The sequence below is a fragment of the Manacus vitellinus genome, unplaced genomic scaffold (assembly GCF_001715985.3).
Source record: "Manacus vitellinus isolate BGI_N305 unplaced genomic scaffold, ASM171598v3 scaffold_54_pilon, whole genome shotgun sequence".
Lineage (NCBI taxonomy): Eukaryota > Metazoa > Chordata > Aves > Passeriformes > Pipridae > Manacus > Manacus vitellinus.
The window spans coordinates 458,578-530,666 of NW_021940645.1; the positions used below are offsets into that span (position 1 = coordinate 458,578).

The 72,089-nt window shown below is 38.1% G+C and overlaps 1 protein-coding gene across 1 annotated transcript; it reads left to right on the top strand.

Annotated features, from left to right (window-relative positions):
• The first annotated feature begins 20,352 nt into the window (after nt 1–20,352).
• Nucleotides 20,353–56,857, top strand: RET (ret proto-oncogene). Its single transcript, XM_018081609.2, has 19 exons — nt 20,353–20,599; nt 22,201–22,494; nt 22,970–23,211; nt 24,681–24,882; nt 25,342–25,541; nt 29,989–30,247; nt 31,478–31,603; nt 32,422–32,532; nt 35,692–35,811; nt 37,375–37,631; nt 38,789–38,936; nt 42,219–42,326; nt 43,783–43,997; nt 44,102–44,224; nt 46,345–46,415; nt 50,287–50,424; nt 52,344–52,443; nt 53,725–53,872; nt 55,791–56,857. The coding sequence occupies exons 1-19, from the start codon at nt 20,416–20,418 to the stop codon at nt 55,946–55,948; spliced, it is 3,204 nt and encodes a 1,067-aa protein (XP_017937098.1). The 5' UTR covers nt 20,353–20,415; the 3' UTR covers nt 55,949–56,857.
• Nucleotides 56,858–72,089: the final 15,232 nt, after the last annotated feature.

Sequence of the window (72,089 nt, forward strand, 5' to 3'; positions counted from 1 at the left end):
TTGTTAAGCCAAATGAGCACTCATCCAGTCAGCAAAGGATCATCATTTTATGCTGTTGAGGTTCAACCAGGAGAAGATGTGGACTGGGAGACCTGGGAGAGTGAGATTCTTTGTGGATATTTTGATCCTCAGAGCAACAGTCCCTATCAGGCACTTCTCAAACCCCTTATTTTTTCAGTAACCTTAATCATCTCTCAATGGGTGTTACTTTTTTGAGAGCAGAACTAACATACTGAGTACTTACAGGGGACTCTTGGGACAGGAATGACATTTAAGATCAGATTTGCCTTTTTCCCAACCATTTGACAATGTACTCAGAACTGAAATGATCTAGCCAACAGCGGTGTGATCCAGGAGGCCACTCTTAAGCAGGTGTTTTTTCAACCAGTTGTTAGAGCTCCCAGTTGAGGCTTTGCTTCCGGAGCCATTGAAGCCTCCCCTGTCAGATCAGTGGCTTGGAACAGTGATCAGTGTAGCAGGCTTCCCATTTGCATGGTTTCCTGACAGGAGGTAGATTTCTTTTATTTCTAAGTGTTGATAAAATCAGAACTCAATTGCTAGGCTCCCAGCCTGCATCCATGTCAGCTGTGTATTAGTAGGATACCTTCATTTTCTAAGGTTTGTAGGTCTCTGTTTGTACAATGTCTCTAGTGCACCTCACATATCTTACTGACAGTGGTTCTACTGAAAGATTCATTTACTTTGACCCTCTTTTCATTCTTATGAATGTCTAACCAATAGCAACAAATTGTCTTAAAACTTCTGTTTCACTGTTGGTTTTGTTGTTTTGTTTCAATGTTTTCCCCCCCGGTTCTGTGAACAGCTGTAGTAGTTGTCCTTGCATGGAAAACTGGCAAATTTTTAGTCCTTACAAACAGTTCAAAGAGCAAAACCTACAGAAAAGGGAAGAGCTCAGCAGTATGCTTGCCATGTTTTTAAGAATGTATAGGAAAATACACATAGAAGAATCAGGGACCAGTTATACTGAAGCGGTATATACCAATGAGGCAGAGACACTTTTCTATTTAGGCATACTAATTGATGATTTGTATATGTGGCCACCTAACAGTACTGTAATCTTTGCAATCACCCACAAGATTTAAAAAAATAAACCCCAAATTGAATAGAACAGCATGCATAAGATGGCACTTGACTGCTCAATGTGGTGTTGTAGTATCAATGAAGATTGATTTAATGGTATTTTCCTCATATGAAATGCTCAGGAAACCAGTTTCCCATTTTTTCCTAGTATGTTGTCCAGGAAAACAGAATTTGAGTGAATTCTGTTAAAGTTATTGGAAAGTTATAGATGCTCTCCCCCTGGAAAGAATAATGGCAAATTTCATTGGGACATCTGTTTGGTTGTTTGAAAAAAAAAATGGCACGAAGTTGACTTGATTTTTTTTTTTTTAGTTGTTATTTCAAATACTATTTGATTGAAAATATATTTTGGATTTTAATGAAAAGTATATCCAGTGCTTTTCTGGGTGCACATTTATATACATGCAGAGTAATGAAAGGTCATTTTTGTTTTACTTGACTGTTCCTTTGTGACAGTTTTATTCCATTCATGGGAGAAAAGTTGAGAAAATATAATAATAAATCAAACTTTATTGTGGTTAATACCTTAAACATTGGAAATCATCTGGAATCTGTGATCAAATTATCAACTGACTACTGTCATTATTTTAAGTACCCATTTTCTGTTTCCACGTAAATAATAATGAGCAGTAGGGAACTGCTACATTACTTAGCACATTTATTAGCAATTTTTCCTTTTGTTGGGGCTTTATTAAAAAAAAAAAAGGAGAGAGTGGAGTAGGAGCTCAGTGTCTGAAGGTAACTGACTTGGATTAAGTTGATATTTCTCTTTGGAATGTCCTGAAGAGTGCAGTACAGACCCAAATTAAATGCATGTATGTATGAAAATTCAGTATTTTTCAAGGCTGAAGCAAAACAAGGGTTAAGGTTTTTCATGTCTTTTGAACTGTGATAATTTCATGAAATTGTTGTGCAGCTGACCTGGGCAGGAAACCAAACTTCTTAGTCTGAAGTCAGATCCAGACCTGTAACTGAGAGGAAATGTGTATATATGGAACTTAGTATCACCTCTTCACTCATTCAAAAAATTTTAATTAAGGCCTCTTTTCTAGCTCACCTGTAATTTCAGAAGCTTATTCTCACTAGTTTGATAATCTGCCTGTCTCTTGCCTTTATCAGATTAATGTAACAAATTGTGCTCAATATAAAAATACATTAAATAATTTAAAGTATTATAAATTTCACATGATATGACCAGCCAGACTAATTTTTAGATGTTTAGAATGTATTTACAAAAACATCTTCATAAAAATAACCTAACAGTCTCCAAAGTCACGATACCTTGGAGGAGGAAATCTCTGTATTTTCTGGAGTCAATGTTGTCGAGATAAACAATTGAAACTTGTAAGAGTGCAGTCAACCTACTAAAATATTCTGTAAGTTCCTCCTTAGGTGTTTGCTGAACACTGCTACTTTAAGGTGAGAAAGGTGTGAGATAGCTGTGTAGACTGACTTGTGAACGGCCTGTAGTTGCACTTTCCCTGAATTAATTTCTACCTCTCAAGGTCTGTTGCCATGGTGGAGTTTGTTTTAGAAGAGCAACTAGTTTAGATCTTAAAACATGATGGAACAATTTGCATTATATCCAGGTGAGGCTTTCCATTTTTATCTTTGTGTTAAAAATCTTATTCCTGTTTCTTTGGCTGTGCCCATCCAGTTGTTGAATGTGCTTAATCTTGGTTTACTAATTTCCAGTCTCTTGTTTTGTCTTGTAGTTTCTTATGGTTTCTGTTGAATTGTCCATTAATGTATCTTTGACAGAAAAGCATGTTCATAAATTTTCAGTGCAACGGCCTGATTAAATGTTGTGCTTCCTCCATGTGCTATTTTGTTGGTATCCAAATGGGCTGTGGAGGATTTGAGTGTTTTGTCTGTTGTTTGAAGTACAAGAGCAGTAGTTTGTTCATTAGGAGCATGAGGCTCAGGGTTGCAGATTAACCAGCTGCACTGCCTGCATTCATGTGGTCACAACCTTCCAAATTTACCCCATCATGAAAGGAAGAATTAATTATAGTCCTAATTGACTGTTTCCTTGGATATAAGCAGGAAGGAACTGCTAGGAGGCAAAGTGATTAATCAGTTAAGCCAGTTACATCAATCAAATGTGTGAGAAAGTTCATCATCCCAAAGGCAGAGTAAAGTAATGCCAAAATACAAAAGCCATCAACTCTTTCGTTGGGGTTTTCTGTGTTTCTTTTGTCAATTTTCAGAGGAATCGCAAAAAAACCCCCAAAACACAGAAAAAACAAAAACAAACAAACAAACCACAAAACCCAAACAACATGACACATGGTGAGTGACCCAGTCTGTTCTTGACAATCTGTCTAGATTACGGTGGAAAAGGTAATACAGCAATCTGTTCTCTTATCAGACATTGCACGTAGTCCTCATTAAAAGACCTTAGCATACGTTTTCCATGCAGATGGACAAGTCACATGTATCTCCCAAACAAATAACTCTGTGCTACTGTCTCATAAAACCTGTCAGTTGTGCCAGTGAACTGGAGTTTCTAGGTTGCAGTCTCTTGTGAGGTACTACCCAGAGAACTTGATCTAGTGCGAGCAGAAAGCTTTAACTCGCAGTTGAGAGTGCCTTGTAGTGCTCCCCCTGTGTCCCCTGGCTGCCAGCCCTTCTGCTCCCAGGGAACATGTGGCACCTTGAGGGCAAGTGAAAAAATTCTGGAAAATCCCTTTGAACCACTAGATCTTCAGCTGAGGATATTTTGGCTAATTGTAATCGACTGGATTGTAAACAGCACCTTTTAAAGAGCACTTAGGTTTTCCTTGCTTTGGCTGAAACCTCTGTCAGAGAGAAAGGGAGGAGGCAGGATGGGTAAGCACTCTTCTTTGTGCCCGAGTGCCTTTGTGCAGGGCCAGGCCCTGCAGAGCTGAGTTGTCCATACAGCCTTTCTTCTGGGCAGAGCTGGTTTAAACCCAGCTCACTCCTTTAGTCGTGCACAGTTCCACAGTGCATTGACACAGCTGAGGTGATGGAGTGAGAGGGGAAAAGACCACATGTGGGTGAGAACAGCTTCTGCCAGTGTTGCCAATAACAGCAAAGGTCTGTGGCACTAAGGTCCCAGAGCCTCGAGGCACAAGCTCAACACAGACCGTATGAGTAACTTTGCTTCACAGGAACCACTTGGGTTCTTGTATGTATGAACTGTGTTTCCAGGACTGGAGACTTCGTTGTGGAGCATTATTTTAGGAAACAAACCAGTTCCATTCACTTTTATCTGTGTATAATTAGAAGCTGGTAAATAGAAGGCTTTCTGTTTGCTTGAGCTCTAGAGTGCTGTGGGTGCCAATCTTGTGACAATTGAAAGAAAACTTGGGAAACAGCTGTGCAGGAGGTTAGGAGGGGTGTGAAACCATAAGAATAAACAGGTTTCTATAAGTTAACTGTGGAAAAACTAATTACAATTTTGTAGAGTCTACTGGATGTAGTGATGTATTCAGATATAAAATCTCTACACAATATGTATAGAAATACCTATAAATATCCAGCAAAAAGCATCTGAGCAGTTATGCTGAACAGTTCTTGATTGTAGCTAACAGATTTGGGTCCAAAGTCTGTTTGTGTGCATCTGTATTGCTACTTTAGTTTTATGTTCACAGATGTGTATTCATGATTATGAATGAGCATATACTAGTACATAGTCTAACCTCTGTGCAACCAATATGAAATTTAAGTGTTGAGATGTAAATTGTTTAAATCAGAATATAAATATGAGCAGTATTAATCTTGTCCTTACTTTGTTTCTGTACTTTAAACATTGGACTCTGTAATGATGATATGTTGAATGTTAGTTAACAGCTTCACTTATCAACTTTCCATTTTAAATTAATTGTTTTGGAAAACAGGGTATTCTGCATGCTTAAGAAGAAACAAATTTAATCCAAATTGTTCTAGAAGAAACATGATTACAGGTTAAAGAAACAATTTGAATTTTTTTCCTGATTATAATGAATATCTACACAGTGCTGTTTGTGTTAGCATATATATTTATGATGTAGATTTTATTTATATATGTTTACTTTTATACATATCAAATCCATTGCAACTTTTTAATGCAGCTACTTTTAATCTTTTATCATTGTGCTCAATCTTTGGCAGATGGTTCTCGTTTCGTAAAACTGAACATTTCTAGGAAGGTCATCTTTCACTTGCATATAACTTAATTTCTTGAATCAAAGGTGAAATGTAGGAAATAATATTGGGACTGTAAATGTCTCTGTGTGATCAAAAGGTCTTTTGGCTAGTGTACTTTTGGACTTGGCATAAAAAAGGTTCTCTTGAGTAACAGGACAAGTGGCTCTAGGTGGCTTTGCTTGAGTAGGAATATTGGACCAGATGATTACCAGCGGTCCCTGCCAACCTCAAGCATTCTGTGATTTTGTGGTGTGTTGTTTTTAAAAAATCTATAGCACAAGACTACCATTTCTGAGCAAATACCATCTGTGCCTTCTTAAATTTTCTTTCAAAAGTGGAAAAGATATTGGTGACTATACGTACTTCAGAGATGGACAAGGTGTCTAAAAAATAAATCCAACCTACCACGAGTAGGGTAATGCTGAGGAAACAGAAATATTGTCTGCAGGTGAGCAAACTGTTTTACAAAGGATCCAAGACATATGGCCATGGAGGTTGCCCATTCTATTCTGGACCTCAGCCTTATGACCATGGAGGCCTGTTGTATAACTCTACTCTCTCTCTTGCTCCAGGAGAGAGTTATAGTTTAGTCGTACAGCTGTATAAGTTGATTTGCTCTGCCTTTATTCGGAGAAAAGTGAATTAAACCCCTAATGAATAAATCTAATTTTAAAATTACATTGTTGATCTTCACTGCAGCAACATGCGAGATCCTTTCTGAGGTTTGCCAATCAAATGTGCAAAGTACAGTACAAAATAAAATATATGCAGCTAGGCATTCCCATTTTCAGAGACAGAGCAATGTGGTCTTTGTAAAAACTGGTATTTCAGCAAAAATTGGGTCAATGAAAAAGCTTTGAGTTGAGTAGGTCCACAAAGTCCTTATGGCATCCAATAAAAAATAGTGGGTCTAATGATATAGAGACTGACTGACTCCACTGGGCTTTTTGGTAAAGCAGCATTCGTTCAAATGGATGGTGATCACTGAAGAATTACAATTGATGTGCTACGTTAATTTTGGTTTAAAATGGGATATTGTCCAACCTTAAAAACAAAATGTTACTGAATTAAAGCTACAGAAAAAAACACATTAAACTCTTAGAGTAGTGCTAATTGTCCAAATACTATTTTGAACCTAAATTCTGGACAAAAAAGTTTAAAGCAATGTATACCATTACCCAGGGAATTGTAGCCAAGACTTTTAAATATGTTTCCCTTAGCATAAGTTCTTAAAATATAGCACTTTATCATTCTTTTTGACTAAACATTTTTATACAATAGTCCCCAAGCATACATCTTTCTCTCCTTAGGTGTAACCCATGCTCTCACACATTTATGTCACTGTGGATATGCTAAAATTTGTGTTCTTATCCTGTCTGCAAGTATTTGCAAAGTGTTGCATGTAGTCTCAAAGCTAGTGAAGTCTTCTAGAGTTCTTGACCTCAGCAAGTTTGGATAAGGCCAGTGATTGTATTAGAAATAAGTATTTTCATGCGATATGTCTGCACTTGTCAGCTGTTCTGAGTCTGTAGCCTGGTACAGGCTCAGCATTACTTAGGCAGTAGAATGAAGTGTGCTTTTAATGTGGCCTCTGAGGAGAGCTGCATGTCCAGGGGCTCCTTTGTGAAGTGTGGGCAGACTTGGCACAGCAGTGCCAACTGTGGTATCACGGAATTGTTAGGGTTGGGAGGGACCTCTGGAGGTCATCCAGTCCAACCCCCTGCCAAGGCAGGATCACCTGGAGCAGGTGACACAGGAACGCATCCCTGGGCAGCCCATTCCAGTGCTCTGCCACCCTTAGTGTAAAGGGACCTCATGCTGAGGTGAAACTTCCAGCCAATTCACCTCTACCTTCCACTCAGCTCTTCTCAAGCTCTTTTCAGTCTAAGAGTCAAGCATTTGAGGAAACTTTTGAGCCTGCTGTGCGTCCTTAAGTGAGACATAGTCGTCAGTCTGTGGTTTTCAGGATTCTCCTCCTTCAGCAAGACCAGTCAGATGGTGAGCTTGAAAGTTAGACAAAAGTGCTGGCAAATAGTAGGTCTATTTCTATGAATCTTACCCTTAGGTATTGCTACCCAAATTTCTGTTCTCTCTTCAACACTAACTATAATCCATGTAACTAAGCATCTGATGCCTATCAGTTGTCCTCCATCTTTCTGAAGCACTCAGTTTTATGTGCAAGTATATGTGTGCACAGAAAACCACACAGTAACATTGTGTTTGCACCACAGGAAGTGGGGGTGAGTGCTGCCAGTGCTTTTGACGTTTTATTTTTTATATACTATTAAAATGTTGTATGTGTCATGTCATCGTTACAAACGTTATTGAGGATGACACCTTTGCAGCAGATCAGATAACCTTCGTCTAAATTACTTCCCACAATTGTCTTGTCTCTCAGTGGGCTGCTGTATTTGCAGCACTCAATGGAACTGGTACTCTGAGGTACTTGGAGACAGATCTATGCAGAGTCCCTCCAGAGAAAGCCCAGAGAGGTGTGAGGGTGCCAGGCTTCACTGGAAGTCCCTTTGTACCTGAATCCAAGTTGTCGGTTTGTTTTTTTTTGTTTTATTTTGTTGTTTTGTTTTGTTTTGTTTTTTTAAATTCTACATTGTGTTCCAGATACACAAGCAATTGGGTTAGACAGCTGAGCAAAGTTTTCTCCAGTGCATGGAAAAATATGGGAGGTCAAGCCCTTTCTAATAACATATAAAAACTAGGGAATAATCGCTGGAAACAGCATTGCCTTCAAACTGATTAATGCAAGCCTAAAGCCAGAATCTTATCTCTTTCTTTGAAATCCATGTTGATTAAATTGTTAATTGCTTTAAATTGGAGAAATATGGAATGGACTGACACTTATTTATTTTCCTTCCGACTGCTTTTGTCTTTGCCAGCCGGTGTGTGGAACTCCTGGTGAGGACCAGGAAAACTGTTCATTCCAGAGCAGAGCAATGAGAAAGCCACAAAATACTTTCAAGCAACTCCACCCTCACTTTTCTCACATTGAAATCTCAGTAGCAAAGTTGCCCAGTACATTTCACTGTCCTCAGAAAAATATTGGCACATCAACAAAAGAAATGTGCACCAAAAATGTAAATATGGACACGTGTGATTGGGTAATGCTTGGGAAGCAGCTTCAATGCTCCTTGAGGGACCTCTGGGACCTGAAGATTGACTTATACCCTGGACCTTTTATTCTTTAGCCTGAAACTAGGAGAATATTATTCAAAATTTTTTCTATATGTCCAGCTTGGTTCTTGTGTGCATTTTGCATCATATACATTGTGGTGGTGTCTGGAGTCAATGTGGATCCACGTTAAAACTGAAATTGAGTTTCTTATTTTCAGTAAAACCTGGGTTACCAAATAATGCTTTAGGAACATTTAGCTTCAGCCTTGAGTCCTGAACCTGTTTGCAGAGGAGATTTATGAAGAGTATATCCTACTGCAAGCATGTTAGCAGTAGCATAGAAAGAAATCTGTAAGTTATAAAGGCTTGTATGTTGTGGTCTCCTTTTGGCATGAAATGTAACAGTTGTCAGTAATGATAAAATTGGAATAGATAAGTGTTTCTATAAACTTAAGCTTTGTTAAGTTCTTACAACAAAAAACATTAAGCCAAGCAGCTATTCATTCCTGGTACAGGGAAACCCATGGAAAGCATTCATGGAAAGGTCAATGCACTTGGTATGTGCCATGACTTTAAAACTCTGCTTGTTTTGTTGATGCTGATGTTTGTGGTGTGTGTATGGAGGGTTTAAGGCACAGGTGAGAGTTTCTGAGCAGAGCCACCAAATCTGCAGTTTTTAATTTACATTTCTCTGGTATTCAGTTGAAATCTGAACTTGTGTTTTCATTCCACATTACAGTCTTTTAGCCTGGGAATATTGCTGCCTTGATAAGGAAAGAGGGGAAGCAGAGGAAATGAGGTTTTTTTACTGACACTTAAATTTAAAGCATGAGCTCTTGATGAAATAGAGCAACAAGCACCTTTGCAGAGGAGTTGAAAAATCAAAATGCCTTGATAAAATGTGCATGAAGATACTTTGCTGGAACAAGACCTGATTACTTGTTTGTGACAGGAGATGCCAATGGAGGTGTTTTCAGCTCATAAACAGAGCAGAAAGCATCAGTTTCACCATCTGAGAAAAATGTAAATGCATAAACTCTGTGCTTCAGTATTCTTTTGGGGTTGGGTTGCCCAGGAGCTAGTAGCTGAACGACGACAGCACTTTCTTTGACTCTGGGACTGTCACTTAGAGTTTGTTTATGCATCAAAAATGTGTGATCAGAATGACTACTCTGGTAGTCCTACAGTTCAGAATAAATGTCAGCATCAAGGACTATCTGTGTGAATCACTGCAAACCAGAACTCAGTGCAAACCTCAATGTAGTAGAAGTAGCTAATAATTATAAGCAGTAAGTGATCAGAAAAGCTGCTGTTAAGCAACCTTAGTAAAATCTTTATCAAAAGTGACTTTACGAGAGATATAAAGAATTGTCTTCTCTTCTGTTGGCATTGGAGGATATGAACATGGGGCAGAGTTTTAACTTTTAAGGTAAAAAAGGCATTGAAATAGTTATGGAATGTGTTAAGCAAATTCAGTCTTTATTAATCGGAGTAGGATTGTTTTGTGTGTGCAATTGCTTGGCAGTCTGTGGTGGTTTGGCATGCCCTCCAGCAAGGGATTGGGCTGGAACCCAGAAGCTCACTTAAAAGAAAATAAAGCTGTTGTAAAATCCTGTACAGGCCCCTACCATTCCAGGTTTTACTGCTGCTTTTATTGTTGTTTCTTTTAGACTTCTCTAGTTCATTGCTATAGCTTGTCAAGAGTTCAGTGTAGTTCATGTCTGTCTTAAAGCTGGTTGAGAAGAGCTGTCTAGAACAGTCTTCACTGTCCAATGCATATCATTAGTGGTCTGTCTTCCTGTTTCCAAGCCTTGTCAATACAATTTCTACCCTTTTGCTGACAACATTTATGCTTTAAGACAACAGCATAATGACTAGCTACTGTGCAGTAATGACTGAAAGTCCCCAAAGGAAAATTTCTGTTCTATTAAGCATTGATTTTGACAGCTGGGATATGGGGGGGTTCTTGTCCTTTTATTATGATTTTTTTTTATGATGGCAGGTGTGACACAGATCTTTATGAAACTGTTTTAGAAGCAGGTCTGCCTTGTAAGAGTACCTAGGAAAATGTATTCTCTGCCAGGTGTCTTAAGGAATTACAGGTTCAAATGCAGATGAGTCTTAACAGTATTTTAGTTCTTATATGTATATTTATTAAAAAGATAATAGAAATTGAACATTAAAAGACAACAATATGAAAAGAACTTATATTCTCTATTTCATTTCATAGATCACCTAAAATATGGTAAACTACACCTAAATTACAATAATTAAACCAAAATGCTCTGTTAATTCATGACAAAACTTTAAATAAATCAGTCAGTAAATAAGCTCACAGTTACACTGAGATTTTGCTTCCTGGACTGAAAAATTGAACTGCAGGCTCATAGCTCCCTTGAGTGTTTGGAAAGAGAATAGCAGCTCTTAATAACAGAGCACTTTCCTGTGAGAGGTGGACATTCATGTCATTACCATTTTTCTGGCAACTTTTCAACAACCAGCAGCAAAAGTTTTCATTGATTACCTCCTGCTGTAAGTCAGTAATTATACTGCTCTGTCTCTCTTTCATAAACTGCAGGAATTGCAGAAAATATGGGAAGCTAGAGATATTAGATATGGATAAAACACTATTCAGGCTGGGCTATTTCCTATGTCACTACATGTGGTCTAGCAGGCTAATTTTTACACATCTGCAGTAAATATAGAAAATAGATTTTCCTGTGCAACAATGGAGAATCCAAAGTAAAAATTCAATCCAGATGCTGTAAGGTCATCCACTCCCTAGAAAACGAGAAGGTTTTCTTTGAAAAGGCAGCTTTTCTCTGAAAATCAGGTCCCTCTTGCCACAGCCCAGGTACAGGGGTTGATCTTTTTGAAGATTTAGTCATTGTACAGTTATCCCAAACTTATACTATTACCATTTGGTCACGGTTTTGTTAATTGTTGCAATCCAGTGATGCTGAGGGGGGGAAAAAAGCTATTTTTGAGAAATATTGGTACCTATTTCACTTGAGTGTATTTTCCCTATGAAGATGGCTTAGGCATAGGAAATGGATGGAGGTGTTTGTGGATTGCACTGAGCTGTCAGAAAGTGATCCCTTATGCCTGACTCCATCTATCTCTAATTGACAGGAAGACTTGCGTTCATTTTGATGATGCAGAATCAAGTGCAGCTGGAGGAAAGGAAATGGGGAAATTTGAGCTTAAGTAGTAATGGAATGCAGGAGTTTGTGCATATACAAATCTTTGTCATAAATCAACAGTTAATTGTCTCTCATTGATTTTCATGACTTGGGATTGTGAAAATTTAGTACTTTATTAAGGAGTAGCACAGCGATCCAAATGTATATCTTAATGTAGGAAATGCATTGTGATACTGATGTCCTTTTAACTAAGATAATGAATTTAAAGTTATTTGTCTTTGCCTTCAAGGATCCTTTCATCTTGTCAAGTGTGCTGAACAATTTCTGCAGATAAGAGTGTCTTGTGATTTATTTTCATATTTTTATGAAATGAATATATTTAGTTGTCAGTACCTGGTGCTCCTAATCGCTGCTATAATGTTTACCTTCCATATGAGCTCAGCACTGTTAGAGTAAATATATGTGAAAGCTAATTAAAGTATAACAAGAATTTAGAGCACTTGTATGTTACTACATTATTAATTGAGGATTTTGTGGTTTTGAGATTTACAACTAGTGTACGTCAGTTTTATCACAGAACAGTGATACGTACATCACTGGTCTTCTCTAGCTCCTCATTATCACAATCTTTATGTATATATAATACATAAACACATTCTAGAAGGCACAGAGAGAGCATGCACAGAGGATGACTAGAAAAACAGATCTTTATTTAAAAATTAGAAATAAAGCAGCAGACCGAGTCCACCGTCTTGGCATCTCTGGTCATAGAATGCAGAATAATTCCACTTGGCAGAAATACAAACAACATGAATGAGCCTCGGATGCGTTGGGTTTTGGGGGTTAATTGAAACTCGTGAAAGCAAAAGAAAATTACTGAAAAGTGTTAGATTAGAGTGACCCAGTGTTTGCAGAGTCTGTCTCTGACAGAGCTGGGAGTTTTAAAAAGATCTCGTTGCAAGACTTTACTCTCAGTTTTGCTTTTCTTCTCAATAATCTTATTCCCTTTCTACAAACCTATATAATGCAGAAAAGAGAGGATGTAAATGTAAAAAGAATCTTTGAATACTTGAATCTCTTATTTTGTATATCTTCAGCAGTGCTAGGTTAGCCCCCAGCCCTATCCAGTTCCTGCTGCAGGGGGAGTATGTTCACATAATGCATGCTATGAACTATTATTATTAAATCATAGAATATCTTGAGTTGGAAGGGACCCACAAGGACCATCAAGTTCAACTGCAAATTACTACAGTTTACCTTTTTGAAAAAATAATGTACAATGTACAATGTTTCCAGTGCTAGGGAAGTACTGATAGCATCTCAGTGGAAATACTTCCTGGTTTCCGATGCTGGAATTGTTGAAAGCTTTGTCTGTGTTCAAAGATTCAGCTACTATTTTTAAAAACTAATTTTTTCTTGTTCTTAGTGTTCCTTTTGCTTTAGAAGGTTCGCACTGAATAAGGTGCTATTTAGTTACAAAAATGGGCTACAAGCGTGAGCTCTCTTTGTGAGATCATTTCTCTGATGCTTGCAGATTTGGATTAATTCTCAAAGCAAAACACAGAGAGGTCACTAGAAATACAGAAGTATGGAGCATGATAAATTGAGTCTGTACAGAGCTGTATTGGAGTGATATAAAAATGAACCATTATGTCATCCTCATTTTTTATGCTGCCATGTAAACACCCTAGATTTCACCCAGATGTAAATAAATTATATTAAATATTTATTATATAATTTGTGCTGCAAAACAATAGTGAGTTTCTCTGTCTTACATTTGAGCTCCATACTCCTGTAGAGCAAAATTATATCCAGGTATTCTCAAGCAATTAAGCTGTACTTTATAGGAATGGCAGAATCAGGATCTGAAGAATTTTCAGAAACCCCTGCAATCTCTCACAGAAGCTTTCCATGCATGCTAATTTCTATGAGGGATGGTTTAAGTTTTACTAACACTGGTATTTAGAACAGTGAAGCATCAAAAACTTGCCTTTTTGCTAAAGTAACAAAACCCCAAACCCGAAACCAAAAAAATAACAAAAACCAACCAACCCAACACACCAACTCCCCAAAAACATGAAACCAAACAAGACAAATGAGAAATCATAAGAAAGCAAGAGGAAAGAAATTCCTAGCTTTTTTTTTTTTTGCACTTAAAATTAAAAAGTGATTTTCTAAAACTTACGTAGAAGTGCAGTCTCTGGAAGGAAAGGTTTGACCTTGGTCTGAGCTGGTAAGTAGAGCTCCAGTAGAAGTGCTGTCCTGTTCTCTGGTAGATACTGAGCTGCACAGATTTTCCACAGTTCTTACAAATCCAAATTCATTTCTTTTTGATAAATTTAGAGTCTGTCTTTGATCTTGACATTTGTAAAATTTACGTTCAATATGCGTGATGCAGAAAGAAAGCTTTCATTTTGTCAAATCCATCTTTTGGCTTTACCAGGTCTGTCTTATTATTGTCTTATGGAATTCATTCTCATTTAGTGACTAGCAGGTCAATATAGGTGGCTGACTGAGCTTTTTTTTATCTAATATTTCTATCTACCTATTTTCTAGATTTTCAGTCTAAAATTTAGGGTTGTTTTCAATATAAGCATGGGAATCTGTTGAGGAAAATCACAAGAGAGGCAATTAACTTAAACCAGACCAGTTTAACAGGTCTGGAGTATATTCTAGTTAAGTACTGTTTCTGCTTACCATCACTTCATAAGGACCTGTTCTCTCTGGAGGTATCATGTTCTGTAAAACATATGTATTTCACTAATACTGCCGTTATTGAAATTTATTCTGTTGTTCTCTAACAATTCTGCTGCATTTAAATGTATACAACAGGTGAAACTTAACAATTACTCAGCTCCATAAAACTGGAGTATACTTTGAGAAAATTCCAATATGAAGCTCTACAGCAGTCTTTCCCCAGTCAACTCTAACCTGGGGCCCAGACAAGCAGCTTTATAAAAAAACTAATTAATTTCATTTTCACTTTAATGGAGTTTCTTATGTTTTCTGGTTCATACCAAATCTGTTACAATTTCTGTAATGATCAGCTTAAAAATAACACACCTAAAAGTAAATAACGTCGTGCTGCTGTCTTGCTGCTTAATTAAGTGAATGCCACTTCTTCCATTTGTCATCGTCCTAGTGACCCTCAAACACATTAGGAATTACACCTGGCAGTAATGCTGCAGCCTAAACTCGGTGAGCTGATGGTGGAATTTGACCTCTCTGTATAAAACCAGAAGAAATGTTTGTGATTTGTGCCCGAAGCAGTGTCCCCTGGGTGGTGATTACCCAGGGGTGGTGGTCCTACACCCAGGGTGGTTGGCAGGCTGGCTTGCCCTGGTGCCGGGCTGTGTGGGCACTAGAGGGGGAGATCAGTGGCCCCAGGGTCCCCCTGGTCCCCCTGGCACCTGTCCCCTGTGGCACAGGCCGACCCATGCTGTGGCCACCTGGTCAGCTGGTGATTGAATCCCAAGTGTTGCTTTTAGCTCTGCTGTTTCATACTGCTTTTCTATTAAGTGACAAGTGGGGTTTTTTTCTAAATTACAGACTTTTTGGTTTATGAGGGCAAGTTTATTTCCTAATTGTGTAGGGACTAGGAGGGAATTAAGTGAGGAAGTCCTTTAATTTAAAATATACAAGTGCATTACTGCCCTTGTTCTCTGATGAATCGGACATTAGGTATATTAATACTAGTAATGGAACATAATGGCTGCTCGTCAGAAGTAAAGATAATTATTTCAGGAACACAAAACTAACGTTGGCAGATAATTGCTTGTTGAAATCTGATGCTGTATAACAAATGGAGGATTATTAACAACAGACTGCCATGTTCATCTGTTATATCATTAAATCCTGCATGTTACAATGATAGGGCTGTCATTTCATTAAAAGCACCCCCCTTTTCTTGGAGATGCATGTCAATGTTTGATTAAGGATTTTGACTGCGTGAGGGCTGTTCTGTTCTAAATAAGTTGTTATCCTCCAAAATGCAGAGAAGCTCTGAGTAAATTTTGTCAGATGTGGATTATATATTACTTGCTGAATGAAAACTATCATTCCATTTCCATTTCTCTAACTTTTTTTCTTTATGTCTTTTTTAAAAACACAAACCAGTGTTTTTAATTGCACATTCATCCAGCAGGCACCTTGAGATCTGTGAATATTTTCATCTACTGGACTAAAGTGTAACTTATAAATAATACAAACTAGTGAAAAGAAGTTGGAAGGTAACACTCAGGCTTGAGAGACACTTTTCAGATTACATGAGTGAAACCCAAAATAACTTTAGAACATAATGTTATATTTCAGCCATTTGAAGCTTCTCTTCAGAAGAGGATATTGGAGTTGGTTCTTCTGTCCAGGGTAATGAAATGCTTGTGACTAGGAACCCCACTATGTGTTGATTGTCCTCTCTTATCACCATCTCTAACATGCTTTGAGACTCTGCAGGTGATCCACCCAGACCTGAGGTGGTTTTCCAGTTATCTGATCATGTCCTTTCCCAGGACAAATCTTGTGACTTGGACGGTTCACTCCAAAACATTGTCTGAAGTCTGCAGTTGTACCTTGAAAGATGGTTACAAACATTGTTTGGGAGAATGTCTTACAGCGGAGTCTTCCTCTATGCTAATAAAAAAATTCATGCCACTTCATTTTGTGACTAAAAAAATAAATTATGGTTTTTTTCATCGTGGTTGATCATAAGAATACAATGTTTCTATAGTCCATTTAACAGTTTTCATCAAGAGTTGTCCCCCAGTGCTACTCAAGAGTAGAGCGGCATGCATAAAAAGTACTGAAAACATGTAAAGTTTTCTGCAGCAAATTGTGTACAAAAAAAAAATCAATTTGTATCAAAAAAGGCATTATTTACCTAGTAATTCATGACTGAAAAAAGCCACGTGAAAAATTGCCTTATTTGAAAAGGCAGTCATGAAGGCTTCAAAGTACATATAATCTCATTTCTCTGCTCTCGTTTTACCTGCTTTCTCTCGCTGAACTGGAAAACTGCTGTCATAACTGTATCTATTTCCTGCAGGAGCTATTAGTTAGTAGCATTACATCCGCTTAAACGTGATCACTTTTCTCTTCTGTGTGTTACTGATATGCTATTATCCCATAATTTTGCTCATCCATCAGAGGTTGCCGTGTTTCCTGTGCTGTTTGTAGTACGGAGAGCTGAAACATCCTCTAAAAAAAAAATTCAGAGATTCCAAAATATTTCAGCAACACTCTCTCTATTATGTTACTCGTGTGTATTACAGAGCACAACCTTCTCGTGGTATATTTCAAGTTGTAATGTGAAATTTTTGTCTGCTTTTAATTCCTAAGCAAAAGCACTTTAACAATCAGTTTTGAATGTAACCATCTCAATTCCTCTTTATTTAAATGGCAGATTCATTAAAAACTCCATCTGGCTTCCATAGGAAGCTTGCACAAGTCCTTGGAAATGGATTTTTTTTTTTTTCAGGACACAAGGAAGTGTGGCCAGGATTAGAACCTCTTCCTCCTGCAGCATACTTGCCAGATGGCAAGTTTATTGAATCTGGTTTTAACTCACTAGAGCTTAAAAGAATGAGCACAGCTATGAGATGTGGGTGCTATGTTTCTACTTCAAAGGTCTCCTCTAAGATTAGCCTCCTGAGATTTATATGCAGGGTGTAGTTCTGACCTGAGCAGTCTGTTGCATACCTCTCATCTCTTTCAGTGCTTGAAGTGGAGTTAGAGTGACACAAACAACTTTACAAAATCCCAGTAATTTCAAATATTTGGTGAGTCTTGTTACATAGCTAAATCAAATTCATATTTTTTAATTTATTTTATTTTACAGTGTTGTAAAGTCTCTTCACTTGAAATATGTTTTCTTTACATTTTCAAGTTAAACATGAAGGTATGAGATATCCACTGATGTCACTTAAAACTGTCCTTGGGTGTTGCCCTCAATATAGAAGTCTGCTCTGAACTAAAAGCTAACAGTTCTGATGGACAAAATTTAGTTTAATCAGCTTTTAGGTGTGAATCGAGGGGTAAAAGATCTTGTTTCTACTTTAATTCCCTACAGCAGTGTTCCTTCCTTGCTTAAAGTGGCTTTTGATTCAAGATAGAGTCACAGAGTAGTCTGAGTTGGAAGGGACCCACAAGGATCATCGAGTCCAACTCTTTAGTGAATGGCCTCTCTGGGGATCTAACCCTGACCTTGGCATTATTAGCACCATGCTCTAACCAACTGAGCTAATTTCAGTTTTAAAACTTGTGAAATACATTTCTGGTTAATTAGTGGTGCAAATTCTAAATTATTTTATGAAGGAACCCTCTTTTCAAAATACAAAGCACAGGTTTGCATTTCTGTTATTTACAGAGAAATCAGATTTTTATATTACAGGATTTTTTTCCTTTTTTTTTTACTATGGAGAAGACTCCTCCTGTGAACTGATGCCAAAGAACTTCAGAGAGTCTGCAGCATAAATATTAACTTTATCTTTCAAGTGCAGACCAGTCAGGATGCTGACCTCTGCTCAGGTGTAGTTGCTTGCAAGGTTTCAGGCATTTAAGTGGCCATGTCTGTCATAAGTATTTATGTATTTGGTTAAACACAACTGTACTCTCATGCAGTGTGAACCCCGATTTATAAAGCAAAGAATATAAAGATTAACACACTTCTTTAAGAAAAGGAAACAAATAATTGCAACTCAAAATATTCCAGTTTTTCCCTTTTGCACTTTCATGTTACATATCAATACTGTTAATATGTACTCTACTTTCTGTATGCTCCTTTTACTGGAGGTGATTTCATGTCTCTCTGTGGTGCTGGTTCTTGTACCACAAGATGTGTTTGTGATGCTGAGCACACAGCATTACTCATGTTGGGACTACAGGCTTGGAAATAAGGAAATAATAATTATTCCTCTGTCCTGTAGCTAGTGTTGTATTAGGCTCATTTGTATGCATTTGTGGGTTAAAAGTAATTTTTTAGTCTTGAGTAGTGAATTTTCAGTGTTGAATTTCTTGCGAGGAAGTTTTCATTGTTCTAGAATCAAGTTTTTATACACAATACCCCAAGAGAGACTATTTGCTTGCACTGGGACTGGGCTTGTTATTTGGATGTTACCTTATCCGTCTCGGTAACGAACCTCTTTGTAGGACTTCTAATAACTCATATTCCCAGGTTTTCCTTCACTTCAAAACTGAGAGGGACTGAAAAAATATTTGAAATTTATTATAAATGTTCAGGAATCTTAACTTACAAAGAAGATGTTGATAGCACCAGAATGAAAAGTAAAAATTTTCTCCAGAGAGAGGGTGTCAGGATTTAATGCTTTTCTAAAACTCTCAGAAAGAATATTGTTGGCTTCCCTTTGATTTAAGTCCTTTGAACTGAGTTCACCTACCATATTACTTTAGCACCTTATTCATATATTGCAAAGTATATGTAGGAAAAAAATAATGGGTCTTTGTAAATCTCATGGATGTAATTGCATCCAGGGATACTGATGATGTCATGAATCATTGCAAGGTACACTCGTTTCTGTGGTATTTCCAAATGAAATTAGAGATCTCTTGTTTACAGTTTGTTTGCGGTGCACTCCATTCAGTAGAACAGCGTATGGACCCAATAATAATACAAAATAAATATGTGCTATAGCCTGATGCTATTTTGAAGATATTTTGGAATTATATCCTTAATTTTACTGCTACATTACTATCATTTCCAGTTGTGTCTGGCTTGATTTAAGCTGAGAGAGCTTTATAGTAGTAACAGACGGAAATTGTTATTGTTTACATTTGTTCAGCAGATGTGTGAGCTTTTTATATGCTTGACTCCTTATCAAAGTGGATTAAATGATGCACAGTTCTGCAGTATGCAAGTGTTCTTTTGGATGGGAACAAGTACGGACTGTCAGTGCATGTGAAGTCCAAGAGTGACAGTTCCAGTGTTCCAGTGCCTATGAGTGCAATGAGCATCACTTTGTCCTTTCCTTGCTTATCGAGCATTCCACTGTGATCATATTTGCAAGAAATGAAATTGGAGGGGAAGAATTGGAAATGGGTAGAGAGGCCATTGCAAAATGACCCGGTAAAATGAGATCAGTTGAAGAAACGGGCATCAAGGGGCAGTTGAGCTCTACTGAATGTAAATGTCTGCAGTGCCAGGGTTGGGAGGTGACTGGGTCAGTCACAACCATTGTACCAAAAACAAATGTACGTTTTCGTCCTCATTCAGTTCCCAGCTTTCTCATCTGTCATATTTAAAATACTTACAAGACTTTCATATCAGTTTTTTTTAAACAACTCCCATTTTCTGTACCGAAAGTATCATGCTGGCTTGTTGAAAAAGGGAGGGAGCCACAAAAGGACTCCTGTGTAAGAAAGGTTTTATGTAATCTGAGGAAAAGTGGGTAATACATTTCTGTGTTTTCTCTCAACAGAGAGGATGTTTAGGCTTTCAGTGGAATTACAGCTGAGAGTGCCAGGTAGAAACTTAAGTAAAATTTGGCAAGCAGAACTTCCTTAAGTGTTCTGCTTAAACTGGACCTTGTCTACAGCAAGGCAGTTTTGCTTTCAAAAAGCAGATGATTTTGTAACTGGAACATAAGCTATAGAGCACATTTTTGGTGGCTGTGTCCTTGGCTTGAGTACAGTAAAACTGTATTTATTTACACCAGTTGAGGATCTGCCTTTTTCCACATCTTTTTTAGTGCTTCTTTACTTCTTAGAGACTGAAGCCTTTGGTTCTTTGGAAATACATCTCTTAAGAAAATACCAGTGCAGAAAGTCATTTAACTGGGGCTGCCTCTTCTCTTGTATGCCTTCCTTTGCAGTGGCCTTTGGTCTCTACTTCCCCAGGAAAGAGTACTTGGAGAACGTGTACATCGATGAGCCAGCAGGTATGCCGCTCCTGCGCATCCACGCCTTGAAGGATTCACATGAAGAAGTGGCCCACTTTCATCTGTGCCAGACTCTCATAATTTCTCGAGCAAGATCCCATGAAAATAATTGGTTTCAAATCAAAGAAAAAACAGGACTTCTCTACCTCAGCAAAAGCCTGGATAGAGACGACTTTAACACGTTGTGTAAGTATAAGAAGACTAGTTTTTCTTGTTGAGATATCTGTTCTGAGAGAAAAATACATTCAGATGATGAGATTTCTCCAGCAGAAGAAAAAACACATCTGCCCTTTTAAAATGAGGAATCCGACTCAATGAAACCCACAACAGGGAACAATATGCCAAAGCAAATGGTGACCTTGGACAGATCCAGTTGCTTGCACTGGGGACTCCAATAGGGTGGGAAAGTTGCATTACTTGAAATATTTTTTTTCTGCATTTCACAGCTGTATAAGTCAAAGCTTTACACTGAGGTTTGCAGTTTGTTCATCTACTGATGCAAGTGAGGCCAATTCCAGCACTTAGTGCCCAGAGCAAGGCTGTTAGAGAGGTTCAAACTCTTGTAAATGGTCCTTGAATTCTGGTAACATGGATTCACAATGTACATTTGCATATAACACCCCAGAGCTCTTAGAAGAAATGGTTAATTGTGCCTCTCTCCCTCTCTTGAGATTTGGCTTTGTTAGAGAAGCTTACTGTTGAACTACAGAAATTAATTATCTCCTTTTTTTCCCCCCTTCTTTTATACTCTAGCAGCAAATTGGTTTTGGTGATTGTGATCTATGAGGAAATTAGGTATCATTAGAGGGTGGAGGAGGAAATGGGTGAGGAGTTAATGGCATAGTGCTGTGATCAGTTGCAGAAATTTTACTGTTGGAGAGAGTCTGTAGTAACTGTCTTCAGTTTGTAAGAACCATATATCAACTCTACCCTCTGACTTAGGTACCTTGATGTTGAAATTTTCAACTTCATACACTTACTGTTTTATTTTTCGAGTGCTGAGTGTTTGATATCCGAAAATGATACCATTTTCACTGCATTTTTGGTACTTGGTGTTCATGAATATCAGATAGCTCTTTGTAACTGAACAAAGGAGGAGCATCTATCCAGCACCTGAGAGCCTTGTTTTGTTCCTGCAAATCAAAGTGACCTACAACATCTTTTCAAGTGAATTAGATCTGTTACAGAGGTATTTCTGTGCTGTCTGTAGTCAAACCAAGGTAATCAAAATAAGGCTTGAGGGTGTAGTAGTAGATGCCACAGGATACTTTTAACTTCTATTTTATCTCTTGTCCAGCTCTTTATATTTCAAAATGATGAACAATCTGTCCTCTAAACCTAAACAATTTGACCCGTGTCCTCAACTGGAATAAACTGTCAGAATACAGTGACTGAAATGATAGTAGTTATGGGTCTGTCCTGAGTATCTCTTCCATTTCATGCATTATTTTTCCTGCTTCCACCCCACTCTACTCTAGTCCCTTCAAAAAGCAGTCATACAAAAAGCTGATTTTTAATAGAGACCTGCTTTATGTTAGTGTCTTACGTCTGTAATGCTGATATTGTTTGTGAAGTTCCATAATGTAAAATTGGTGCTAAACCCTTAGTACTTTTTACCTTACTGGGATTATTAAGGTTTAAGGTCTTCCCACCAGAAGAATTGTTTTATCACATAATAGGACTAAATGATCATTTATGAAATAATGGACTAGAGTAGAAAATGAGGAAAAGAAATGTTGACTTGTCTTCTGTAAAATATTTCTTCTGGCGTTTTTTTTCCCTTGAAGCTGTAGGAAACTGGATGCCATTATCAAAGGTGATGCTGTATGTCTTCCTTTCATCCCACCCTTTCCAAGAGAAGGAATGTGACTCTGCTACACGCACCACGGTTTTCCTCTCTTTGATCAATGCTACGGCACCAGCTTGCAGTTCCTTGACAGCAAGGCAACTTTGCTTCACAGAAATGGATCTCTCCTTTCACATCAAGGAGAATAAACCACCTGGCACATTTCATCAGCTCCAGTTACCCTCAGTTCATCATCTGTGTCAGAATCTCAGCATTTCCTACAAACTGCTAGCAGGTAAAACTGGAACTGAGCTGGTCATGTACCAGCAATAGATGCAAACAGCTGCACTGTTAAAGATCTCTTTTGCAGTAGATCCTCTAGATTGATTCTGTAAAGGAAGTTCCATTGCAAATGTAAACTGAGCCTGAAGATTTTGCTTTTGAGATATACAGAGGGAATGGGAAGGAGGACTATCCCCTTCCGTAAAGAAAAGATTACTTTTAGAAGTTTGTACCTGCTAAAAGCAGACTGAGAGTAACCTGAGCTTTAAATGGTCCTGCTTCTAGACTGTAGAATCTTCCCATCTGTTCCATGTTTTCTCCCTACCCTAATATAACCACACAAATTCCTTGTATTTCACTTCTGAGTCTGTCTTTTATTGTGTAGTCGTGATGCCCAAATGGATTGCAAAAGAGTACTAAAGAAGGAAACTATCAGAGCCCTACACTGGGAAGTGATTGTCCCTCTTTCTCCTGTGGCTGTTTTCCAGCTGAGGGTCTGCCCTTTCGCTACAATGAGAACAGCACCAGTGTGCGTGTGACACAGCGCCTGGACCGAGAGGAGAGGGAGAGATACGAGCTGATTGCCAAGTGCACCGTGAGAGAGGGAGTCAGGGAAATGCAGGTTGAGGTGCCCTTCCTGGTGAATGTGTTGGATGAAGATGACTCTCCTCCCTTCCTTCCCAATGGCACTGATACTGCAGATGCTGTTGTGGAGTTCAACAGGAAAGAGGTAATGTTCTCCTTTACCTAGTGCCTGGAGTAGGAACTCAGCAGTAGGAGGTGTGATTACTGGGAAGCACCAAGTTCTGGATAATGGATCTCAGCAATGAGCCCATCATCACACCATGCTCTAGAGACTGTAAAATGATGTTTGTAGGATTCCTGTCCCCCGAGTTATATCTTATTCAGGCCCCAAAAGAAAGAAGAGTTTGGGTTAATTAAACAGTGTGAAGAAATTTGAGCAGTTTCCAAGGTCAGGATGGACAATTGCTGAGTCTGTGGTTAGGATTGCTCTATCTCTCCACACTGAGCTCTGCTCTATTTGTTGAAGGGTTGTTTCCCCCAGATAATTAAAACTGAGTGTTGTTTTAGAGCAAGTATGTCTGTGTACCAGTCCCATACATGCAAATCTATGTAAGACATCAGAACTACATTCAGAACATTTATTAGGATGCTGTAACAATAGTGGTTGACTTCTGCAGGCAAACATTGCCCCTGTGAAGTTTCCAGGGCCAGGCTGTTAAGGGAGAACTCCAGGATCTTTTTATTGTGACCTTTCACTTCCCCCTTACCATGCCAAGGTCATCTTTCTAAAGATCTGAATCCCTGGGTGTCTTTTGGTAGTCAATTCTCCCTTCAAAGTACATTTTGATCATATTTGTGTCAAAGGGAAGGGAAAAGACTGATTTTGGGAGTTTGCTGCCATCTCCCGACTAGAAGTCGTCTTTACAAGACACCTGTGAACATCCCATTTACCTGGGCATAAAGTAATTCCTTTTTATATTTGAAAATTTTGAAATTTAGCTCTGGATGATAGAAAGTGAAGGTCTCATAAAACTGTTTGATAAAGTAAAATATTCTTTTTGAAATTACATGCCTGTGACGTGTTCACAATGTAGTGAATTTCAGTGATATTTTGTAGTAAAAAAAAAAAAAGGCATTATGTTTGGAAACATTCCATTCAAACAAATCTGAAAGAATAGAATTGCTAATAAAAATCTTAAAGGCCTTTTGGTCGCAGTATCCAAGTAGAAAACAGCAATCTAGTAGACTAAGCAGACAACCCAGGCCACTTCTGTCACATGGGTAATGAGTTTGACCTGTCTGAATGTATTTCGTGTCTTGTAAGTGCTGATATTACTTACCTGCATTTTTAAGTAGCATTGTAGAATAACTGATTTTAAGAAAAGAAAAAAAATCAAGAACTGTGTATGTGCACTCATTTCCTACCTCAGCAGTTTAGCACTGTATTTAGACTGTATTTAGCTCAAATGATTATATAGCAAGTTCTTTTCCACTGTTATCCTCTTTTGAGCTTCTAACTCAGACCCAAACAGGTGTGAAATAGTGATAACCTGAATCTTAAAATTAATTTGAATGAAAGTGGGTTTCAGTGAAAGTTGTAAGGTTTTATTTGACCAATATTTCAATCTCCAAAACACACATCATTCAGCAATGCCGTTTATCTTTTCCTTCTAGGGAACCGTTCTTGCGACGCTGACTGTGTACGATGCAGACACCACACCCATTTATCCTCTTGAAAGCAGCAGAAAGAAATACACAGGAACCATTGTCACTGATGATCCTTGGATAAGTGAAACATTTCGTGTAGAGCACATCTTTGATGAAATCCACTTCAGCCCAAATGGCAGCCAAGTGAGGGGAACTCGACATGAGTACAGTAAGGTCTCTTTCTTCAAATAAAGGAGAAGTTGCTTGTTAGTGATTGACCAGTAAGCTATTGTAAGCAGTTTGTAAATATTGAGCCAATGAAAGCTGAGAAATTTCAAGTTCGGAAAAGACTGAGTTTTAAATATGTACTGAAAAAATGGAGCTTGTGCATCTCTGGGATAGGGAGTGTACAGGATGATGTTTTGTAAACTGATAAGTAAGAGGTTTTGATTGTAGGATTCTCAGCATGGTAGGTAAGAAGGGAAGAGGGCCTCCCAAATGTCTTGAATGACACAGATATAACTCCATAAGAACGTATTTCATATTTAAATTGCCTTCTGTTTCCTGTTAGGAAATTTTGATATGTATACTTAATTTTGTTATGTCTCTTTTTGTTGGGGTTGCTGTATCAAAATATACACTTAAAGATAATGTGGGCTGGTAATAGACTAATCTTTTTCCTTTGCAGAACTGGTACTGAATAAAAGCATTTCAGTCACAGAGCATCGTTACTTCCAGCTGGATGTTTTGGTGAATGACACGGAATTTCATGGCCCAGAAAGATCAGTGATGCTTCATTTCAATGTCTCCATCCTCCCTGTCAGCATTCAGTTTTCAAACATGACTTACCAGTTCACAGTGAACAGAAATGCTGAACGCTTTGCACAGGTAAGAACTGTGTTAATGATACATTCACTTCCTGATAGAGCTTAGTGGATGGATCACTGGGATGAGGTGCCTTAAGCTGTTTGTTGGTTTTAACTGTTTTAAGTAGAATCAGTGAAAAATGTGATACCAGTATGATTGGTGCTGGATGCAGTGGGTAGCAGGTACACTGGCCAGTAGCTCTTCCATCACATAATAATAGAGAAGGACCCACACATGGAAGTACTAATAGAGAAAAATAACGTGTGTTATGGACAGGAGGACTTGCAACCATGAGTGGCTTAGGCTTGAATAACTGGAACAATATCAAGGGCAAAAAAATAAATTTGCCCAGCTGTTGGAGTTCCAGCTCTACATATTCCAGTATATTAATGGCTTTTCTTAAGATAATGGCTAGTTAGTAATTAATGTGTATCCTAACTTAATCCTCATTTTAGCTTAATCACCACCATTGCCATTAATAATGCTTCCCAGAAACACTTTCTAACAAGTTGACGTTAATCAGGTGAAAATTACAATGTAATTCCTATGGAACATGTACATTAATAAGGAACTAGTTCAATATAATTCACGTTATGAAAGTGAATATTAAAAACATCAGTGATGAACCTTTTTGGGAGAGCTGCTGGAAAGTTTGCCTTGTAACTATTGTAGCAGAGAGGAGGACTGAGATTAAAATATGATCATCCCAATTACAGAGAAAACCAATTCATTAGAAGACTCTTAAGGAAGAATTAAGTTTTATTAATCTTTAAGCCTCTGGCTAATTGTAAAAAGAAAGAAAAAGGGAAATTAGATATAGTGCATGTTCTTTTATTTAATCTGATGAAATACACTGTGGCTTGATAGCTCTTCAGAGTACAGAACAGGCTGTACATGAGCAATAAAAATGCTACTGCTCTGACAAGGGACATTTTGTCCATAGTTTGCACTGAATATCCTAAATCAGAGGAAGATACTGAGAGTGCTCACATAGCAGTCTTCCTATGAAAAGCTACTCCTTTATGACATTTTATGATGCCTTGTGGCTGCAACTTTTCAATTTGCAATCTGTAAGAAACTTCAGAGGCTATTCTGTTCCTTTTGTGCAGATCAAATTATTTTTGGTGTTACATTTGAGGTTTTTGTAGCACCAGATTGTGAAAGCTTTACTCTCCCCTGTTGCTTTGGGATAGGGTGAAACTGGTGGATTTCCCCCTAAAAGAAGTAATAGCACAGGTGTGTGAAGTACTCATAGTCTAAGCTCTTATGATCTAGAAATGTACCCCAACTGTATCTTTGTCACAACATGACAACTTTGTAAAAAGTGTGGAAACTTACCTGTTAGGTAAGTATGAATTTAGATTAATTAATTAGGGTTTTTTTCTGTGTGTGTTTTTATATATAGGTGTATGCATACAATAATATTATGAATGAATGAGCTCCACATTAAATTTGGTCAGTTGTTTATCTGTGCATACCCTAGATTGCTTGAACACATTAGTTTTAAAATCTGGGAGTATGCATTTTTTTAGTTTCAGAGTGCAAAACAACAACAACAACAACAAAAAAAAAACAAACCAAAAAACAAACAAAACAAACAAACAAAAACAAACAAAAAACCAAAAAAACCCCAAAAAAACCCCAAAAACCCCCCAAAAAAACCCCAAAAAACCCCCAAAAAAACCAAACCAAACCAAACCAAAAAAAAACCAAAAAAAACCCACAAAAAGTTGACTTTTAAAGCTGCTGGTTTTTCATGTTGTCATGAGAGTCAAACATCTGAAAAGGAATTTTAGGATTTCTGGAAACAGTGATGCTTCCCACCAATTGTGCAGTTTCACTGGGTGGCAGTAGTAGTAGGGAAAACTCTTCCTGGCAAGAACTCCTCCGAGTCTTTGGGAAGAGATCTTTTTCTTTGTGCTGGCTAAACACAAATTCACAAAGAGATTTTGTTCTGATTCTTGAGCAGAGAAGTGCAAAACTCATCCTGGCTCTGGAGGTGGTGTTCTCAGTCAGTGTCACCTCAGTTAAAGTGTCATCCACTTACTTCTGGGACTGGGTTTGAATTTACAGTGTGCTCAGCTTGGAGCACAAGTCAATGTAAGCAGCTTAGTCCCCAACACTTCACATTATTAAAGTTGGCTGCATAATTAGCCGTGATATGCCAGAGCAGTCAGGAAAAGTACTGGGCCAAATCAATATGAAGGCTGAACTGTCTCTTGCCCTAAGGAAAACACAGGAGCGTGAAGAAATTATTAACTGCTGGGCTGATGCCATTTGTCTATTTGAGCAGCTAAATGAATTGAATAACAGGAGCATGGCCTGACGGTACAGGCTTGCCCAGTGGCATTTAACTTATCAAAGGACTTAAAGATCTATTGACATTTACTGAGACAAATGATGAATAACATTGGCTGAGATTTTTAGAGAGGTTATATGTCCAAATGTCCCCAGAATTCAGTGAAGAGGAACATTATCATTATCCAGACTTCAATAAACTCTGGAGCTCAAGAGATGGATTTTTTTGTTCCTATTTCTGGTAATGGTATTTCTATGTCAACTATTGAGAGTCTCGCAAAATGCACCTTTGAAGGTTCCTCCCCTATAAATTGATGTTAATCCTGATTACCCTTTACCCTGATTACCTGATTTTTCACCTTCCTGAGAAAGAGGAACTGGCTGCTTCCACCTTTTTGCCCTAGGGCTGTGCTTTGCTGCACCTGAGAACTGAGCTGACTCCAGAATTTGTGGAGCAGAGCAAAGTTACAAGGTTGGGCTTTCCTTAGTAGAATCAGGCAAAAAGAGAAAACCTATCTTTCTTGCAGAAATTTCTGGAGGGGGCTCTTCTAGCTTCTCCTCAAATTTTACAGAGAAAGCAAAACTGGCCAATGTGCTGTTCTAAGGATAACCTGCTCTTCAGGGCCCCTGAAGTTATGGGATCTTGTCCATCCCCATTGAAGGAAATTTCTGTTGGTCGGAATCAGCAGTTCCTGGAAAAGCAGTTGTGACAGAGTAGGCAGAAAGGGCAGTTCAGTGTAGTTCTGTATAAAGGTCAACACCACGGAACATCATCGTGTTCTCCTGCTGCCTCAAGGGAACACCATCCCAGCAGCTGCAAACCTCTGCCAGTTGCAATGCAGCACCAGGGCTGAGATGACGTGGTTCTGGAAGGGACATGTCTAGACCTTGTGTCTAGACAGAGTTTATAAACAGTGGAAATCTTGTCCTCTTTTTCTTCCTGCCAGTCCCAGCATGCTATGGAGAGGAGAGAGCCAGAAAGAAATGGCCTAGCTTCTGATTGCTTTAATAGTCTTTCTATGTTATCCTGCCACCAAAAAAAAACGCAACAAAACTGGTGCCAAATGAGCCATCAGTGATGTGAGTGGGAATAAGTTAGATAAAGTGGGACTATCTTATGACAAAATATGCTTATAGAACTTCAAAGGCTTCCCCTCTGACTTTAAATAGTCCAAGTTCGTGGGAAGAGGTCTTAGTACAAAAAAACCTTTTTTTTTCTGTTACATTTTTAAATAAGAATGCTGAAACCAAGATGTACAGATATGCTTTTACCAGCAGTGGTGTTACTTGAAAACATTTCTGAACTGCAGCGTTTGAAAACAATCCATCACCAAGTTCTCTTCAATAACACCCCACCCTTCACATTGTGGTTTTCCCTGCAAAGGAAGCCAATGCCTCTGGGCCTGATCCGAATCCCACTCTTGTAAATGGAAAAACCAAAGTGAATTTTGGATCAGTTCCTGTAGGAGCTGGACAGGACATGGGGCTTTACATTCCTCTGCTTCTTAGATGATGTGTTTCAGACTGAGGAGTGTTCTAGCATAGATATTCTGGCAGGCAGAAGTTCAAATATGGCAAACCAACATATTTTAAATTTTAGAATAAAATGTTTTAAAATTGCAAATGGGAAACAGTGAGGTTCTTATTCCTTTTAAGGCTTTCAGAGAACTCTGCTGGACAGAAACTTTTTGACTGTAATATTATAAACATGAAGTAATAGCAATTTTTATGTTATTTGAAAAGAGTCTTAACTTTGTTAATGCTGAGCTCTTTGCTTTCTCGAAGAAGACCATAGTTTTTTTCACTAGTCAACCTGGGACAGAGCAGGGACTGAACTCAGACTTTCCCAAGGGTCTTGTTCTTACTGAACACTGCTGATCATCAGCAATAGGCACCAAATACTACTGATACTCTGGGTCAAGGCTTTTTGCATTTCCACTGCTAGCCTGAAGGCAATGGTAATGCTTGACCTCTCATTTTTACTGAGAATAAATCTCATTTAAAGCATTTGTAGTAAAATATAAAATCTGTAAACCCAAAATAAATGCTGAATTCTGCAAGTAGTAATATCCTTCATTTCATTCCAGATGTTTTTGGGAAACACTTAACGTTTTTTGTGTATCGTTTTGTTTCTGTTGTTTGTGATTTCTTTGTTGGTGTTTGAGCCTAGATAGGAAAAATCTGCATTGAAAACTGTATGAAATTCCGTGGTGTAAACATCACCTACAAGCTGCTGTCCCCCAATGCAAGCTGCTATCCTGTGGGCATCGTTCAAGGCCGAGAAGACAAATACGGAAGCCTTTTTGTGAATGATTCCTCTGCGCTGCGCAGGCCCGAGTGCAAGGAAATCCAATACACTGTTCAAGCTACAGACAAGCAGAGCAGGAAACATGCCAAGACCCTCCTCACTGTTGTATTGGAAGGAACTCGTAAGTACCCCAGTCAGAACTATTCACTTACTGTTTCTGTGTCACCAGTATTAGTGATGCCAGTAACTGTAGCAGGGTGATCTATAGCTGATGGCGTTAAAAATGAGAATGAATCTGAGCTACAAGACACAGATCACAAAGTCTGTGTTTTGAGTTTGAGTCAGACCTTCCTGCAGCAGATATTTGTTTGAAGAGCTAATGCACAGAACTAATGCAGTGTATCACATGCAATTCATAATGCTCATGATGACATTTGACTTAGAAGAATCTTTTGTGTGTGTGTGTGTGTGACCTTTATTTTGTATTTCACATATTCCCATGGAATAAAAAAGAGTGTACATATGTGTATCTGTCTATATGAAACAAGAAATCTCTGGCCTAAGTATATTTATTATATAGATATAAAAATATAAAAATAATTTTTCTCCCTCCTTCTCTCTCCAGTGTTTTCTTTTCTTTCTTTTTTTATTTTTAAAAAGTTTTCTTAACATTCTTGTAGCAATTGCACTGACATCATTTGACTGAAAAGTTCATAAGGGCAGTGTTATGACCCACCCTTAAGGGGAAGGAAGTTAGAAGTATTCTATAACAGCCACAGCAGAAGAGCATTTCACTGGAAACATACTGATTTCTCTGCAAACTATATTGCATTTTATGCAAAACCTTTCAATTCTACCTGATAATCACCTCCTGTCCCTTCTATCATGTCAGAAGTCCTATGACAAGAGCAAATGGGTTGAAGAAAAAGAAACAAAAGCTTGCAGTGGACTTGTGTTTTTGCAAAAGCCTTGTATTGTCTGAAAACATACATTTCCAGCTGATGCTCTTTGGGCTACTACCGTGTTAGCCCAAGAACTAAGTATTTTCTCTTAATTAAAAGTTCTGTATGAAGCTGTAAGTATTTGTGTTCTCCATTTTTCTGTTATTGGTATGTTAGCACATGTCTACAGTTCTAGGCAGTGACAGAGTGCTATCAAGCAGAGATAACCATGTCATTATGATCTTGCTGCTTATCTTTTATTTCATAGAAAAGAAACACCTGGACTTTTCTTTAATGGTTATCTGAGTTTACTCATAGTTGGGTCAGTCAGTGTTCAGTCTTTCACTGCTTTCTTCATCTTTCTTTCCTTCCTATCTATCTCCAAAAACAGAGTTTTCCTAATTTGAGCTGACTTGCTTGTGTGTTCATCTCCTCTGTCCTGAATTTACAGTAAACACTTTTCCCAACAGTTTTAAAAAAAGAAGAGGACTGCCCTGACTCTTGTGCTATAAGTAAGCACCACGCTGAATGTGAAGAGTGTGGTGGCCTGGGAGTACTAACAGGAAAATGCCAGTGGAGACAAGGCAGTGGAAAAGGTACATTTAGGTTGTGTGAAATCAAACTTCTGTAGATATAAACTGATTTATACATGTTATAGTAAACTATGCAGAAGCTGGAGCTAAAAAAGTTAATGCCCATATGAAACACGCACTAGGAAGGAAAATGTGATTGAGTTGGAATGGTCATTCTTGATCTTGACCATACTGAACATGAAATGTAAATCACCAGGTAGTGAATTGAGGTTGCAGCAGTGTAACTGGAACAGGTGACCTATGGCAAGATGATCTTTGTGACTGTGAATTGAGTTTGGAACATAGCACTGTGCCTCTGAGCAGGTACACCCCAGCAGAGTTGGTGAGCACAGGAGCAGTGTCTCAGTTTTCTGTGGTGTGTAGCACACACCTGGCTGGTGACAGCACTCCTGACTCTTCCAGAACAATGCTTTTGTGTCGATGCTTTATCCCTTCAAAGTGCATAAGTATCACAAATTCTCTACCATCACTTGTAACCCTCATATTTGCATGTAAAATTGTATAGAGACATCCTCAGTTGTGAAAACCACTCTTCAGTCTCAAGTTAATCAGCTAGCTCTTTTTGCTCTGTTTGCTAAAGCAATACTTGCTGTAACTGCAAGTGACATGAAAAAATAGCAAAAGCAGAAAGGATAGCAAAAAATGCTTCTTCCAGTTGCTTTTAGCTGTTGTCTTGCTTGTAACTTTAGCAGATATTTATATTTATAGATGTTTATTTTAAAACCTGTGCTTTAGAGTGTCAGTGTGGAGTGAGAAGATGCAATAAACTTTCCTTCCAAGCCTTGTGGTATTTTTGCAGCTGTCCATTTGTGTGTTGACAGGGATCACCACAAACTATTCCACGTGCACCCCGAGCATCAAGACTTGTCCAGATGGCATCTGTGATGTGGTGGAAAGCAAAGATCCAGCTGTGTGCCCCCAGGACTGCACAAGTATGGAAATGTTTAGGGATGGGCTTATCTGTGTCACTACTGATCACTTCTCAAATTTCACTTTCCTGATCCCAGATACTTTCACAAGCTCAGCATCTCTGCATTTGAATTATACAAGAGAGTTAATGTTATGGGGATTAATCTTGTCCTTTTTTAAACCAGGCAGGTAACACCTATTGGCTGACAGTGATGGAAGGATAAGGTTTTTTGAGTAATTCTCATTCTGCTCCCTGTTAAATCACAGGTAGTGTTTTCCCGTGGAGGCAATTGCTGGAAGAGGTTTTAGGCATGTTAATGACCTACTTCCTAACTTAAGCACAGTATGATAGGAACTGTGTCTATTTGAACTCCCAGCTAAATAAGTGAAAAGAAACAAATTTCAATTTGAAATAAATGTGTTTACAAAGGATCAGATGGGTAGACAAAGGGGAGAAAAACAGTGTAATGCTCTTGAGCAATTTCCATCTTCTGTGAGATGATAATTTTTAAGTTGATGTTTTTATCCATCAGTATCTAATTCAGGAATAAAGACATAGATGTTTCTTGACTACTTCTTCTGACTCTGACATCGTATACTCCAAGTTTAGTTTTTAAAATGGGGTCTTAGAGGAACTAGCATTTTCTTACAGTTTAGGACTTAATGTTCTTCCATAAAATGAATTACTAAAGAGACTTCTTTGTATTTCTAACATGCAAGAATGGGATTGTGTATTGTAAATTAGTGTTATTGCAAAGATAATTATTTCATTAGAGTGCATAAAAACAATCCTTAAAGTGTCAGAAATGCTTGAAGGAAATGGAGTAACTTCTCTAATCATCTGAAAAGAATTTTCTAATGATAATAACCACAATCAGTTTTAATTCTAAAAGCGGAAATATTTGTGCCAGAGGCTACAATGCTAAAACACATAATGTGCAACATATGCAGCATCAAATGTTTTGCTCAACAGAAGCCTGAAAGAAATATTGTCTTACTTGATAATAAGCAAGCAAGTAAGACAAGTTTTCAAGATGTTATGCGTGCCCTTTAATGCCAGAGCTGAATAATTGTATACATGACTTGACACAATTCAGAACCTGGGTTGGTGCCCAAAAGCAGTGTACTTACAGACAGAGAAATAAGTGTGTCCTGGGAGCTCAGAGGTGCAGGAGTACCATTTTATCAACTTTTAATGGCAGGGGGCATTTCTTTGGGAATGGCAAGCAATAAATAGAAAGGCCCAGATGCATCGAGATCAAGAATGTTCTTTAAGTACAGACAGTTGTGACTTATTTTTGTAATTCATTTGTCGTTTTGATGGCCATGTACTTGAGTTCCAAAAGTGCTTTCTCACAGGAACACTGTGAATATTACATTCAAGGGCACTCAGCTGAAACTACTGTTGTCGTGGCTGTGCCTATCGAATAGAGGCAACCTAATTGCATTCTGAGCAAGAGACTTTCTTGTAGTAAGTAACTGCTTCAGAGCTGGTTGCAGTGAGTGAATTTGGCTAAGCAGTTGTAAATTAATTATCTTTGTAGGTTCCTCTGCACTTTGGCTTTCTGATGATGGAAAAATATACTGCTCAGACCTATATACCTTGCTGCTTTCTTGTTTTTAGCAGTAGTTGTACATCATCTTTGGTTTTGTCCAACAACTAGTATTTTTACATTCTGAATTTCTGGAGTTTCTACATACTGTGGAATAGGGCCATGTTTTACTCTTTTTCCAAATGACTTTGAAGCAGGGAAAGCTCTTTCCCACTACAGGACAGCTGATGATTTTAAACAGGAGTATGTGAAACATCACACAATCCAAAACAATAGTGACAATTCCTGGAATTTCCCTACCAGCAATGCTTTGGTGAAAATTAAGCTTTTTGGTCTCTGGAATGTGTATAGGAAGTTCCATGTTTCTAATGTACAGCTGCAGTAACAATGTACTCCTTTCCCTGCTGTGTAAAACCCCTTTGTCTTCAAATCCCTTGCTCAAGAACAGTTTAAGTAGGACTGGCTCATTCCCTGCTTCCCCCTTCTTCCAGGTCCTCAAACATGAGCAAATATACATAAATACATAACATTTTCTGAGGCTAAGGGGAACGTTATTTCATCACCTTGTCACGACAGAGAAAGTTGGCTAGGGAGTGGCGGGGAGCATAATCAAGACTTTTTGGGAACACTGATGCTTCTTTAAGTGTCAGCTCAGAGAGCAGTGACTCAGCAGAGTCTCTTCCAAAATTAACCAGCTGAGTTGCAGACAGTTTAGTAGGTGTGACCTCTTTAGAAGGACGGTCAAAATCTATTTTGCTTAAATGCTCTCCTAAAAAAGGATGTTTGCCTTTATGTTGGAAAAATATTGTCCTTCTCTGTTCATTTTACAAGTCCCAAAAAATGGAAAAGAAATATTTGCTCTACTACTGCGTTAGATGGGATGGAGGACAATGAACTGAAATAAAAAGAAGACTATATTGAAAAAACTACTTTTTAATCTTTTGAATACCTTCATGGTTTAGGCGATTTTTCTGAAAATCAGCTAAGCTTCAGAATTTAACTGGTTTCTGTCTATGCAATGGTGTTGGTGATTAAAGGAAGCTTATAGATGGAAAATGTCATGAGTAATGGTCATTTTTATAATATATACAGAAAAAAATTATTTACTTGGAAGAGTTGCTGTTACTGTACATGAAAAACTCCTGTTTGAAATCAGGAGTATGAGTTTCTGTGTTTTTTCATAATATTGAACAGTGCATTTCTAGATAAAGAAAGATCCATTTTTTAATCACTTACACTTGGCACTTACTCTTAGTGCTTTTCACTAGACTGTCCCGTGGCATTTTACAGAGGTGGTTAAGTATCATTATCTCCATTTGACAATGGAACAAATGATACCTAGAATATTATGCTGACTTTTCCAAAGTAAGGGGAAATTGGCATCAGAACCAGGAATGGAACTCAATAACTGCTAATGAGGACTAATGTTTAAACAGTCCAAGTCCCCCTATTTCAGAATCTCACAAATTTCAGAATTCAGAATCTCCCCTCAGGAGTCCCTGTCATTACTGCTGCATTGTGCTGCCCTGTCAAATTCCAGATACTGGCATAAACCCATGGCTAACTCTGAGCCTTTTATTCCCTTTCACCTACATGTAAGAATCTTGGCTTTTGTCTGTATTTGATTAGGTGGAAACATTATTGGTGGCCATGGGAAGGGTATTGGAAATCTTGGAATTAAGTCAGGACATGGAATTTGTTACTGCTTCCCAAGACAGAACTGTTATTGTGAGAAAGATGATATCAAAGGTAAGTCTAAACATTATCTGCTGTTGTCATAGTAATCTTTTTCTCTGTTTGTATCTACCATGTGTATAAGTACAATGATCTACACTTGTGGGCTTGCTAATAAACAATATCTTTGGTCAGAGACTGCTAACATACAACTAGTTAAGAACTGTCACCTTGACATCTACTGTGGAGCCTGAAAAATTCCGGAGTGGTTATTTATAGCCTTGGCTAAAGATTCTTTTTTGTTCATTACCACATGACAAACAAGTCAGTAGTCCTTTGATTTCCAGCAGCATTTGCATTTCAGTGAGACTCACCTGGTATTTACAGAGGCCCCTAGGAGCATTAAAATAATGACTTCTATTACTTTTAAGTAATTCCAGCTTCCTAATAATTTCTGAAAATCTCAGCTTCAAAATGTCAGAGATAGCCAGCACCCATGGTATTAGGAGGAGGAGTGGATTGCTTTTTTCATTGACCTTTGTTTAAATAGAAAAGCTTTGTGTAGTTGTTTGAAACAGATTGAAACAGATAATGGATTTTTAAAATTGTATTTATTATGGCTAATAATAAACATAACATGAAATATTTTGCAACTCTAAAACCAAATTATTTAGAATTTATATAAAAAGAGAAAAATTAAAATAGATGTAAGAAAAAAGGGAAGCGTAAAGCTTCTTCCTTCTTATTTCTTTTTGTTTAATCTTTTTTTTTTTTTCTATTCTAGAAAGGTAGTGTGCTGTTTCCACTTATTGCTGAGGTACAGCATGCAGGTGTAGCTAATTACGTATGTGAAGTCACTTAATCCTGACTTGAGATACAGTAGTGCCCAGGACATTATTTTGGATCTCATAGTTTCTTTGGGAAGTGACCCCCTAGGGATGCTGTCTGGGGGCACACAGACTTAAAGAAAGTTTCTAAAGTAAGACACTAAATGTGCTTCTGCAGAAAGGGAAGTAGTAAATGGGGAAGAAAAAGCCTGCATGTTTCTTTAGCAGCAGATGCAGCATGAGGCAATGTTTTCAGAAACAATTACTTTGTAAAATACAAAGCAGAAATATCCTATGTCACCTTATGATCCAAAAGATGAAGAGAAATATTCTTTATTATCTAACAGTTGAAATAATTAATTATTTTTTTATTTGAAGAAGAGTTTATTTGATGGCTTAAAAGACTCTACCATAAACTGTTGTGCACAAGCAAAATTCAGTCATAGGTATGCAGAGAGATAAGTGGTATCTGATACCAGAAGATATCAGGCTGGGTGTTAAAGAAGAGTGTCAGAGGTAGCCAGTATCTATGAAGATGAGAAATATGTGGTCAAGCTGGCTGTCCCCTACACTGGCACAGGCAGTTAGGCAAACAATTCCTTGCTGGTGTCCAAAATAAAAAGAAGTAGTAGTGCAATGGGCATATTTACAATTTCTCAAATTTCTTTGTGAAACAGCTATTAAGTTTTTCCCTAGGTTATTAAATTATTTTGAGTTCTATTTCTGCCACACCTGTGTGTGTTCCATGCCCTCCCAAATCAGAAGTAGGAGATCACAAGCAACATTCTAAGAAGCTCTTCTTGGTCCACAGAGCAACTATGTGATGAAGTGTGCAAGACTGTGATAGCAGGGGCAGTGCTGCTGTCCTTCATCATTTCTGTGCTGCTTTCTTCCTATTTCATCCATCGTTACCACAAGAATTCTCCGAAGCCACCTATTGCCTCTGCAGAAATGACGTTCCGGCGCCCAACCCAATCCTACCCCATCAGTTACTCCTCCAGCAACGTCCGACGGCCTTCTCTGGATTCCGTGGAGAACCAGGTGTCCGTGGACACCTTTAAAATACCAGTAAGCCTGATGTCATTTTGCATGCTGTTTTTTGATGTCAGCCTTGTTTATCCGTGCAGAAAATGTTACAGAAGTACCCAGTACAAATAATGACATTGGAATTCACACGTACAAGCTGGGAACTGGAGATACTTTATGAGCATTTGGATAAACATTATAATTTATAAGGCCTATATGTTCTTCCACTTTTGTTATGCTTTAACATATTGTAATACTTCACATCTAATTTCAGTTCATGGTTTTTTCCTAATGTAACTGCATTTGATAGTAGTGTGGTTTTACTTTTAACATTAAATACTAATAATAGCAGGTTTGTACTCTGTGATAAGCCATAATACTACAACAAGGCTAAGTTTAAAACGTAACAAAAAACCCCTGCTGAAACCTCTTCCTGATTTTTGACATACAGATTGTGGATGTCAGTTGGTGTGGGAGTTTTACCCACATTTAAGGATTTTTGCCCAGTCATGCTATCATACCTTTAACCTATTTTTCTCTTCATTGAATCCCATACTACCCAAGATGCTTGACAGATGGTGCATTTTCATGAACCAACACAGTAGAGAAACACTGACACTTTATGTGACATATGTGGCAACATTACATCTATTTGAATGTGAGATATTGAGGTCTTCACAGACCTTGTGCTCTGCTTTAATTGCTTGTCTGATTTCTGTGTCTGTCATCATTTTGCAACCTTAAGGTTTAATAGTGTTAATTTCATAAGAGAGAATAATTGTTTTTTCTGATGAATTCTTAAGGGAAAGCCTTATTCTGTGAGTAAAACTAACTTACTTCTTCACAAAGGTCATATATTCAGTTATTCTGAAAGCAAGCATTTATTCTGTATCGCTTCATTTTTCATTTGTACCCTATTTCCCAGACCTGCAAATACAATCCATTATCCACAGACTACATGTACAGCCTGTTTTAAAGGAGGTGTTTTCAAGGTAATGGAAAAAACACTTGCAAAATAACTACATATTCATAAGGTTTTATAGGAATACACTGATATTGATAAAAAGAGCAACCAACACTGTACACTGAAGTGTTCCTATTCCTGAGGAATGGTCTTCTACTGAACATTGATGCTTTGGGCATAGCTAGCCACTTCTTTTCCTTGCTTCATCTCATAGAGTTGCTTTTCTCTCCTGCAGGAAGATCCAAAGTGGGAAGTCCCTCGGAAGAACCTAGTTCTGGGCAAGACTCTTGGAGAAGGAGAATTTGGAAAGGTCGTCAAGGCAACAGCATTCCGACTCAAGGGAAGGGCTGGCTATACCACTGTAGCAGTGAAAATGTTAAAAGGTACATTCCCATCTGGATTTGAAATGATTTGCAAACTGTTTGTGGTAATCTCTGAATTGATTTTAAGAGGGGCCAGCATGATAGCAAAAGGGTGGCTAAAAACAACCAGTGTCACCACCTCTATTTCTTCCAGCATTCTGACATATTCTGACAGATTTCTGACATATTCTGACAGATTTCTGACATATTCTGACAGATTTCTGACTTTAGGAGCTAGCATCACATTGATCCAAGTAACTAATTCTAAATCATAATGTGCAAGGAACCTCTGTCTTAGCATAGCAAATGTGTTTAATTTTGTTTGGCATTGATGGAAATATTGTGAGGGTTTGTTAAACTTTCTAATTTTTTTTTTTTCCCTCTATCCAGTTTTCTGGACCAAAGCTTTTCAAATAAATTGTGTTATAATCATGTGAAGAGACAGAACAGAGCTATTAAGTTACTTTTCTGATTGAGAATTCCATGCAGATTGAGAATTCCATCTAGTTTTATCCTTTCTGATCTACTTTTCAATCATTAGGAGCTCTGCCAAACTGGCTTGAATAACCCAGTGCTGTCTCCTGCTGTCTTAGTTTTCCCTAAGACTTTAGAACTGGGAAAAACAAAGTATGCCTTGATAATGTTAAGATGATATGAGACCTTGAACTCAACCACTTCCTGCTGCTTATAAGTAAAAGCGTGCCATTAGAGAAAAATGTTGTACTTATTACCATTTCTGTTATGTTCAAACTACATCTGCTGCTGCTTGAAAGATGCTGCATATCCCATCAATTTACCTAAGAAATAAATGCATTATGAAGTGCATGCCTTCATTCAAGAGGTTCAGTGGAGAATAGGTCACATGGAGGAAGTCTAGGAACTAAGATTTTTCAGAAGTAAAGACTAGTTAACTATTATTTGTAATACTTGTATGTCATTATCAGTAGAATAGTCATTATTTCATTTCATGTTTATTTGTGCACTTAGTGACAGTGCTTTTTCTAGCACATTTTCATCAGCAACCTGTGCCTGAGTTCAGATTCCAAGACACAGTGGTAAAAACGTTGCTTTTACTTGCAGATAATTTAACATTCAGTTTCCCCTAGCTGTTATGAAGGAAAGAATTGACAGAATTGACAATGTGAAGGAGTAAAATTTTATTTTAAGCACCTTATTTTAATAAATTGATCTGACATTTACAGTAATGCTTCAGGCTCTAATGGATCTCTCTGTAATGTAAATTAAACTGCTAATAGGCACCTGAAATTCTCTTTTACAGCTTCACACTGGAGAACATTTGTCATTCTGCAAATATTTATGTGTTATTATTGGTTTAACTTGACTGTTCACACATGACAATCAAAGTATAAGAACCATTGTATTAGTTTTCAGTGCCCTTTACCATGCTATCACAAAGTATAAAGGACAGTTATTTTGGATCAGACCAACATCACCCATTGTTTCTCTGTAACAGATGCAGAGCAGGTAATTTGTCCAAGCCAGGGACTACACCAGACTATGTCTGATCTTTAAAAGGCAATGGTAGGTGCACCAGGATGTTAATGGAGAAAGCTTCCTGCTTATTTTATAAAAGACAGCTCCTGCCTGAGCTATGTAGATGGGCACAGTCTGTGGTTAAAAACAGACCAGTGAGGACTCTCCCCTACTGTGTCAACTTGGCATTATGTACTGGGGAGGGAACAGGGAGCAAAAAGCAAATAGCTGAGCCAAAATAGTCTTGGAGCTATGGATGGATGTTTAAAGGAGCAGAGGGATAAATTTTTTTTACCCCATTATTCCCACTTTTCTCATATGAATTAAATCTGACATCCTGCCTGATGTGAATGCCCTCGTTACGATAAAATTAAAGCAGGAAACACCAACCAATATGTAAATACAAATTATTGGGAATTTGTGGGGAAAAAAAAAAAAAGGGGCTTAAAGCTTCAGGGCTAGATGTCTCCATTTGAAGTTAGATTTTCCAGCAGATAAACAGGCATGGTACATGGAGAATTTTGTTCTGTTGTGTGTGTTCATGTCACATTACTCCAGAACTAGAAAAATAGGACTTTTCTCACAGGCATTAAGTTGATGTTCTTATTTTTGGTTTACATAAATACATATTTTTTTGTAGGCCTCCTCAGTATTGAGAGACCACCCAATATTGTACTCCCTGGGGTAGAAGACTCTACTATGAGTGGAGATTCAGACTATGAGATAATATATGGTGGATACAAACATATGGTAGTGATGGAAACATATAGTACAACAGAATAAAAATTATTCTGTTCAGAGCAAACTAGTCACACATATATTTTAAATGAATATATAAATTAATCCTTTGGTGCTTACAGCCTTTATGGGAAAACATACAGCAAGCTACCAAAGAGCAGAAGCTGAACTTGTTTTTATTAGCCTTAAATAAGGATGAACCCGTACTTGTCAAATGCCCAACTCATATACTTGTCAAATGCCCAGTGTCACACTGTAGAAACTATCCAGGCAGGTTCTGTGTGTCAGAGAGATTTAAGGTGAGGTAACAAAAGGGTTATCTCTGACCCACAGTGTCTTTATGACCAGGAATCTCCTTCAAACCCCAGTGTGTCCAAACAGGAAACTTGTCAGTCTGAAGAATTTTTCAAAAAAGCCCAAACACTTGAAAGGCTAAGAAAGCCTCTATAGAGGCCATATGTTATCACATGATTCTCACTGACTCTGCATACATGTGACCCAGTAAAATCAGTCTGAACTATACATTTAGCTTCTGAACTCTAAATCTGGATCTGTGTTAGTAGATTAGTGGATTTTTACTCTGTTGGAAAATGTATTTAGGAGGAGGAGGGCTTTATCCTGTCAGTTAACTGAGAGAGCCTTTTTTGGTTTGATCAATGTAAAATCTTGTCTTTCTTATGCTTCTGAAGCTTTGATTGCACCGATTCACCCTAAAAAGTTTCTCTAGAAAACTAGAAAAGGTCTGTAGTAATTTCATGGCATTTGCAACACATTACAGACTCTGGTCTGGATTCTTGCCTGACCTACTTGTCCTGTAGTCATTTGTCTCAGGGCAAAGTGGTGACCAGAGCAGGTTCCTACCAAGCCAGAACAGCAGCAGTCACTTTGACTAGGTTCTGATGTGAATGACTGCAGGACAGTGGACATGGGGAAATTCCTCTCCTGTGGAGAGTTTTCCAACCCCTTGCTAACTCCAGGATTGATGGTAGATGTCGTAGTTCAAATGGTACATAGAGAACTCTCGAGTAATGCTTTCCTAATCATAACTGTGTGTTTGGTCCCTTTCTGCAGAAAATGCTTCCCAGAGTGAGCTGCGAGATCTACTTTCGGAGTTCAACCTTTTGAAACAGGTGAACCATCCCCATGTCATCAAACTTTATGGAGCCTGCAGTCAAGATGGTAAATATTAGAAGCTTGTTATTAAGACAAAACCATCAAGCAAGGAAACAAAACCAGTTCATTGATGGGTTTGTACCACTGCTTAATAATTGCTGAGCACTCTTTAAATTTGCTGCTGGCTGAAAAAAATGAGGGGCGTATAAGAAAAACAATGTTTGAAAGGAAGGGGAAATAGTATTCCAGTGTAACTAAGCATTCTTCAATGGTTTTCATTGCACTTTTTGATTTTGAAGCTATTTTAAATTAACAAGTCTCCTATGAATTCTCTTCTGATCAATATATATTTTTATATTATCTTGATGCTCATTAAGTGTTTTCTAATATGGGTTATATTTCAAGTTTAATTGAATTTTCATTATCGTTGTTATTATTTATACTAAAATAATGCAAAAAGACAACTACAGAATCCTTCTGTTAAAATGTAGCTGGACAGTTGGATTAATACTCAGTTTTCCTCCACTGTCATAAAACTATTATCTCCCTCTTACAAAATGGTTACTAAAAGCCACAGTCATGGATGGGTATATTTCAAGGGGGAAAATCTTCAGACACGTGTATTATAAGCTGCCAATGAAGCAAATTCTGTTGTACATAGAAACTGCTCATTTTGAATGAAGTTGCACGGCAACATTCTCTTCTTTTTGCATCTGCAGTTGTGCAGCCTAAAATCACAGTATGGATTCTGCAACTCTGGGCAAAGGCCTGCCTTCTTTGCCACCCAGTTCTGTTGCAAGTGGCACTCTTAGTTGTAGACAGAGATTGTAGTTCAGGAGTGAGTCATCTCTGAGTCTTAGTAAGGTAATGAACCACTGGGGCGGGTTATTTTTTTTCTTTTCAGAACAATGTATTTTTTCATCCCAAAGGAAGTGAAATTGTTCTGAGTCACAGGCTTTTAATAAATATCAAGTTAATTCATTAGTGTCTGAGGTGGGAGGGCTTTGATAGAGCAGACAAATGTATTTAGCATTAAGGCACTGAGTCGGTATTATTCATGTGGATAATGGGGAGCAGAAATTAATGGATTGCAATGCCAGAATGTTTCTAAGTGCTCTCAAAAGGTACCTTAAATGCAATGCTGAAATTAACAGATGATTTGAGCTCAGTGTCACAAGCTCAAGAAAATTATTTTTATTTTAATTTTTTTTTTAAAGTTTCTCTAAGGCTGTTTCACAGATCTGATTTGTAAGAAGGTTGTCTCTTTTTGGTCTCAAATTATCTAGATGAGGGAATATAGGCAGGAGCCAACATTCTGCCTTGATTTAGGCTGAAACTCACTCACTTTGCATAGAGGATGTAAGCTAAAAATATTCTCATTCTCTGGCTGATTCAGTGCTTTTTACATAAAGGCCAGAGGTGTCTGGAGCAATGTGCTGACTAGAAGAAACTTTTTTGAAAAAAAAACCATAAAATGGTTATCTGTTAGTTGTTTACTTATCCGTGTGTTTGTTTCTTTCAGGCCCACTGTATTTAATTGTGGAATACGCTAAATACGGCTCCTTGCGCAGTTTTCTCAGGGAGAGTCGAAAAGTTGGCCCGAGCTACGTGGGTGGTGATGGCAACAGAAATTCCAGTTATCTGGACAACCCTGATGAGAGAGCCTTGACGATGGGAGATCTGATCTCGTTTGCGTGGCAGATATCCCGCGGGATGCAGTACCTGGCAGAAATGAAGGTAGGGCAGTGTAACGGTGACCCACACGTGTGCTTGTGATAGACACATCAGCTCTTGGCTCCTCCACAAGAAGCATAAACACGGCTGTTGTTTCCTTCCAAAAGCTCGTGCATCGTGATCTAGCAGCCAGAAATGTGTTGGTGGCAGAAGGGCGCAAAATGAAGATTTCTGATTTCGGCCTCTCACGTGACGTGTATGAAGAAGATTCGTACGTAAAGAGGAGCAAGGTACAGTGCACGTTAAAAGCAGTACTGAAAATTATTAGCTAATCAAGAAAATGAATTTATACTGCAGCACTTGAGCATGGGTGAAAAAGATAATAGCTATTAACTTAAAATAATTATTTTAAAGAAATAAAAATGAAGATGAAGCAAAATCATGAACTTAATCATTGGGACAGAAATATATATGTTTGTGTAAAAGATGTATCATATTTAAGTCACTGTTAGCTTTTCCACTCCTCATTTATCCAGTCCTCTCATTCCACTCCTTATTTATCCAGTTCCTCATCACACTATGTGAAAACACAAACAAAACCACACATCTTTTTTTCTTTGTCTCTTCCGATTTATAATTAAAAATATAAACAAAAAATCTCAAGGAGTTGAAAAAAGTGTTGTCAATTTGTATAAAGATCCTAATTTTAGGAATGATCACTTCTACGCAGAAGACCTGAAGCAAATCCCTCTTACAAACACTTCCAAATGTATGAAAGATGCCAAATATTAACCAAAATTTTACATCACAGGTCAGAGTAGATCAGGAGCTCATGATATCTGCCAGAGGTTACTTAAAGTAGTTGTGTTTTTCCTGCCAGAGTAAATTATTATTGGGTGCCTTGATAAAGTTCTGCCTTCTCACAGTGCTCATGGGAGTAGACAGCATATGGTAACCTTTTACCTGTAGGAATGTGAAAGGAAATTTGATGGAAAGACAAGTTGTTATGTCACTACTTTCCTGCAAAAGAAACATTTGAGCATTATAACTTTGAGACTAAGAAGATAAGGCTTGCCATTTAATTATTCTTTTGAAAGCCACTGTCAAATAGAGTAAGATAAATCCTGCTTTCTGCCTGTTTTCATCCACCTGTCTCTGACATCAGAGGAATTTCCGTGAGTCAATCCCAGGCTAGACTGTGATCTTCATGAACACAACTTTCTACTGACTTTATCAGATGAGCATTGTCAGTTCAGTTCCCTCTCTGACTTAATATGAAAGAGTTGCCAACAGAATTTTTGCATGTAAAAATGTTAGAATTTTATGAAAAGATTTCCATAAAATACCGTGCATTTTTAGTTTAGCTTTCCCTGTTTTTTCAGGCCAGTTTGTGTGAATGTTTCGTAAGTCAAAACAAGCTGAGAAGAAAAAAAACTTTTAGAAGACATGGTCTTCTGTAAAAGGGTTTTAGCATGTTTGTTTAGCTGTTTTCTGATATGTTTTTACACTGATCTGTACCAGTTACTCTGTATTTTAAGAATGATGCATTCACATAAAGGCATTTAGGCAGTTTCATTTCACTTGGTGGGCCATGATACACTGAATGGATATTTTCTCTTCACTTCTGAGACACTCTTCGCCTGTAGTACTATTCAGAGCCTAGCAAGCATCTGTCTGCTTGGATGGGGAGACAGGGAAAATAAAAAATTGAGAGGAAGGCAGAAGGATAAGTTTCAAATCCTACTAAAACAGGTTTTGCATAGATATATATGAATTTCATGGGAATGAAAAATAAGGCATATGAATGCTAGTCATATTGCAAAGGTTATGAAACATCTTGAAATTTTGCAAACCTAGATTTTCATGAATATCTGGGGCAGATTTTTCAGATTTTCTCAGTGAATTTCTACCAGTGAAAAGTAGCAATATGTAGATTCCATTTAGAAACTAGTAAGCAAATATGACAGTCCAGGTTCAGTTTTGAAATCAAAGGTATCAGGGTCCTTCCATTTATGCATCATCCCTTATATAAATGAGATAGCTCTTTCTCTTTAACCATCATTCCCCATAATTTTTGCACTTGCACACTTTGGAAGTTCTTTGTTAAGAGGAGAACTGAGTTTATCTGGCTTAAAACTGGTGACCACCGGCAAAAAAACCACACAACCTTCTCACACATAATTAGATTGCTAAGTGTATGAAACAAAATGAATGAGGGATTTTAAAAACTCTTACAATTGTCCTCACTATTTTTCTTATGAAATGCCAAATCATCAAGTCCATTGAAAAATTCTATAGTATGGATAGAGTATCTTTTGTCATTTTGAAGATAAATACCTTTTTTTTTTTTTTTCACTAGGAAACTTAATTTTCTGACCAGTAATTGCATTGTTGCTTTTTTACCTCCTAGGGTCGAATACCTGTGAAATGGATGGCCATAGAGTCCCTATTTGACCATATCTATACAACACAAAGTGATGTGTAAGTGTAAATCCTTGCATACTTTCTGGTTTCTGTGCTTGTTTAAGGAGATGAGGGAGGAAGCACAACAAGGTACATAGGAGCCAGACTGGTTCCTCTTGCAAAAAAACATGAAAAACACAGTTTGGATGGCACCATCAACTGGCAATGATACATAAGATTTTTGCCATTGAATTAAATATGAATAAAAGATTACCAGAGGTATTTATGTACATAATTCCTGTTGAAATCAAGGGTTGGATGTGTCCATGTGACACAATTGCCTTTGAATTTATAAACACAAATGATTTGTCTTAGCTAAAGGTAATAGCTGTATCTGAACTTCTCAGTTCTGTTCATCACTTGTCTGTAACACTTACTGGCAGGTGAGAGATGGATTGGAAGAAGGGAGGAAGAATTTAATGCCTGACCTCACTCCTATTGGAATCAATGACAAAACTCCAATTAATTTTAATGACAGTTAGTTCAGACCTTAGGGGAATGGTCCAGTTCCAGTACCAAAATACAAGTTCATTTGCATGATTAGGGAAATAGAGACCCTGAAGATGGATATGCTGCTCTCTCCACCTGTGATGATGAGGTGACAAAACAACCACAGCTAAGCTGTTTTCACGTTAAGATCAGATACTTGCATTTCTTTCTCTTTGGGGTGAATGATGCTTGTGATTTCACCAGGTAGACACTGAGTATTATTTATTTAGGAGAAAAACCTCTGAAGGACTGTAAAAGCAGCAGTACTTACGCCTGATTTTCTGCTAGGTAGCATTTTGATACCTTTCAAGTTTCCCTTGAAAGAGAGGACGTGACTAAAGTAATGTTTTCATTACACTCAAATGGAGTAAAACATACCAATTTCAGTGGCATTGCCCCTTGAGGGCAAAAACACTTTGATAATAGCAAATGTCCAAATAAGCATCTTTTGATTTGTACTTCTAAAATAATTACATTTATTTTTTACTCTTTTCTCTGCAGTAGTGAAATAAAGTATTTTGCATGCCTTGGAAATTCCTTACAAAATGAATTTCCAAAATATTTTCCTTTGTTTAGTTTCAGTTGGAGTAAGAAAAGAAAAAAAGATTGGGGTAATTCTTGAGAGAATGTCACATTTACATAGATCCCCTTCCAGGTTTTTCTGCGTCTCTTTTTATTCTCCTCAGAGCATCCATTGTTCTGACTTGCTTCTTTAAATCTCCTTTTCTCAGAGAATTGTTAAAATTCCTCTAAAAACTTCTTAGCATATTTTTAATTTCTTCATTTTCTTCAAAACGGTTTTGTCACTATGGTTTGGGGCCAGAACAGATTGTGTTGTCATGTAACTGCCTCTTCTTTGATTGCTGATTGATCTTCTGGATCCAGCATCATTCCTCCCCATTTGTTTTCCTGATGGGCTGTTATTAAGTAAGCCCAGGAGCCTGTTCCTTGTACAACACCACGCAGAGATTGCCCGGTGGCATCAGGCAAGCTCAGAGCCCTGAGCGACACAACACGCTGGTGCTCTGTGGCTTTCCTGCTCCCCAGGTCTGGGTTAGTGTCTCCTGTGATGCTGTGCTGATTTACCAGCTTTCTTGGAGGTGCATCAGGCATTCTAAAGAGAGCACTGCCTTGTGTTTTGTAGGTCTGCTTCAGTACAAGGGCGTAAAGGTGCTAAATATCTGCACATGCTTACACGGTGCCTTTGACTCACTTGGTGGGGTCACCTTTGCTGTGTCATTGTACATTAAATCATCTGAGTGCTGTGCAGCAGCTCCTAATTTAGCCAAGTTCCTGCAGAGCAGAACCAAGGCCACACAGAGTTGCAATCCAAATCCTCTCCAGCACTGGATTGCACGGATGCCAGTTCAACAGCAGCAGACTGATCAATGAAGTACTTTTTTTGCAGCATTGATTGTTATTTTTTTAGATAATTGCACTCACTGAAAATATTATTTTATGGATATTCTTTGTTGTTTGTGGTGATGCAGTTATATTTTAGGTGAACATATTACTCATCAACCATTCCAATATGCTCTTTTTTCTGATATTTTGTGTTTCTATTTTCCAGCTTTCTAAAGCTGTTCTATATAGTTAGTGGTTAGCAAAGCTTAATAGCAGTACCACTTGCCAGCATTTACAAAAATCCCATTTTTGCTTCAGAGGTCGATGACATCAGTGGAAAGCAAGCATACTGTCTTCCTCTTCACAAACTTTTCTTTCCTGCCTTCTTCTGATCATATTTTTATTCAGCAATAAACATAACATAGAGGAAAATTTTTCAGCCCTCATTTGTCCTCCCACAGTATTTAATTTGTATAATAATTTTGAAGTATTGCAGCATTCTATAGCATTCTATTCTAATACATCCATCTACTAAACAATTTTAATTAAGAAATTATTCATCTGATCTCTCCTTCCATAATTCTGTAAAATTCCTCTTAAGCAGAAGTGGATTTTAAAAATAAAGCCTGCCATGCTCCAAAGTTTATTTGAATTAATCATGGACAGAATTATAACCTGATGGCAGAGCATAATTGGCTTCAAAAAGGGTATGAGGAGAAATATTAATAAAGTATATGAAAATGCTATAAATATTCATAAGCTTTCAAGAATGTGCAGTGTGATTAAAAATTAATTCAATGAATGGCATCAGGGAGAAGAATGGCAGCATACCGCTTAGGACTGTGTGAGAGTCACTTTGGCTTCTCTGATCATTTTGGAAGTTTTATTGCTGTACTTTTGGGCTTACCATTGTTCTTTAGAATGTGAGAAGCACAGGTGGAATGTAGTCAGACAGGAGGTGAGGTATTTGGCTAACATTTTGCGATGGAATTTTCATAGGGAATTAGATACCCCTGTTTGGTTTGGCAGTAGGTGTGTAACACTTCCTAAAATTTTCTTAAAAGTAGAATTTACAGAGAAATTACCAAAGCTAACATTTTTTCATAAATTGTATGCAATTTTGCTTCCAGATGAATCCTACTGAGCATTCCCCTTGAGTGAAAAAGTTTCCTTCATTTTGAACATCCAGATTTTGTCAATTCTGTCAGTTGAGCAGATTCAATGTAATTTGTAGCTCCTTTGTCTCTCAAAAAAGCTTTTCACTAAGGAAAGGGAAGTATTTTTGCCTCTCTTCTCCTGGCCTGTCCTCCAAAAATGGATTAATTCTTCTAAATACTTCCAACCTATTGCACAAGGTCTTTTTGTTTGAGCTCCTCAGTAAAGCAGGTTTATAAATTCACCATTTCTTCTGTTCATTATAGAAAATAGTTTCTTCTGTTCTATGTCAAACTTTATTTTAGGCATCTGGTATTTCCAGAATAAATTCTTTCCTCTTCATTCATTAGAAAATTAAGTCCTGAATCACTGAAATGGCCCAACAGACCAGCTGATATGGTTGAAGTAAATACATTGTGCTATCTCATAGTCGAGACAGCAAACCAGTCCCTTGGTAACTGTGTAAATTTAATTTAGACAGTTATTTCTGATTAGGACTCTAAGGGCTAATTAGGGATGTTAAACTCCCTCTGTAGACAGGAAAAAGAGGGGCACTTGCAGGAGCACTGCATAGAAGAGGAACAAGCCTTTGGGCTGGGCCACCATGGGAAGGACTTTCTGCTGTCTAGAGAAGATGGGCCTTCCCAGGATATAGTTAGCTTTTGTCAGTGGATAAAAGAGGGGTTTCCATTTTCTCTACTGTTTTGGTTGCTAACCTGTTCAATGAACAGCATTTGGGAATAAGGATGGCTCTATTTGCATCCTTACAGCCCTTCTGGCTTGGCAGTATCTTGAATTTTGTTGGGTTCTGAAAACAGTAGAAAGAGATTTGTTGTGTGAATGCCACACTAAGCTCATGAAACCCACCACTATAAATAAAAGCTCACTTTCTCTTTTTCAGGTGGTCATTTGGAGTTCTGCTATGGGAGATTGTTACTTTGGGAGGCAATCCCTACCCAGGTATTGCTCCTGAAAGACTCTTTAACCTCCTAAAAACAGGCTATAGAATGGAGAGACCAGAAAACTGCAGTGAAGAAATGTAAGTAGCTCTTTATCTGATTAGATTCATAAATGTTAATAAATGCACTTAAAAAAAAAGTTTAAATAAATACCACATAAATACTATTCTGTATATCTCAGAGATACAGTCAAAATGTGTAGTGCTTAAAAGAATGTCATGAAATTAGTGAACATTAGAGTGACAGAAAAAGATTGCCAACAAAATCCTTACAGCTACATCCAAAAATATTTGTAGGATATTGAATAACATGCTTACCAAACAATTAAAAGAGTTTGAACATTTAAAACTTTTGAGGGTGGGGGAAGGAGGAAAATTTCATGAAACACAGTGGTAGGTGAAATATTCAAGAAAATATCTTTGTACTTTCCTGCAAATGAGACAGATGTTCCATCCACAGTCATTCTCTATTAATTGTCCTGGCATTACAAAGGAGAAATGATACCTTGACACAGAAATCTACACTCTATAAGATATAAATTTTCTGTGACTTGGTAAGCCCATGGCAATTTCTTTCCTATTTGGAGACAGTCCATAATTTGTTGGCTGATTTATTAAAACACTCTCAATATGAAATATATTCTGTCTGTGGTCTTCCATGTTATTTGGAGATGAGGCATGATTTCTGTTCAGCCTGCAAATCTGGTCATGGTCGTGGTTTTTTTGAAAGTTACCAGGCTGTAATCACTGTGACCACTCTTTTGACTGATTTTCAATTGGAAGGATGCTTTGGCCACATCTGGGCTGAGAAAATACAGTATAAATAATAAATCATTTTTTTTAATAGGCAGAGAAAAAACATTAAGCATCTATGAATTTAGGGCAGTGTAGAAGTTTACAAGTGTGATTAGCAGGTATCCTCTAGGAAATGTATAATATTTAATTTTTTCTTTGTTTCATCTCACCAGGGAATAAGACCTCAGTTCAAACATGTTATATCATTGATAATTATTAGGTTAGGCAAGCTGACCATCTCTGTGTTTCATTTTCTTATTCAAGCCACATCATGGTTTTCTGACTTTTTTCAAATTTTTCTGTTTTACTCAGAAAATTTTCTGACAGCCTTTGAAAGCCCACTTTAAGGACCATTTTTCTTAAATTGCATTCTCTGCTTTACCCAGTCAAGCAAGAGAGATTGTGGATGAAAGCAAAAAATGCAGTGCTTTTCAATAGGTTGGTCTAGTTCTCATAGCCAACTGTTTCACAATTAGAGCACTTACGTGACAAGATCACTTAGTCCTGAAAACACCTGAGCTAGAAAAACAATGTGAACAGCACAGGCTGGAGAGTTTCACTTCCAGAACTTGGCCAACGTTTGTCTGGTAGTCACTCCACTACAAAACTTTAATTCTGTTCCCTTTCCTTTTCATACTGTATGCCATAGAAGGCAGTTAAAGACAGAATAAAAACAGATGTAATCAAATAACAATAATAGAAATAATCAAAAGAACATTAGTTTGTGCAAATAGTCTTACGTTAGACTTCACTTGGAAGAAAAGTTTACAGAAACTTTTAAGAATTTAAGCAACTGAAGAACAAATTTCTACTTTCTGGTATAACAGCAGAGTTTTTCAGGTTGACATGCAAATTTCTTTGGTGTCATATGCAAACAAAATTAAATTAAATCTGGCCTACTGCCTACACAGGAGGTGGTCCCTTGAGAGACTGAAAGCAGAGAAAGAAACCTAAGACTACAGTCCTTCAAGGACAGCCAAGTGCATCATTATTTAAACTCATAAAGACTCATGGAAATAAAAACCCATTGTTGTGAATGTCAGTTGTTAATTTAAGGGAACATTTAACAGAACACAGCAGAGACTGATGTACTTGTGGATGGCCTTCATGCCACAGTTCAGCTTCAGTACAATAAATTATTTGAGCAGAAGCACAGCCCACTTCTAACAATTTTGGGTTTTTTTCCACCTTGTGGTGGGTCACAGGTACAACCTCATGTTGCGCTGCTGGAAGCAAGAACCTGATAAAAGACCAACATTTACTGAGATCAGCAAGGAACTAGAGAAAATGATGGTGAAGAGTAGGGTAAGTGTGGAAAGCATGAATTTTGAAAGTTTTTGGGATCATCTGAGTTTGAATGTACAGAAAAAATGATTTTTATTTTAAAGCAAAGTAATTTATTTTTCATCAAATCTTGAAGTATTTACATATCTAGTTTCTTGCAGCATTTCATGCAATCAGAGAACTGAAAGGTCTATGATCCCACCATTCTAAGTTACTTTAGAACTATTATAATCCTGTATAGAGTTTCTTTAAATGAATGGATACTGAGATCTAAAAATAAGTCCAAGTTGCATATATTTATAAAATGTATACATACCTACTTGCACATAAAACTTAAATTTTTTTTCTATCTAATAGTTATACTCTATGCAAAAAGATCTAATAAACAAGTGGGAACAACTGGGTTCAGAATGTGAATGTAAAAATAAGTTCTAAATTAAAAATGGCAAAGTGGAAGGTCCAGGCTGTACATTAAATCACTCTATCAACCACTAACTTATAGTTGCTGAGAATCTGTATGCAAAAGATATGCATGTCCACTGACAGACTTGTAATATAGAAGCTGGCAAGTTTTCTGAAATGATCATCATAATTAAAACAAAACCAATCCAAAATAGAACTTGACAAATTAGTCATTTTTCTTCTTGCCTAAGTGACAAATTCTGAAGATTTTTTTCCCTCATAAAATTGCATAACTTCATCTTTTAAAGTTCAATTTCAGTAAATTTCCAAAGGAAAAGCCACTGTGAAAACAAAAACTGTATTTTAGATTAGTCGAAAATGCTTCATGTTTCTTTTTTTCATCAAAGCAGTTTGGTAGCATAGATGAAAACCAACAAATTCTTACAGTTGACCTAAATATTTACTTTTAGAACAGCATCAAAAGCTTTTTTTGACAATATTTGCTTGTTATATAACAGATTTTTTAAAATGCTTATGAGATCTGAGTACCTTCTCCTTTAAGCATGCATATGTATCTACATATATGTATTTCAGGCATACATATGTATCAGGGCATACCAGAAACTGAGAAAAAGAGAAATCAGCACAGCCCTTCAATTTTTGGGGTATTTTCCTGATGTGCAGAATGAAGCAGGGGAAGTATTAATGTGTCTCTAGCGTGTCCAGTGTCCAGGCAAACCAGATGCTTCCAAAGATGCCGTGGTGCCAGAGGTTCTAGCAAAAGACAGATGCAGTGGGGTCTGTAGTTCCTTGTTGTAAAGAAAGCAAATGCACATTTAGCCCTTATACCCAAACAGCAACACTGTACATTAACCAGCTTTTTCTGTACTCACTTCTCAGGACTACTTAGATCTTGCGGCTTCCACACCTTCCGATTCCTTACTTTACGATGACGGGCTCTCAGAAGAGGAGACACCTCTCGTGGACTGTAATAATGCTCCCCTCCCTCGAACCCTCCCTTCCACATGGATTGAAAACAAACTCTATGGTAGAATTTCACATGCATTTACTAGATTCTAGCAACACACACACAAAAAAAAAAAAAAATTGATTTTTCTTCTGCACTGTTCTCAGACTCTGTAACCCCATTACAGTGTTTCTTGTCCGAATGAAGCCAATCAAAATTTGCTTGGATGCTTCTTTTGGGTTTTTTTTGTTTGTTTGTTTTTTCTTTTGGTAAATGTCAAAGTTTGCATCAGGATCATCCTTTAGTCATTTTGCAGCTGTGTTTAAAATAAACATTTTTAAAAGGATGTGAAAATAAGTAAAATGACTAGATATCATACAGTAAAAGAAAAAAAAAGATCAGGGAAGTATTCTCAGGGGAAATATAAAATGCTAATGAGTATCTAATTCAACTATCCTGTTGGGGGAGGCTAGAACATTTAAAATATGTTAGATTCTGCACCTCTAATTTAAGCAATAGACTTTTTTTTTTAAATACTGTTTTTTGCCATAACTCAATGATAGGACTCATCTGCAATATTTTTCATTTATTAAGAAGGATTTCTAAATTTCAGCTGCTGTTAATACATTCTGGATCCATAAGCTGAAATGTATTTAATGTATCATAGGATGAAAACAGATTATTATATACAGAAGGTAGAAATACTGTATATAAATATTATATGCAGACTAAATTGACATGTAAATTCCTTTGAAAATGTAATTAACAATGGGCATTTTGAAACTACATTCAGCTGTTTTCACGTCCTTTGATTTGTTATGAACATGTTATTACTAAACCTTGACTGAATGATGTAGCAAGTGTTTTTAAAAAGAACATATGCTTTCATATTGTGATGGTGAGATGGACAGTAAAAATGGTTCTTGCCAAAACTCCTACATTTTGTCTCCTGATTAAATATTCTACATGGTTTTAGATATTTACGAACATCACAGATACTTTTTTCATTCTTCAAGCAGTACGACTTTTAAAAAGTTGGATCTTTTAGTTTAAAAGTTGCCATTAGTACATGGCTTTGGGTCTATTTTTGATCTATACCTTAGCTATTATTTTCTTCATTAGGTTTCCCCAGCTCACATTGACTTTGGGGCACTTAGTGGTCAGATTGTTAAAAGAATGAAGTAGCAGGAAAAGCTGCCATGAGGTTGATGGCAGATGCTGCATGCTTAATAAGCAACAAAATCAGTTTTCTGTTTTTTAAAATCTCAACCCTGGTATGGTTCTGTGCTTGTACAGCTGAATCAACATGGTGCTGAGCACTCTGTGTGTCCATTTTGGTAATTGCTTGTGCCTGAACTGAGAAATAGTTTCTAGACTCAATGCAAATAATTACAAGCCTAAAATAGACGTTTAAATGCTGAATCAAGACAAGAGTGCTCAAGACTTTGTTGGACTTTACTCAGTTGTGCTCCTGGGATTTCCTGAAATTAAGCAGGGGATCCCTGGTGAGGGTGTGAGAGTGTCCCCAGAACCTCACTGAAGCCAAAGGAAAGGCGCCCATTTAAGTAAATGGAAATAACTCTCAGTCATTGGAATGAACTTTGGATCCTGTCCCAAATAGGTTTATTAATTATTGAAGCATTTCCTGTACAGCAAGAACTTCCTCTTGCAAAGCAATACATTGCTATGATTGTTAAAAAATAAAATTGTGGAAAGTTGGAGGCTCATGAGAAGAACAATTCTTAGCTTTTTATTATGCACATGTGCAATGTATGCACACAATTTTTTATCGAGTAAGCACTTTAATTTTTCCAGGGTTTTTGCCTACATCTGAATTTGTGCTTCAGGGATTTCAAAACATCATTTATATTAATTGATTTGGGACAAAATCCAGTGGACTGGCTTAAAATATTAAAGGGAGTTTTGCCAAGGGCCTTACTGTCTGCACATGAAGTTATGGTTCTTCAGTGCAGAAAAAATTATCTGTTTTCATTTTTAGGCATGTCATACCCGAACTGGCCTGAGGAGAGCCCCGTTCCACTCACAAGATTCGATGGCACTAACTCTGTGTTTTCAAGATATGCAAATGATAGTGTATATGCTAACTGGATGGTTTCACACTCACCGGCAAAATTTATGGACAAGTTTGATAGCTAAAATTTTCTTTGTGAAAGGTAAAGGACTCCTGAGGAGAACAAAGAGGCAAAGAGTGGGAAGTCCATTGGCTCGTTCTTTGTACAGTCAACAACTAACTTTTAAATTGGCAAACCCTTTTATTGGTAGTTTTTAAAATGTGTTATTCATGCTGAAGACTGTAACTCGTACTTTCCCCTTTCAGAAAACATATCAAGCTGGATAAAAGTTGTAGTTCCAGTACTTCTTTCTGGATTGCCATTTTGCCTATGGTTCCATTTGGCAACTTCTTACTGCAAATGGCCTTGCACTTCATCCTCGATGTTTTTTAGACTAACCATCCTGTGTTACAGCTTTCTTGGATGGCAAAATGTACTTGAACTGCTACTTTTATAGTGGCTGTTAGAATACGACCACTTGACCTAAGCAGGAAGCACAAACAAAATATGGAAAGGAGGGGGGAAACAGGCTCTGAAATTACTGAGCTTGCTATCGAATGACAAGTGTTACAATGATGTTGGCAGTAATGAAGCCTGTATCTTGGTTTGGAAGCAAACATTAAGTAACTCTATAGAGGACTTGAGATTCAACATTTGAAGTCTTGTAAAATGTATTGTCTTGTCTTAATGAGAAGAGAACTTGTTTTATTAGTCTTAACTTCTCTTACCTTTAGCACAATGGAGATAAATTTGATACCAGATAAGTTGTATAGACTGATGGCAATCAAGAGTGTTCATCTGACACAATTTACTTTCCATCACCTACATGTTAGTAATGTTAAAAAATACAATCTTGTACAATCATAATTTCTCTTATGAGTTAAAAATAGGCTATACAGTCTTTTTAGACTGGATTCATAGAATTGAATAGTGGTATCATGGAATGGTTTGGGTTGGAAAGAAACTTACGGATCATCTAGTTCCACACCCCACCCCACCCCCTGCTGTGGACAGGGACACCATCCACTAAACCAGGTTGCTCAAAGCTCCATCCAACCTGTCCTTGAACGCTTCCAGGGATGGGGCATCCACAAGTTCTCTCTCTGTGCAACTTGTTCCAGTGCCTCACCACCCTCACAGTAAAGAATTTCTCCCTAATACCTAATTTAAACCTGCCCTCTTTTAAGCCAGACCCCCATGCCCTGGTAAAAACTCCTTTTCAGCTATCCTGTAGGCTCCCTTCAGGTACTGGAAGGCTGCTCTAAGGTCTCCCTGAAGCCTTCCCTTCTGCAAGGCTGAACAGCCCAAACTCTCTCGGCCTGTCTTCACAGGAGAGATGCTCAACCCTCTGATCATCTTTGTGACCTTCCACTGGACTCACTCCAACAGGTCCACTTTCTTATGCTGGGGACTCCAGAGCTGGATGCAGTATTCCAGGTGGGGTCTCATAAGATTAGAGGGCCAGAATCACCTTCTTGACTTTCTGACCACAACACACAGCCCAGGACACATTTAGTTTGTTGGGCTGTGAGAACATGTTGCCCAGTCGTGTTGAACTTCTCATCAATCAAGACCCCCAAGTCCTTTTCCCCATGGCTGCTCTCAATCCATTCTCTGCCCAACTTGTATTTGGGATTGCCCTGACCCAAGTGCAGGATCTTGTCTTGGCCTTGTTGAACTTCATGAGGTTGCACTGGCCCAGCTCTCAAGCCTTTCGAGGTCCCTGTGGATGGCATCCCTTCCCTCCAGTGTGTCGACTGCACCACACAGCTTGGTGTGGTTGAAAAATGTGCAGAGGGTGCAGTGATCCCACTGGTCATGTTACCAACAAAGATCTTAAATAGCACTTGTCCCAGTACTGACCTCTGAGGAATGCAACTCGTCGGTGGTTCTCCTCTTGGACATCAAGCTGTTGACACAACTCTTTGAGTGTGACCATCCAGTCGATTCCTTATCCACCGTGTGGTGCATCCAGCAAATCCATGCCTCTCTGGTTTCAAGATAAGGATGTCATGCAAGACGTTGTCAAATGCTCTGCACAAGTCCAGGTAGATGGTGTCAGTTGCTCTTCCCTTATCCACCAGTACTGTAATCCTGTCACAGAAGGATATTTGTTGGGTTTGCCCTTAGTGACACCATGTTGGCTGTCACCAATCACGTCCTTATTTTCCATATTTTCTCATCAGGTTCCATGGATTTGTGTGCCTTCAGGTTCCTTAGATGGTCTCAAACCTGATCATCTATGGTGGGTAGTTCTTTATTCTCACAGTCCCTGCCTTTGCCTTCTCAGCAGAGTGACTTGGGCCCCAGTGGCTGGAGCACTTGCTGGTGACAACTGAGGCAAATATGTCATTGAGTACCTCAGATTTCTCCATGTCCCAGATAACCAAGTCTCCCAGTTCCTTCTGGACTGGGCTCACATTTTCACTGATGTACCTATAGAAGCTTTTCTTGTTGCCCTTGATGTCCCTGGCCAAATTTAATTCTGTCAGAGCTTTAGCTTTCCTAACCTGATCCCTGGCTGCTTGGACAAATTCTCTGTATTCCTTCCAGGCTATCTGTCCTTGTTTTCACCCTCTGTAGGCTTCGTTTTTCTGTTTAAGTTTGTCCAGGAGCTCCTTGTTCATCCACGCAGGTCTTCTGATGCTTTTGCCTGACTTCCTCTTTGTTGAGATGCATCTCTCCTGACCTTGCAAGAGATAACACTTGAATATTAACCAGCTTCCTCGGGCGCCTCTTCCCTCCAGGGCTTTATCCCATGGTACTCTACCCAGAAGATCCCTGAAGAGGCCAAAGTCAGCTCTCCTGATGTCCAAGTTAGTGGCCAAGTTAGGGCTTACTGTGAGCCCCCTCGCTGGCCTGAGGATCTTGAACTCCACTATTTCAAAATCACTGCAGCCAAGGCTGCCCCTAAGATTCATATTCCCCACCAGCCCTCCTTGTTGGTAAGAACAAGGTCCAGCATAGCACCTTTCCTCGTTTGCTCCTCTATCACTTCGAAAAGGAAATTATCAACGCATTCCAAGAACCTCCTGGATTCCTTATGCCCTGTTGCGTTGTCCCTCCAATGGACATTAGGGTAGTTGAAGTCCCCCATGAGGACCAGGGCTTGTCAACATGAGGCTGCTCCTATGTGTCTGTAGAGGGTCTCATCCACTCAGTCTTCCTGGCTGGTTGGCCTCAGCAATCCCCCACTATGATGTCCCCTGTCCCTGCCCTCCCTTTAATTCTGACCCATAAGCTCCCATCCATCACCAGGCACAGTTCCAAGGGCTCCAGGTGGTCATGAACATAGAGGGCAACACCCCCTCCTCCCTTTCCCTGTCTGTCCTTCCTAAAGAGCCTGTATTCTTTAACTCCAACACTCCAGTCATAGGAGCCATCCTACCACATCTCTGATGCCAGTAAGATCACAGCCCTGCAGGTGTGCACGGTCTCTAACTGCTCGTTTATTCCTCATGCAATGTGCATTTGCCTAGAGACATTTAAGTTTGGCCCCTGATGAAGGAGAGTTACTGGCAGGAATATCTGGAATTCCTTTGTGCAGCAGTTCAGGTGCTCTTCTGCTGACCTGCACTCCCTCTCCAGGCTCTGGGCATCTCTTGTTGGTGCTGGCATCAAAGTAGGAGTGGGATGGATTGAGGATTCCCTCTCCCAGCAGCTTCAGTTTAAAGCTGCCTTCATCAGCTTGGCAAGCCTGTGACCAGAGATGCTCTTCCTGTTCTCTGGCAGATGGGCCCCCCCTCAGACTCCATCAGCCAGGTTTTTCAGCATGAGTCCCCAGGGGTAGCCAGACCTCTGCCCATGGCACTAGTCCCATAATCATTTGCAGATTTGCCAGATTCAACTGGCCCTTTCAAACCCTTCCCTTTGACAGGAAGGATTGATGAAAAAACTGCCTGCACTCGAGAGTCCCTTACTGCCACTCCCAGGGCTCTGTAATCCTTGGTAGTCCTCACACTGCTCCTGGCTGTACCATTGGTGCCCACATGAAACAACAGCAGTTCCATCTTTGGACTGTACGAGACTTGGTAGTCTCTCAGTGACATCCCTGATCCAAGCCCTGACAGGGGGCCCAGTGAGCCTCTCTCCAGAGAGCACATCAGGTTGGGAAATGGGTGCCTCCCTGCCTCTCAGAATAGTCCCCTGCTACTGACACCTGCCACCTTTTCTTAGTTGCTGTGGTTGTTACACAAGGAGGAGATCAGGCTGCCTTACTCAGCACCAGCCTCTCTCCTGATATAGTGGCTCTATAGTGGCTCCTCTTCAGCCTGCAGAGTGGTGAAGCAGTTCTGCAAGGGCACCTCATGTTTCAGGGGAAACCTCTTCCTCTTGCAGGTCCTTGCCATTTCAAGTGTCTATTCTCCTGCCTTATTGCCCCCCCCTTCCCCCTCCCCTTCTGTGTGTGCATGGTGGGGGAGTTTTTGCCGGTTTGGCTGTGAGTTTACTGCAGGCTGTGCTCAGAACCAGCTCTCTAACTCCTTCTCAGCTTCCCTGGAGTTATGTAGCCTTCTCACTACCTCCTGCAGCTCACCACTTGCTGCACGAGGTCCTCTGCCTCAGCACATCTTCCGCAGACATTCAAATACAGCGATTCTGTTTGCAGTCTTGTTCTGTGGGTTGGAGTCCTCCTCTCAGCTCCAAATTGGACACTGCCACAACATAATTCCAAATAAGCCTATTACCTTGGAAGTCACGAGCAAATAACACTTGCACAGCGAAATGGCTCTAAAACTCTACTGTTGAAACCATACAAGGAAAATGTCATGGCAATTTTTTAAGGTGAAATATAAAAATGTTATGCTTACAAAAGTGACTTGATATTTGGGAGAACAATCAGACTGTGAGTCATGTTCAGTGTGGAAGCGTAAATGATCAGCACTACTTTTGTCTTTGTAATCCACCATGGTTAAAGGTAACCTTTTGTTTGCTACAAATGTTGGGATGTAAATCCCGAGTGACTTGTTGTTAGCGTTGTGATGGTTATTCTAAATAATCCAATTCTACCAAAGCTTGCTCCTGTCACTTACAATCCAATTTAGATGTTTCAGATCTGTTCTCAGATGTTGTTTTGTGTATCAACTTTATGTTTCCATTAAAGTCTGTGATTTCAGAAACATGATCTTGAGTCAGACTGCCAAAACCTGAACACAGATTTTCATTTTACATAAAACGGGCGTGTTGAAATTTCAAGACTTTCACTGTTGGATTTCATACTTGATCCTGTCCTGGTTTTGGACAAGCACTAAGCAGAGTGACCTTTTCTTTGTACAAACATTTGCCATGTTGAGTAAAACTTATGCACAGTAAACAGATACAGCTATATATCCAGAAGGGGTTCCACTGTGATATAATGGTGATCTTCACTGGCGTGACACAACTGTCAGGGTGCATACTTTTAAAACAAATGGCACTGAAAATTAAACATATTATATGTGGGGTTTTTTTCTATTGAGAGTACTATGAAAAAGTAGAGAAAAATGACACTTGTGGTAACTTTCGACTCCAGTCCCTTTCCTATATTTTATGCTTGTAAATGGGAATTCTTTACTTGCCATGAGCAATCAAGGCATCAAAATTTTTGGGTTTGTTTGGGTTTTTTTCTTCCTTAAATGAAGAATTTCTTTTTACTCGCTACCTTCAGCAACAGTGGGCAATTGAGAGATGTGAAGCACCTGGCTTCTAACCTGACAAGCCCTGCGACAACATTGTAGGTGAGTGGAACCGTAAGTGATGCTGGAATAGCCAGTGGGTGCAGGGAATATTGTGTATTTTAGACTTCCAGCATAAATCAGTGTTATTTCAACCATTAATTCCTGTGAAAATTTATTACCACCCACGTTACTGGACACAGATTCTGCATATAAAATACATAGGTCATAATGACAGTAGCCATACACAATTACCTGTATTAAGTGCAGTTTAATGAAAAATTCTTAAGTGTTTCCTAATCCATTTAATTTTGACTCCCTTCTTGCTCATGAATGTTGGCAAGAAATAGATTATTGTTTTGGAGTATCCATTCACAATATGAAAGCTTCTTATGTCTTCTGCATATTCTATTTTTGTAAATATTTCCCTTGAAGTGTTTCCTGTTTGTTCTGTGTTGCCACTAGTTAGAATGGTGACAATCTTGTTTCAGTTCCCCATTAGAGAGTAGATGTATTTCCCACATGGGAAAAAAGTGATACAGCGGATGATTATTTCCATCAGTGCCAGAAATACTTATGTACTTGGCTGCCCTGAGGAAAGTGAATTCGAAGGGAACAAATGACTCACCTAAATATACAGGTTGGAGGAAATAACTTTCTAAAAATTTCTGCTAACCTTTTCTAAATATCTGTGAAAATGACATGGTTTACCTGGTCTGTGCTTTGAGTTGTGACAGATGGGGGAGAGCATGAATCTCATGTGTCAGTACAGTCCTTAGAGCAGCACAAGGAAATTATTGCAATATTTGTTCTCACAAACTTTTCCAGAGGTAGGGTAGTTAGAAAATCTACTGTGAAGTTGCAGATTTTAATTTGCAGACATTAACCTGTTTCATATAATAGAAATTTTAAAACATACTGTCCCATGGATATGAGGTACATAACAATTGTGGGTACAATTTGTCATGCAAAATATGCATGAATCTTTATGGTGCACTCAACTGGACCTAAGCAGTTCTCAAAAACATAGAGTAAAAGCAAGTTTCTATTCCTTAATGTTTTATTATCAATCTTATATGAATAATACAAGCCTCAAAATATATCTGAAAAGGATATTTCTACTGTTACTTGTGAGTTTTAAAAAATTGCTTATAATTTTTAAATACTTTGTTTCAAAATCCAGCCTACCTGAAAGCCTTGTTTCTCACTGTAGCTACAATAGTAAATTTATAACAAAATACCAGAGATAACATTCCAGAGCACCAGCCCTTAAGTTGTTCTTAAGGGAACAGGCACTGTTCCCTTCCCCATAAACAGATTGTAGATTGTCCATAGTGCAATGAATGATTTGACTTTTTCAGCCTAAGGTGGCTTTCTGAAAAAGAACCATATCATTCCCTAAAGATGTATAAAAGTATTTAAAATTTTAGTAAGAAAACCTAAGCTGTTCAGGTCCACTGAATCTAACTTCACAAAATTTAAGTAGCCCCCCTGAAGTTAGTGGAATCATTCATGAATATATTATTCATAAACATTTGCTGGTCTAAAATCAAATATCCCAATAATCAACTAGAAAAAGTACGAAGAATATTTCCAAAATGTGGACAAAGCAGCAATAGTCTTGGTCTACCCATTCTTAGTACAATATTGTAACTTGCCTATTGGCAAGCAGTATTTAGAAGCAGGTGCTAGACACTAGAGGACAGGTAAGCACAAATACATTTCTAATGTTTACCTAGAAGAGACAGTGAATGAAATACTTTTTGGTCTTTATCAAGTTCTTCAGTACAGCTGGGTTGTTCATGTGAAACAGCATTTTGTATTTGTTTCTCATCTCTAAACTTTGGGATAGCAGTCTGTGTCTTCAGTTACAACAGAGAGATATATACTCTTACTACAGTTTTGAGAAGATTAATAGTTCCTCTCTTTTTATGGTGTGGTTTTTTTGGCTTTACCTAGTTTTATAAAGGGTTACATGGTATCTTAACACAACAAATTTCTTGCTAAAACCTCTTTCTCTGAGCTGCTATGAAAGTTAATTTTGCTAATAATTTTCTGAAATCAAGTAAAACCATTTTGCCTACCTGAGGACAGACAACTGCACTTCCCCTTAAGCTCCTCTGAAATAATTAGCTCCTTGCTTTGGGCTAATAAGGTGCATCTCATAAAAATGCAACTTTACCTCATCCGGAAGCTTTTTCCTATGGATTAATGTAATCCAAATGGTTGGGACAATTTAAGAGCATTGCAGTTGTACCTCTAATCATCTCGGTGGCCTCCTCTGGACCTGCTCTGACCATGGACCATGCCCTTCCTGTGCTGGGGACCCCAGGTCAGGTCTCACTAGAGCAGAGTAGGAGGGGAGAGTCACCAGCCTTGACCTGTTGGTTACACTTCTTTTGAGGCAGCCCAGGATACAGATGACTTTCCTGCTGGAAAGATTATCCTTTGTAGCAGGACTACTTTTTTATGTATTTCATGATCTCCTGTAAGGGAAAGACAAAAGATAATTTAAGCCAACACATCTAGAGCTGTACTTTTAGAATTATATTTGCAAAAATATTTATTATTGAATACTTCAGGGACATGTAATTTTAAGCTTTCAAAACAATAGTGCCAAAAGTAGTTGTGGAGTTACTTTACACCACACTAGCACTACGTCTCTTGGACAAGGAGTCAACAGATGACTGCAAAGAGCAGATGAGTGGTCTCTTTCTTCTCTGCTATCACCCTGCTATTCCCTTAGTCCCCAGTCAATCATTGCAGTTTCTAGTCTGATTCTTCTGCATTCAACAGGTCACATAAATAATTGTTAAAGCCCTTATACAATTTTTCAGCTGTTCAGGGCTTTCCCTCCCAACATGATAATAGTTGAAAGAGTTTGATGTGAACACTGATTTCCATTTGCAACATGTGCCATTTTCATAGCTTCCTGCCAATGCAATTTCCTGTCTGAATTTACTGTGCTTAAGGATGGAAGTATTTTAAATTTTTTAATAAAACAAAATCAAATGAACATGTATTTTAAGCATTTGGTTTGCAACAAATCTTGCTTGCCTACATTTAGGTGTATTTTAGGATGGTTTGGGGAAAAAACCCAAACAACTCCAGTTCCTCTTTCAGATTTTGTGATGTAAGCTATGGCCTGATGCAAGTCACTAAAACAGTAGGAACACTGATCCTGCTTGTTTGCCAAATTGCTACCAATAACAAGAACAGTATCTCTTTATTGGAGAGTATCTCACCAAAAAAGGAAGAGATTTGGAATAACTTCATTTCAGTCTTACATCTGTTGTGAAAGAAAATGTCAAAAGGGTGGAATCTCAAGCAAGAGGTGGCTGATTTGACACAGGAGGAGGATGTGAGTGAGGGCTGATCTCGTTCCTTGAGAAAGCTGGTAAAGGGTTAATCTTCAGATGATTGAAAAGCTTGGAAGAGCATTGTTAAGCTTAGACGTGGGAAAAGCCTATGGAAAGATCCAGGAGATAAACACCAGATTTATAGTATGGTTTTTTTTTAATGCAGATGTAGCTTCAAGAACCAGCCAGCAAGAAGCAAGCAGAGTTCACTGTTCTCCAAGGTAGTTTTTGTCTGGTCAAGACTGTTACTGATTGATTTGACAGAAGACAAGAATTATTCTTTCTGGTACAGGGTATGAATAATTGAGGGAGATTTTAGCCTTGAGTCAGGAATTGTTCAAACGCTCACTTAACTGGTTTTGCTGTGTAGAGAGAGGCTTTCTGAACAGTGGCCTGGTCCAACATAGGAAATAGAAAGGCATTAAGTTTATACTCATTATAAGGATTTTTATTTTAAAACATGGCTGTTGAAGGTCTCACCCAGTGTTGCTCTTCCAGGATCATTTCTCAAAATGAACTGTGACAATTTCTTAAATACTGAAGAGAAACAGGGGATGTGGGTTTCTGTAAAAATACTACTGAGAATATTTTAATTTATACCAAAACCCATTTATCACCATCTTTATATGCACAAAGATAAAGTAAGCAATCAAATTAGACTGCAACAAGTTGTCATCAGAGGCAACTTTGTAACCAAACAGAAATACTGTTTATTGAATCATTTCTCTTTGCTTAATTGAGTCTCCATTATGGTTTATCCATGTTACAAAATGTGAAATGAATGTTTTGAAATGCTAGACCTTAAACTAGAGATTGTTTCTAATTGTTACCATTTCAAATGATAATCACATATTTATTAGGCAATAAATAACAACACTATTCACAGTGCTAAACCTTGAAATGCAGTGATATGAATAGCACATATTATCTTTATTCTATAAAAGGCATCGAACCTACAGTAAAGACCTTGTCATATAAGGTTTGAGTGTAGCTCAGGGGGAAGGAGATACAGTACTGTAGCTTGCATATTGACCCCATAATTCACACTACAACAGAAAGCTTACAAAAATATCACATCCCCCTCAGCAATTAAGCAGCACCTCCTTATGTGTCACAGTCAACAAGAGCCCCCAGTTAATCTGGATACTGGAGTTCAGTTAAAAGCTGAAATTAGAGCTTTTAAGCTTTTAGCCTACTTGCTTATTCCATGCAGTCCCTTGGTGGCTCCCTGTCCCCAGCTTTAGGTTTGCTGTGCCCCCACCTCCCTCCACAGCAAGAATGTTGGGTGTCTGGGAGAGAAAGTTGTGCCAGTTCTGCTGGCAGTTACCCATCTCAGGCAAGGGGTGCTCAGGGACCCCCTCCTTCCTTCCTTTTGGCCCTCATCTTTCCAGTACCCCAGCCCAGTGGGTTTTCCCCATGGAAATGGCCTAGGTGCATAAGCACAAGTGAGCATCATCCTAATCATCAGTTCTGCCTCACACCTTCTTATTAGTAGAAAGATTCAGGATGTGCTGCTTGTGTATAGTCCAGGTCTTATCAAACCTTACAGACAGCCTGCACCTGCTAACAGCTCTCAAGCAGCAGCCTTGACTGAGAGATCAAAATTGCAAACATTCACACCACACAAACATACACAAAATTATCAGCAATATTTTAGCATTCACAGGTTAATCTATTTTTTTTTCACCTGCTACATAGGGCCAAATTTTATAATTCACATTTTTCTGCATTCGTAATGAACACCTTAATGTTTTGAGTGTACGTCAGTAACTTAAATACAGCTTGCACGCAGTTTCTAAGATGCTTGAGTTGCAGAAAAAGTAAATTTTAAAAACTTTTTATCTCCATGCTTATCCTGTCATGATTTATTTTTTTTTAAATAGTACAAATCCTTGCTTGTCTAGCCCAGTGTCAGAACTGGTAACTAACATTCATTAAATTTAAATTAAAAAGAGGATAAAACTGGAATAGGAATGTAATTTATAACCATTTGAGTCCATCTAGTAAATAATTCTGAACCTGATGCTCCTTAATTTAAAGGGGGTACAGGCTGCCAGATCAGGTCTTTCTCATTCTAGTTCTAAAAATAGGAACAGGAAATGAGAAGCAGGAACACATTTTTCTTGCTCTTGAGAAGGAGTGGCAACAAATTCAAGTGATTTTTCGAAGCATCTTGCTATTCAGCTCTCCTGTGATTGCATTCCTAATGTAAAATCTTGCTTTGAATTAATTTGATTTGGAGTTCCATTTTACCAACAGCTGTGAGCCATTGCAAGATTCTGATTAGCAAAACTGTTTCCTAACAAAAATAAAGACAAAACGATTGTTACAAGTCAACAGTAAAAGGGGGGCTTTGTGAGACTGCTAGGAAGGTAGTGCAGTGACATTTGATCCTGACTTTGCAAATCAGTTCATCTTTCCCAGCTGCTTTTATAACGATAATAGTGAAATCTCAACAGCATGCTTTAACACATTTCCAAAATCAGCCACTGCTTTTATGCACCACGGGAACAGATGCCAATTTCCAGGAAAATCTAAACAGAGTATTTTCAACTGCTCAGTTGAGGTATGGTGGTTTTTTTCTGGTTGTCTGTTGATATTCTATGGTGTCCAGGAGGGTTCTCTTTTGATGAGGGAACAGTGTAGATCCTACCCTCCTTTTGCCTTGCCTTACATTGTTTCAGCCCTGTGAGAATTTTTTCAGTCATTGGTAGTAAAGTGGTACTAATACAATCAAAGTAGTTATGTGATTTTATTATTTATTTCCATGTCATTTTATTGAAGGCATAGTTTACAAATATTAAAATTGTGGAACTTAAAAACATTTTAATGATGTATACACAACACTGAATGGTACCAGAAACAAAAGAATCAAATAACTTATTTTATGAACTGACTGGAGTTTGGACTCAAAGGGAGGGAGATGTTTTTTGGGCAATGACAGATATGCCTGTAGCTAACACTAGGAAGAAAACCCCAAACCCCAAACTGGAGTGGAGTAGATAGATATTGCAAACAATAGACCAGCACATTACAAACAATGAACAAGAGAAGTTTCTTGGTCTCTGATCCTGTCTATTGTACAAAGAAATGATCACTGGCTTTGTAGTAACTGTTTGCTAAGCTCTCAGCATGGAGGATCATCTCTGTACTTTACCTCTCTACAGTTTTGTCTTTATTCTGTGTAGAAGGTGGTGGTGGTTTTATTGACTACTGGACAGGCTTAGTGGGTACCACTGATTGTGCAGTAATAAATATTAAATACTGATATACTGAGTATTTTCTATAAAAATTTAAGCATCTCAGATCAAGGAAGCCCAAATATTTTTCTCTATAAAGATACTGTATTTTCATCTAGATATTTATCTGAATAACTTGAGCTCTGGTGCATGAAACTTTCCAGCACAAGGAAGAACCCAACCAGATAACCAACCAAAAGACCTTGATAATTTATATTATCTCATCAGAAAAAGAATGTTCATGAAAGATTGTGTGGCTTAAATCTCACATATAGAGAATGATCTAACTTATTTCTCTTATTGCATCCTAGATAGTTGAGCCTACAGTTTAAAAAGTAATTTGATAAGATTGATTTTAAATATATTACTTTATAGTTTTCATAGGTTATGTTCTGCAATACTGAAGAGCAAAAAATAAAAAAAGAACGTCTTTTTTTTTTAGTATGTTTTGCATAACATTGAGTCTTCTGGTCAAAACCCTCCTATTAGTTTTCCATTCTAGGTACAGACTACAGTTACTTGGACTTTGCTTCAGAGCTGCTTTGTAGTCAATATATTTGTGACAAAATTTTCTTCTCTTTTTGGAAAAATGCCTACAGCACTTGGTGCCATTAGACAGAAGTTATATAGTAAAGGCATTTGGAATAGTCAGAAATAAACTGGTATAGAATTCCAGCACTACATACATGGATTACTTTCCATATACGTTGTTACTGGTTTTTCTGATGTGATACCCTGGTGCAGTTGCAAGAGAGCAGTGGAACCTTGGGCATATGACCCATTGTGCCTGCCAGGAAAAATAAGGCTGTGTGGCCAGGAAAAATGATCAGCTGCCACTGCAGAATATTGCCTGCTGCTCTCAGCTGGAGCAGGCAGCAGAGCCCAGGCATTTAATGCAGCTCCCTGCAATTCCCCTTCTGTGTTCCTGTTCCCTGTGGCACAAACCAGAGCGACATCCCTACTTCTTGTGCGGTAATGTTTCCACAGTCCATTTGCTACCACCACAGAGCTCAGCAAACACTTGTTGCTAACAGCAACTTATATATTGATTTCAAAAAGAAAAAGTTATTTTAAGAGATTGTGTTCTGTTGTATCCTTCCACACACTTTCCCAGATGCTAATACCACTGCTAAACTATCACTATTCAAAGAAAAAAAACAAGTGGACTACAATAAGCACTGTTGTTATCAGAACAAAGCTTTTTCAGATAGTAGATAAAATTAAATCTTATTTACATTCACTTACAGCTGCGATTGTATTGTTTATTTTTTTCTGATAAGGAATGTCTTCTACTTACATGAATTAGTAGTAAAATTACTGAGTCTGCTTTAATGTACGAAAGGACTCTATATGATTTTAAAGTTGGTTGATACTGTTTTCTAATGGGAATTTCTGAAAGGAAGTAATTTAGCAACTGTGATCCCAAAACAGCAGGAAAAAAGCAATCCATAGCAGTTCATTTCCCAAACATTATATAAATTATATGCTTCTGAATCCAAAATGTAGCACATTATAATACCAAAGAATTACTATTTATTTGATACCAAACCACTACATGACTAAATGCAATCCTTCAACATTCAAAGATACAGAGACCAAAAGTCTAAGCATTGCCAAAATCAACATGTCAATGCAAAAGAAGGGGCACAGTAACAAAAAATACAGGAAGGTTTTTGCACGGTATGTTGGTACAAACTAAGTTTACATACACACTGTCTCTCCTAAACCTATCGCAAGTCAAAGAGATTATTTCAGTCTCTAAAGCAGTGAAGTAAAATATCCTGACCTTCCAAGCACTTTTAGTACTCATTGTAGATGCCCCATGATGCTGATAAGACAGTGTCCTTTCTGCTTTGGGAGGTACAAAATGAGCCCTGGGCTGGCCTTTCAGTGACCCAGTTGGTGCTCACACTGCAGCATCATCAGCAAAGTCTGAGGTCAAGCTTAGTGTTCCCCAAGGCAGACAGAAGTTAATTTTATAGCACACAGCCTCTCCTAAAACCCCTCATTTCATAGCCCATAGCAACAAGATGTATTTGGACAGGACCATTGACAAAGGGTAAGAGAGTATAACTTAGAAAGAAGCTCAAACTGAGGATTTTAAGGGATATAAATCAAGATAATTAAAATACTGTAGGGTGGTTTATTTCAGGCTTTTAAAAATTCTTCATGCTTTTGGTTGCATTGTTCAATATCTGTTATAAATAATTTGCAACAATTAAAACGAGGAAAAAGAAGGCAGCTTCACATGGGGTCATGCTGGAATTGTGCCATCAGTAAAGCTGAGCTGTGGTATTTGACAAAAAGCTCTGTGTCAAGGCAAACGAATGACTATTGTTTGGCAATTAAAGCTCTGAATTTTCAGGCAAAATAACAGACCATCTTTCTTATTCTACATACATGTTTTACTTTGGCTCAAGAGGATAAAAGAACAAAAATATCCTCTGTTGAAGGATTCTTTTGCTTTTTCTCCTTTGGTCTCATTTACATTACTCTTTCACTTTGGTATCATGTTCTCAGATCAGCTCCTCTCTCTTTTTTCCTTTTGTTTCTTCCCCTCCAGCCCACACATATGCTTAAAAAAATAAGAACCATGGGAAAAAAACTCCAACCAAACAAAAAACCGAAAACCACTAGAGGCTGGAGCTAATGCTTTGCTGGAAAACTCTTCTTTTTTTTGAATAAGCTATTACCAGCCACTTCCTTTCCCCAACTGTACCAATTTAAGAACAGTGTTTACCAAAGTTTAGTGAAACATTTTTAAAGTCTGTCTTTGAGTAATCATCCTATCATAATATTTTAGGAAAATTCAAAGCTGTGTCACCTATATATATATGTATACACACTATTGCTTTCAGATGCTAGGAGGTGTGCAAACTACCCCTCTAAGGAAAATCCTGAGGCTGAAATGAACTGTCTTAAAATACAGACATTTCCTAAATGTTTTCTTGCCTGCTTTATTCACAAACAGACTGGGATTTCCTCTGTAGGCCTCTTAAGAGTTACACCAAATAGGAACTATAACATCTGTCAGCATAACTATAGGTCTGAGTTACAAATCTTGGAACATCTCATTCTGATGTCAGGAAGCTATATGTAACATCACTGCAAAACCATCATTTTTCCTGTTGTGGTAGACCTCTTACATAGAGATGACTATGAATACCCATGTTGTTATTATTAGAGCTTAAGAAACCTATTTTTATCTTCTCTTAATCTGAAAAAAAAAATTTAAAATCTTTCTGGTAGTGAAGGAACTCTGGTAAACAGAGTAAACTTGCACTTGAAGTATTCTGTGTACAATCTCCTGTAGAGATCTTCCCATATAGTGGCAACTAGCTCATGTACAGAAAAGTGGTACCTGGGAAGCCTGAAGGACAATAATCAGAATCTGGTTGCTCTCTGTAGACCAACCAGTGGGTGATACAGGGTTGTCAGTGTTTATTTTGGACCTACATTGTAGAGTTACTTAATGAAATCAGTAATTTCAGCTATTTCTATTCTGTTATCTTCTTTTACTTCCAAATAATATCATGTCTACAGAACACTGCAGTCTCCAGTGTCAGGAAAATAACATGGGTATCTACCAAACTCCTACACATTTACCACGATGCAGAAGACAAGCAGGTGCTGAGGGATATTCAACAGTCCTCTGTAACATGCAACAGAAAGTTCACTTGAGGTCAGGTTTAAAATAGTACTATATTTACATACTGTTGAAAAAAAAAATAATGGACCCACATTTACCTAGTTTTGGGAGTGCATATGTGAAAATCTTAAACCTTCTGATAACTCTCTTCTCTCTGAGCCTTTTCAAGAATATTTTTGATGGATACCTAAATGATGATCCAGCATGATGACAAGTTTCAGTGGATAGGAAAGCACTTGGATGGGTGGCTGGTCACACCAGCCAAGTGTTCTTTCTCTGCTCATTTAAGGTACTCCCTGGAAAGAGCTTTGTTGTCTGAGGGCTTGAA

Bases quoted from the DNA above. Each gene is read 5' to 3' on its own strand.
- RET (XM_018081609.2), top strand. From the start codon at position 20,416: ATGCCGCTCCTGCGCATCCACGCCTTGAAGGATTCACATGAAGAAGTG. The intron at 25,542-29,988 runs GTAAGAACTGTG...GTTTGAGCCTAG, and splicing joins ATGCTGAACGCTTTGCACAG to ATAGGAAAAATCTGCATTGA. The intron at 30,248-31,477 runs GTAAGTACCCCA...TTTTCCCAACAG, and splicing joins TGTTGTATTGGAAGGAACTC to TTTTAAAAAAAGAAGAGGAC.